The sequence below is a fragment of the Lepus europaeus genome, chromosome 7, assembly GCF_033115175.1.
Source record: "Lepus europaeus isolate LE1 chromosome 7, mLepTim1.pri, whole genome shotgun sequence".
Classification (NCBI taxonomy): domain Eukaryota; kingdom Metazoa; phylum Chordata; class Mammalia; order Lagomorpha; family Leporidae; genus Lepus; species Lepus europaeus.
Genome location: NC_084833.1, coordinates 7999073 through 8069239, shown reverse-complemented (window position 1 = coordinate 8069239; position 70167 = coordinate 7999073). Strand labels below are relative to the sequence as shown.

The following is a 70167-nucleotide window of genomic DNA, read 5'->3' as shown; positions in this document are numbered from 1 at the left end:
CACGAGAGTGGAGCAGACTTTCAGCTGGATGGAATCTCCATATGACCTAAAGTAGACATGCTCAGTGTCTGTACTTATTTTCAGAGAATTGTTGCTGGAGACTTACAAGTGAAGTGCCTGATGGTGTGTCTCTCAAGCATCAGAGCAGTGCTTTTTCTTAGTTGAAATGGATTCTAACTCAAGGTTAATGAAAAGACTCTTAGTTAAAAGAAAGCAAAGTGGAATGTTGACTGGAAATGCTGACTGCTGGCAGTTGAAATTCTGCTTCAGTTCAATCATACCATGACAGTGATTTTAAGGTTTTTGCCAAAAAGAATAAAATAGTAACTGTTTCTCGATTTTCAGGACAAAGGCTGATCAAGTCATTGTTTCTTTTTTAAATAGGAAGCTTTTATTAATTATTATAAATTTTGTAAAATATAACTTTTGCATTATAGCAGTTTCTCACCTCATACCCACCCTCCCACCCACAAATTTGTTTAGAGTTTTCATCATGAAATGGTGTTGTATTTTGTCAAATGCTTTCTGTGTGTCTATTGAGAGAATCATATGGTTTTTCTTCTGCAGTCTGTTAATGTGGTGTATCACACTGATTGATTTGCGAACATTGATCCATCTCTGCACACTAGGGAGAAATCCCACTGGGTCTGGGTGGATGATCTTTCTGGTGTGTTGTTGCATTCTATTGGCCAGAATTTTATTGAGGATTTTGGCATCTGTGTTCATCAGGGATATTGGTCTGTAATATTCTCTCAATACTGCACCTTTTCTGGCTTAGGAATTAAGGTGATATTGGCTTCACAGAAAGAATTTGGGAGGATTCCCTCTTTTTCAATTGTTCTGAATCGTTTGAGAAGAATTGGAATTAGTTCTTCTTTAAGTGTCTGGTAGAATTCAGCAATGAATCCATGTGGTCTTGGGTTTTCTTTGTTGGAAGGGCCTTTATTACTGATTCAATTTCTGGGTCTGTTTATGTTTTCTATGTCTTCCTGGCTCAATTTAGGTAGGTTGTATGAGTCTAGGAATCCACCCATTTCTGCTAAATTTCCCTTTTCTTCGCATACAAGTCCTTGTAGTAATTTCTGATGATTCTTTTTATTTCTGTGGTGTCTGTTGTTACATTCCCTTTTTCATCTCTGATTTTATTGATTTGGTTCTTCTCTCTCCTTTGTTTGGTTGGTTGGGCCAATAGTGTGTCAATTGTTTACTTTTAAAAAAACCAGCTCTTCCTTTTGCTGAGGTATTGTAAATTTTTTTTGGATTCCATTCTGTTGATTTATTCTCTAATTTTAATTATTTATTTCCTCAATTTAATTTTAGGTTTGATTGTCTGTAGTTTTTCTAGATCCTTGAGATTCATTGATAGGTCATTCATTTGGTGCCTTTCCAATTTTTTTGTTTTGATTTGCATTTCCATGATTGCTATTGATCCTGAACATTTTTTCATTTTTCTGTTGGCCATTTGTATTTCCTCTTTTGAAAAATGTCTATTGAGGCCCTTGGCTCATCTCTGAAATGGGTTGTTTGTTTTGTTGTTGTGTAGTTTCTTGATCTCTTTGTAGATTCTGGTCATTAAACCTTTATCTGTTGCATAGTTTGCAAATATTTTTCCCATTTTGTCAGTTGCCTCATCACTTTCTTGTTTCTTTTCTTTTTTTCATTTATTAAACTTTTATTTAATGAATATAAATTTCCAAAGTACAGCTTATGGGTTACAATGGCTTCCCTCTCCCATAACTTCCCTCCCGCCCGCAACCCTCCCCTTTCCCACTCCCTCTCCTCTTCCATTCACATCAAGATTCATTTTCAATTCTCTTTATATACAGAAGATCAGTTTAGTACATATTAGGTAAAGATTTCAACAGTTTGCCCCATATAGCAACATAAAGTGAAAAAACTACCATTGGAGTACTAATTATAGCATTAAATAACAATGTGCAGCACATTAAAGACAGAGATACTACATAATATTTTTTTAAAATTAATTAATTTTCTATGCCATTTCCAATTTAACACCAGGTTTTTTTTTTCATTTCCAATTCTCTTTATATACAGAAGATCAATTCAGTATATAATTAGTAAAGATCTCATCAGTTTGTACCCACACAGAAACACAAGGTGTAAAAATACTGTTTCAGTACTAGTTATAGTATCACTGCACATTAGACAACACATTAAGGACAGATCCCACATGAGACATAAGTACACAGTGACTCCTGTTGCTGACTTAACAATTTCTCACTCCTGTTCATGGCGTCAGTAATCTCCCTAGGCTCTAGTCATGAGTTGCCAGGGCTATGGAAGCCTTTAGAGTTCGCTGACTTTGATCTTATTCCGATAGGGTCATAGTCAAAGTGGAAGTTCTCTCCTCCCTTCGGAGAAAGGTACCTCCTTCTTTGATGGCCCTGTTCTTTCCACTGAGATCTCACTCACAGAGATCTTTCATTTAGGTCTCTTTTTTTTTCCATGATATCTTGGCTTTCCATGATACTATACTCTCATGGGCTCTTCCGCCAGATCCGAATGCCTTGAGGGCTGATTCTGAGGCCAGAGTGTTGTTTAGGAAGTCTGCCATCCTATGAGTATGCTGTGTATCCCACTTTCCATGTTGGATCTTTCTCTCCCTTTTTGATTCTATCAGTTAGTATTAGCAGTTACTTGTCTTGTTTGTGTGATCCCTTTGACTCTTAGACCTATCAGAGCCATCAATTGTAAACTGAAATTGATCACTTGGACTAGTGAGATGGCATTGGTACATGCCACCTTGATGGGATTGTATTGGAATCCCCTGGCACATTTCTGACTCCATGATTTGGGGCAAGTCTGATTGTGCATGTCCCAAATTGTATATCTCCTCCCTCTCTTTTTCCACTCTTAAATTTAACAGGGATCACTTTTCAGTTAAAATTTAAACACCTAAGAATAATTGTGTGTTAATTACAGAGTTCAACCACTAGTACTAGAACAACAACAACAATAACAACAACAAATACTAAAAAGGATAAAGTGATACATTGTACATCTAGAGTCAGGACAAGAGCTGATCAGGTCATTGTTTCTTATAGTGTCCATTTCACTTCAACAGGTTTCCCCTTTGGTGCTCAGTTGTCTCCAATCAGGGAAAACAAATGGTATTTGTCTCTTTGGGACTGGCTTAATTCACTCAGCATGATGTTTTCCAGATTCCTCCATCTTGTTGCAAATGACTTGGTTTCATTGTTTCTTACTGCTGTATAGTATTCTATGGAGTACATGTCCCATAATTTCTTTATCCAGTTTACTGTTGATGGGCATTTGGGTTGGTTCCAGGTCTTAGCTATTGTGAATTGGGCTGCAATAAACATTAATGTGCAGATGGCTTTTTTATTTGCCAAATTAATTTCCTTTGGGTAAATTCCAAGGAGTGGGATGGCTGGGTTGTATGGTAGGGTTATGTTCAGGTTTCTGAGGAATCTCCAGACAGACTTCCATAGTGGCTTAACCAGTTTGCATTCCCACCAACAGTGGGTTAGTGTCCCCTTTTCTCCAATCCTCTCCAGCATCTATTGTTGGTAGATTTCTGAGCCATTATCACCGTGGTGAGGTGAAACCTCATTTTGGTTTTGATTTGCATTTCTCTGATTGCTAGTGATCTTGAACATTTTTTCATGTGTCTGTTGGCCATTTGGATTTCCTCTTTCGAAAAATGTCTATTGAGGTCCTTGGCCCATCTCTTAAGTGGGTTGTTTGTTCTGTTGTTGTGGTTTTTCTTGATTTCTTTGTAGATTCTGGTTATCAACCCTTACTCTGTAGTATAGTTTGCGAATAATTTTTCCCATTCTGTCGGTTGCCTCTTCACTTTCCTGACTGTTTCTTTTGAAGTGCAGAAACTTCTCAATTTGATGCAATCCCAAATGTTAATTTTGGCTTTGACTGCCTGTGCTGTTGGAGTATTTTCCAGGAAGTCTTTGCCTGTGCCTATATCTTGCAGGGTTTCTCCAATGCTCTCTAATAATTTGATGGTTTAGGATCGTAGATTTAAGTCTTTAATCCATGTTGAGTGAATTTTTGTGTAAGGTGATAGGTATGGGTCTTGCTTCAAGCTTCTGCACGTGGAAATCCAATTTTCCCAGCACCATTTATTGAATAGACTGTCCTTATTCCAGGGATTAGATTTGGATCTTTGGTCAAATATAAGTTGGCTGTAGATGTTTGGATTGATTTCTGGTGTTTCTATTCTGTTCCATTGGTCTATCCATCTGTTTCTGTACCAGTACCATGCTGTTTTGATAACAACTGCCCTGTAGTATGTCCTAAAATCAGGTATTGTGATGCCTCCGGCTTTGTTTTTGTTGTACAGGATTGCTTTGGCTATTCGAGGTCTTCTGTGTCTCCATATGAATTTCAGCATCATTTTTTCCAGATCTGTGAAGAAGGTCTTCGGGATCTTGATGGGTATTGCATTGAATGTATAAATTGCTTTTGGGAGAATAGACATTTTGATGATATTGATTCTTCCAATCCATGAGCATGGAAGATTTCTCCATTTTTTGGTATCCTCTTCTATTTCTTTCTGTAAGGTTTTGTAGTTTTCATCGTAGAGATCTTTAACGTCTTTGGTTAAGTTTATTCCAAGGTATTTGATTGTTTTTGTAGCTATTGTGAATGGGATTGATTTCAGAAGTTCTTCTTCAGCTGTGGCATTGCCTGTGTATACAAAGGCTGTTGATTTTTGTGCATTGATTTTATATCCTGCTACTTGGCCAAACTCTTCGATGAGTTCCAGCAGTCTCTTAGTAGAGTTCTTTGGGTCCCCTAAATAAAGAATCATATCATCTGCAAAGAGGGATAGTTTGAGTTCGTCCTTCCTGATTTGTATCCCTTTAATTTCTTTTTCTTGCCTAATGGCTCTGGCCAAAACTTCCAGAACTATATTGAATAGCAGTGGTGAGAGAGGGCATCCCTGTCTGGTACCAGATTTCAGTGGAAATGCTTCCAACTTTTCCCCATTCAATAGGATGTTGGCCGTGGGTTTTTCATATATTGCTTTGATTGTATTGAGGAATGTTCCTTCCATACCCAGTTTGCTTAGAGTTTTCATCATGAAAGGGTGTTGTATTTTATCAAATGCTTTCTCTGCGTCTATTGAGAGAATCATATGGTTTTTCTTCTGCAGTCTGTTAATGTAGTGTATTACGTTGATTGTTTTGCGAATGTTGAACCATCCCTGCATACCGGGGATGAATCCCACTTGGTCTGGGTGGATGATCTTTCTGATGTGTTGTTGCATTCTATTGGCCAGAATTTTATTGAGTATTTTTGCATCTATGTTCATCAGGGATATTGGTCTGTAATTCTCTTTCAATGTTGCATCTCTTTCTGGCTTAGGAATTAAGGTGATGGTGGCTTCATAGAAAGAATTTGGGAGGACTCCCTCTTTTTCGATTGCTCTGAATAGTTTGAGAAGAATTGGAGTTAGTTCTTCTCTAAATGTCTGGTAGAACTCAGCAGTGAATCCATCTGGCCCTGGGCTTTTCTTTGTTGGAAGGGCCTTTATTACTGTTTCAATTTCTGTGTCAGTTATTGGTCTGTTTAGGTTTTCTATGTCTTCCTGGCTCAATTTAGGGAGGTTGAGGTTCCATCTCACCCCGGTGAGAATGGCTCACATTCAGAAATCTACCAACAATAGATGCTGGAGAGGATGTGGGGAAAAAGGGACACTAACCCACTGTTGGTGGGAATGCAAACTGGTTAAGCCACTATGGAAGTCTGTCTGGAGATTCCTCAGAAACCTGAACATAACCCTACCATACAACCCAGCCATCCCACTCCTTGGAATTTACCCAAAGGAAATTAATTTGGCAAATAAAAAAGCCATCTGCACATTAATGTTTATTGCAGCTCAATTCACAATAGCTAAGACCTGGAATCAACCTAAATGTCCATCAACAGTAGACTGGATAAAGAAATTATGGGACATGTACTCCATAGAATACTATACAGCAGTAAGAAACAATGAAACCCAGTCATTTGCAACAAGATGGAGCAATCTGGAAGACATCATGCTGAGTGAATTAAGCCAGTCCCAAAGAGAAAAATATCATTTGTTTTCCCTGATCGGTGACAACTGAGCACCAAAGGGGAAACCTGTTAAGTGAAATGGACACTATAAGCAACAATGAACTGATCAGCTCCTGTCCTGACTTTAGATGTACAATGTAATACTTTATCCTTTTTAGTATTTGTTGTTGTTGTTGTTGTTCTAGTACTATTTGTTGAACTCAGTAATTTACACACAATTATCCTTAGGTGTTTAAATTTTAACTGAAAAGTGATCCCTGTTAAATCTAAGAATGGAAAAAGAGAGGGAGGAGATGAACAATTTGGAACATGCTCAATCGGACTGGCCGCAAATGGTGTAGTCAGAAATGTGCCAGGGGATTCCAACACAATCCCACCCAGGTGGCATGTACCAATGCCATCGCACTAGTCCAAGTGATCAATATCAGCTCACAATTGATAGCTCTGATAGGTCTAAGAGTCAAAGAGATCACACAAACAAGACAAGTAACTGCTAATACTAACTGGTAGAATCAAAAAGGGAGAGAAAGATCCAACATGGAAAGTGGGATACACAGCAGACTCATAGAATGGCAGATGTCCTAAACAACACTCTGGCCTCAGAATCAGCCCTCAAGGCATTCGGATCTGGCGGAAGAGCCCATGAGAGTATAGTATCATGGAAATCCAAGATATCATGGAAAAAAAAAAGACCTAAATGAAAGATCTCTGTGAGTGAGATCCCAGTGGAAAGAACGGGGCCATCAAAGAAGGAGGTACCCTTCTCCGAAGGGAGGAGAGAACCTCCACTTTGACTATGACCCTATCGGAATAAGATCAAAGTCAGCGAACCCTAAAGGCTTCCATAGCCCTGGCAACTCATGACTAGAGCCTAGGGAGATTACTGACGCCATGAACAGGAGTGTCAAATTGTTAAATCAGCAACAGGAGTCACTGTGTACTTACACCCCATGTGGGATCTGTCCCTAATGTGTCGTCTAAAGCGAAGTGATGCTATAACTAGTAATGAAACAGTATTTTTATACTATGTGTTTCTGTGTGGGCACAAACTGATGAGGTCTTTACTAATTATATACTGAATTGATCTTCTGTACATAAAGAGAATTGGAAATGAAAAAAAAAAACAACCTGGTGTTAAAATGGAAATGGCATAGAAAATTAATTAATTTGAAAAAAAAATTATGTAGTATCTCTGTCTTTAATGTGCTGTACATTGCTATTTAATGCTATAATTAGTAATCCAATGGTAGTTTATTCACTTTATGTTGATATGTGGGCAAAATGTTGAAATCTTTACCTAATATATACTAAACTGATCTTCTGTATATAAAGAGAATTGAAAATGAATCTTTACATGAATGGAAGGGGAGAGGGAGCGGGAAAGGGGAGGGTTGCGGGCAGGAGGGAAGTTATGGGAGGGGGGAAGCCATTGTAACCCATGAGCTATACTTTGGAAATTTATATTCATTAAATAAAAGTTAAAAAAAAAAGAAACAACAGAATGTAGCACTATTTCAATTGCAATAGAATCTGGCTATAGCTTTCAGAATAAAAAAAATATTATGTAGGATCTCTGTCTTTAATGTGCTGTACACTCTTATTTAATGCTACAACTAGTACTCCAACAGTATTTTTTTTTTCACTTTGTGTTGCTATATGGGGGCAAACTGTTGAAATCGTTACCTAATATATACTAAACTGATCTTTGTATATATAAAGAGAATTGTAAATGAATCATGATGTGATTGGAAGGGGAGAGGGAGCGGGAAAGGGGAGGGTTGTGGGTGGGAGGGAAGTTTTGGGAGGGGGAAGCCATTGTAACCCATAAGCCGTACTTTGGAAATTTATATTCATTAAATAAAAGTTTAATAAAAAAAATCATTGTTGCTTTGGGAAATGAAAGTTGGTATTTCATTATTCTTTCATCACAACTAAATTTTTAATTTTTTAATCATTTATTACTCATGTGGTGTTACTCAAAATATTGTCAATCTTTTCAGATTTTGTACAGAAGTATAATTTTATTTCTGATATAAATTAAATACATGTACATGCATATATTTTGAAGTAATTTATCAAACCATTTGTGTTTTAATGTTTGATAATATTGATAATAATTAAAATGATTCCCATTTGTATAAAATATGGAGCCAGAAGGAATGCAAAGGAAAAAATATATTTCCACTAAAAGGAAGACACTGCAATCATGTTTGTGAATTTATTTTGAAAAAGTAATTACTACTATTTATTACATAATCTTTCAACTTACATGTAATTTTTGGTGCCAAAATTTCATAAATTCTTTGTATATGGGTATTTTTATGGAATTATCATGACTGCTGGTCATTTCTACTATTGCTGTTCTAATGATTGTAGTTTAAAAAATTCATCATATGCTTTATCATACACAACCATATTTACCCAGTGATGTGCCTTTTCCTGTTTTCAAATTTTCTTATTTGTTTTTGAATTCATTGATAAAATTTTATTTATTATACAGAACATGCAGTTTTGTGTATATTTGTATGACAAAATAGTTAAATCTGGCTATTCAACTTCTCATTACATCACACAGTTATTATCATTTTTGTAGTTATAACACTGTCCACTCTCAACATTTTTAAAGAATACAACATATTGTTATTAACTATTATAATGAGGTTGTACAACAGATCTCTTGAACTTACTCTTTCTACATAACTGTAATTTCATATCCTTTGAGCAGTATTTCCCCACCGTATCCCTCATCCCACTGCCTCAGCTGCTGGTAACCACTATCTAGGCTCTATTTCTGTGAGATCATTTCAGATTCTACATATGAGTGAGTCACGCAGCATTTGTCTTCATGCTTGGCATATTTCTCTTATCATAATGTCCTCCAGGTCCATCCTTTTGTTGCAAATGATGGGATTTGCTTTTTTCTTAACAGCTGAATAATATTCAGTATCTATATCATTTGTTTTGTATCTATTCATCTATTGGACATTTACATTAATTCCACATCTTAGCTACAACAAATAGTGTTACAATAAATATGGGACTGCAGATATCTCTTTGACATAGTGATTACATTTCCTTTGCAAATATCCAATACTGGGATAGCAAGATCACATGACTAATTTATTTTATAAAAAATAAATCATCTTGGCTGCTAATAAGTTGTGGATGAAGTTGGAGCTAGTTTTCAACTACTCCCCCATGTAAACAGTTGGTTGGTGGAATAACTTAAACCCATAAATGATTTTGGGAAAATTGATATATTAGTGTCTACAAATGTAAAATGCACCCATTTGTACATTCTATTTTCACTGGTTTTATAGATACATAGGAACAAGCTTTATTTTTTCTCTTTATTTAGCTCTTCTCCGGGTCAATCCTTTGAATGCCTTAAAATTGTGTTATTTTCAGGAAAGTGTCTTCATTCTTTACTCTCCTAGAATCTTTTGTGCTGGGAAAAAGAAATCCAACAAAAACAAAGTCAAGAAACAAAGAAATACAGAATAACTGCACATATCTCACAAATATCCCAACAGACCCACCTACTGTAGACATAGTGGCATTCTGCAAGGAATCTTGTCCAAACTCTAGTCCCATAATTCTACCTAACTAAAGCAAAAACAGGTTTATGTCCATTATGCAAACTCAGTTTATTTCCCACATTTATTAAATATTCATTGGGTTGATGGATGATAAAACCGGCATGATAAGAATGAAGCATTACAATTTTAGTAGATTTATGAGAAAACGTCAGGAGTGTGTCATCTTTGTAAGGGTAGAGAGCATGAACCATTCATAATGAGACTACTTTTGGCCTTTTCACCATTAAACCTACTGGTCTAGAATGGTCTTTGTGACCTAGAGAACCTCACAAAGAATCTGACACCTCTATGGATAGGGCAAGGTTGCCACTGAACTCAAGGACATGGAAACAAATAGCCTTGGTCTGAGCTCACTTGGAAAAAACCCTAAAGGGTCATCCTTTCCTCATGACAGTCATTTTGACACAACTACAACCCACTCTGTTGACAGCTACAGGATTTACTCACTCCTTTTCCACATCCTGAATGGTGTTAGGAAGAGGCCGATTCCTGGTTTCTGGAAGGCAGAAGACAATCAGGCCACAAAGGATGGGGAAGACTCCATACATGATCCAGGGCAGGTGGGGAGAATACACCACTAAGGTCATGAGGAGGGGAGCCAGTACTGACCCAATTCTTGAGAACACATTATTGATTCCTGCAAATGTTGACCTTTGTGTGCAAATAACAATGCAGAGAAAATTTTGTAGAGATATATACATGCAACATCTTATTTATCATCTTGCTTTCAGTATGGGGTATACTGAAAAAGTTATTAAACACAGCAAACCTTTAATAGTGAGATTTACTGCTTTTTGTCCCTGTTTGATTTTCGATGTTGGCAATTGCTTGAAACCTCAGTTTCATCATTATTGAATAGCTATCAACGTAGCATGATTCTGTAGAGTGGTTCTTAAGGTAAATGGAATGATGCATTGTTGGGCATGGTACATTTTCAGGTATAAAGTTAGCTTTAATAATTGCTGGTTATTGGTTGTTGCCTTCATTTGCATCACCATTTATTCCTCTGACATCTAAACAGCTTCAATTTTATTCCTAAAATAAATGTCAATTGTTCCAGAAAAGTTCTGCTCAGAAAGCAAACATATGGCTTTTTGGTTCTTGTACCTGCATATAGTAGGGATGAGTTCTACAGACTGGACTGAAAAAGTAGCAAGGGCAGCAGAAACAGCACTGACTCCCAAAGTGGCTAAAATCACACGTAGAGTCTGCATTTCTGGAGAAAGGAAGACCAGCAAGAGTTAGAAAACCTTGGATGGAGAAATCCTTTAACCTACAAATAACTGTGGAACAATACTGCTGGAAGGTTGGTGGGGGGTTCAGATATATGATCTATTGCATAGAAACTGCACATCCCAGATGTTATGGAATGGTTCATACATGGATAAATGTGGACTGCAGAATGTCATGGCTTAAACAATGAGTGAAAAATTTTCAATCAGTAACTTCAAGTCTTCCTGCACTTTGGAGTAATTGTTACTTTTCCTGTGTTCCTGTGCACTTTGTAACACATAGATGTATTTACAGATAATAAATGCATGCATGCTTATTATAGGTCATTTATTATTATGTGTTATATATAACATTGGTAATTTCATATTACTTACTGTATATACATATATTACAGGTAATAACTGGAAATATGCAAGTATTGAACAATTTACAATTAAGAGTGTGGACAACCATTTTTGATGTAGGGCAGGTATTCTACCAAACAGTAACAGATTGTGCTTATTTGGAGTGGACAGTGGAAAGAGACACAGGATCTAATATTTCAGGAAAGAGTTAGGACTCGTATTCCCAGGATGCAATGTCACGCTGGGAAACATTAACACTAAAAATTCAAGAAGGAACCTATAAAATTCAATGAAAATAATGAAATAAGACCTTATGCAATGAAGAATGCTCTTGAATAACTCAGCAAATTTGCATGAGGTGGAGTGCAGCCCATCAGTCTGGGCCACAGATCACAAAACAAGTTAAACAATGAAAGCAGATGAGACTCTCTTGTTCCTGCCATTCATTTCTCTGATTGAAGGCAGGGATTTTTATTTCACGGTAGTCAAAGAGTTTCTCCTAAAATTCTTTTGCATTTATGGTGACTCAAATGGCAGAATTTTTAAAAAGGGGAATATCAAAGGGTGAATGAGATGCCAAGGCAAGAAGGCCTTAACACTGGAAAGCATCTAAGACAGACACGATGAGAGCACCGTGTGTGTGTGTTTGGAGATACAACGGCAAGACCAACCCCTTCCATGTGTATTAAAGCATGACTAGACAAGAGTCTGTGCCATAACTGGTATGAAGTGGCTCTGTGTAGTTGATACTGGTGTCCAGGTTCATCCTGCATGTCATGAAGACACCTGTGTATCTGAGCCACCCCTTGCAGACACTGGCTCAGTTGGAGCCTAAGACATGCCAACAATTAGTTACCAGGATAAATTTCAACCCATCGTAATAACTTCAGGGAAGCCTTCAGCTCTCAAAGCCAATGGCAATCTTTGCCGTACTGCACTAAAGACCCATATAACGTTTTGGCCACATATAAACCCACATAATTCCTGAGGACTGAGGGAAGCCAATTCCTTCTCCCAAACTCCGGCCTCTCTCACCTTTGAACAAAAAGGTGTTGACCAGAATGCAAAGTCCTGCCAGGAAGAAAAACAATGACTGACTGATCCGACGATCCATGTATTTCATTATCAAGAGGATAATGCATCTGGATATTAATGTGACAGCTCCAAAGAGGATCTGGAACATGAAGATACTGCTCCCCAGCTCCTGTAGGTTGAGTATCAAACCATAAAAGGGTACAGTGCCTCCCAGCCTGAAGTGAATAAAGGAATAAAGACAAATTTAATAAGGCTTAGATTCTAAAAAATGTCATTTACAATTTTGAAGACAAGTCCTATACTTGATGAAAATATTGTCCAGGTAGCTGAAGTCCATGTTACAGATGACATTTTGTCCTGCTTCATAGCATATTTCTTCTTAAGGCAATGATCTAAATATAAAATCATGTTGGAGAATGGGCTGTTTATTGCAGGTTTTGCTGAGGGCACAGGTGGGTGTACAAATGTACACATACTTCAGTAAAAGATATTAAAACACTCATACAGAAAAAGTAATATGAACTCCGGGTTGATCACTAAACTGGACATTATGAAGAATTCACCTGAAATACAGTTAGATGTTGGAAATTAGGGAGTATTTATTATTTATTTCTGCCAAGGTTCAACATCCTGTGAGATTCTCTTCTCTGCTCCCCAATGTGGACCCCTTCTTCACCTTAATCCTTGTGTTTGGGGCTGCAAGAACTCTTACAGCTAAAAGCTTTCCATGTGTTTCCTGTATTGAAGCATGTACAGACCTGACAGTTTTAAGTAACCTAAGAGCTATAACCACTGAACTATGAACCTTAAGCCTCAGATTTGAGACAAGGAAAGTGGCGGCTTAGTATACTTTCAGTAAGATATCGCAAGGATGTATGGATTTATTCATAGATCAGTAAAGGCTCTGGAAGAGACCTGGGCTGGTGTCATTTGAATTCCTGTGTGTGAATAAGGAAGAAGACAAAGGGGTTAGGGTGGGCCAAGTGATGTATATAACACCCTGCCAAGTTTGCAGAGCCTAGAGAGATAGATATTTGCAGCAGTCAGAGGAAAACACATTTCCTATATCACAAGAAATGCAGAGAGAGGCTAAAAGGCATTTGGGGGCCTCCAAAGAATCTATATAAAAGTGTCCAGGGTAGGAATCTACTTTGATCATCTAGTATGTCTTTGGTCATCTACTATGTCCTCCCACTCCATGGAATTTACCCAAAGGAAATTAAATTGGAAAATAAAAGAGCTGTCTGCACCTCAATGTTTATTGCAGCTCAATTCACAATAGGTAAGATATGGAAACAACCTAAATGCCATCAACAGAAGACTGGATAAAGGAATTATGGGATGTGTACTCTATAGAATACTATACAGCAATAAAACAAAAATGAAATCCGGTCATTTGCAACAAAATGGAGGAATCTGGAAAACATCATGCTGAGTGAAATGAGCCAGTCCCAAAGGGACAAATATCATGTTTTCCCTCATCGGTGACAACTAACTGAGCACCAAAAAGGAAACCTGTTGAAGTGAAATGGACACTATGAGAAACAGTGACTTGATCAGCCCTTGTCCTGACTGTCGAGGAATAGCTTGCTATTTTATTCCTTTTAACATTTTTTGTTCTGCTTAAGACCATTGGTTGAAGTTTTAAACTAACACACAATTATTCTTAGTCATTTAAATTTAACTGAAAAGTGATCCCTGTTAATTATAAGGGTGGGAATAAGAGAGAGAGGAGATGTACAGTTCGGCACATGCTCACTCGGACTTCCTCCAATGGAGAGCTAGAAATGTGCCAGGGGATTCCAATTCAATCCCATCAAGGTGGCATGTACCAATGCCATCTTACTTGTTAAAGTGATCAGTTTAAGTACATAATTGTTCAAAAAGATAGGATTAAGTGTCAAATGATTACATAAATAAGATCTGTGTCTGCAAATAATAATTGATAGAATTAAAAAGGAGAGAATGATCCCACATGGGAAGCAGGATATACAGCAGACTTCTAGAATGTCAAATGCCCTAAACAGCACTCTGGCCTCAGAATCATCCTTAAGGCTTTCTGATCTGGCTAAAAAGTCAATGAGAGCATTTCAGGCATTGAAAGCCAAGAAATTGTGGCAAAAATGACCTAAATGAAAGATCTCTGTGAGTGAGATCCCAGTGGAAAGAAGGGGCCATCAAAGAAGGCAGTACCTTTCTCTGAAGGGAGGAGAGAACTTCCACTTTTGACTATGGCCTTGTCTAAATAAGATCAGAGTTGGTGAACTCAAAAGTCTTCCATAGCCTGGGCAGCTCATGACAAGAGCCTCGGGTGATTACTGATGTCATAAATAAGAGTGTCAATTGTTAAATCAACAATGGGAGTCACTGTGCACTGCTCCCCATGTATTACCTCTGTCCTTAATGTGTTGTATTATCTGAATTAATGTTAAAACTACTACCCAAACAGTACTCTATACTCTGTGTGTATTTGTGGGTGCAGTCTGATGAAATCTTTACTTAGTGTATATGAAGTTAATCTTCTGTATATAAAGATAATTGAAAATGAATCATGATGAAGAATGGGATGGGAAAGTGAGTGGGAGATGGGATGGTTGTGGGTAGGAGGGAGGTTATGGGGGGAAAAGCTGCTATAATTCAAAGTTGTACTTCGGATATTTATATTTATTAAATAATAGTTAAAAAAACTAAATTATAGTATTGCAGGAAATGGGTAGAGGCCCCAATTAATCCACATAAATGGAGTTATTAGAATTATAAAAAAGTGATGTTGTTCAGTGAATAAAGTATATTTTTTAAATAAAAAAATTTGAAAAAAAGAAAGAAAACATTTTAGTTAAAGAGGATCCAAATCACAATCAGACAGTATTTTGAACTGATTTAGAATGAAAATATGTAGCTTCTCAAAATACTTGGATTATGGCTTTGATAATGTTTATGGGGAACTTACTGATTTTCATGGATATATCAGAATAGATTAAAGAAATCTTGAAAAAAATTACATTTCCCTACCTGGAACACACAGACACACACACACATACTTAGAAATAACAAAATACTTGAGATAATGAAGAAAACAATGAAATAGCAAACAATAATGTATGTGAAATTATATCTTTCAAAAACCTTTTAATCATATATCCTAGCAAGATAGTTTCCCCCACCCAAACAGTACACTAGTTATCCCTATCAGGTATGAAAATTAGGTAACTTCTTTACTTGTTACCATCATTTAAGTGATACAAAGAATGTATTGTGTATAATTTTATCCCTACAAATTCAACGCCTTAGATGAAATGGGTAATTTTCTTGAGAAAACAATTTGAAAAACAATGTGAAAACAGAAGATCAAATTCTCAGAAGTCATTTATATTATCGAAATTTAACCTGTAATTAACTATCTCTCCAGGGAAAATACTTCAGACCAATATGGATTCATTCTTGGGTTTTTAAACATCTGAAGCAGGAATAGTAACCCAACATAAATGAGAGTCCAGAAATTACATATATATATATATTTTTTTGATTTATAAAAATGCATAGTACCTTAATTAGGGAAGGGATATTTTTCATCTGGTGGGAGTCAACTGTCAGTCCATCATGAAAATATGAACCTTTATCAGTATCTCAAATTCAACCAAAAAATTAGAGACAAGTCAAAGGTATAATTGTGAAAAGCAAAAATTTGTGAGAAGAGAATATCTAATCATGGAGTAGCAAAAATTTCTTAAACAAGGTACCAGAAACACTAACTATAAAAAAAAACTTTATGTATAATAAGAAATTTGCTTCAGGGAGATTCAATATGGCTGAATGGGGAAAAGACATGCTGATTGTGACCAGGAGAACAAAATAGAAGAATTGTAGAGTGAGTATGTTTCCAGGAGAGAGTGGGAGAGGCATTTATAGTAGAAAATACAGAAACAAGAGATACCACAAAGCAGCAAGGACAGTAAATACACACAGTAGCAAGAGGGGACACCAATGGCAAACTCTGCAGCCAGAGGCTAGAGGAGATGCCATCTTGGAGTAAGGTGAGAGGAGTCTGCCTCTGCACATGTCACTGGTGACATTGCCTTGGGGTGAACCCTGTGGACCACACTGATTTTGAGTGCTAGCGTGGGGCAGGGTGCCCACTAACGGTATGAAGGAAGAGCACACTGCTTCCTTCCCATCCCCTGACAAGGGGGCCTGGGAACCAACAGGGAGGAAGAGCCACCTCAATAAGGCAAGCAGAGGCAGGTGCAGCTCACGTGCACATGACTAGGGAATTTTATCAGAGGGATAAATATGTGGTCCTCATTGACTCTAGCCTGGAGGGTTGGCAGGGGTGAGAGGTGTTCCTCTCCCTTCATTCTACCTTGGGCACTAGGAATCAATTTGCCAATGTGGAACACCAATAGGCAGTTGGCTTTGGGAATGCCTAGCTCTCTCTGTGGATGGGTAGGCTAGCAGAGCTGAGAGTGGATTCCCTGTCCCTTTGACTGTGGGAGCCCTGCTTACCTGAAATCTGTGACTACATGATAGGACTGGGGGTAGCTGGGTCTGGGTAAATCCATGTGTCTTGCCTCAGAGACTCAGAGTTCTCTAAGTGCCTGAGAGGGTCATTGCGTAGGGTTCTGTGTCCACACTGAGGACCACAGAGAGGATCTCTGTGGTTCCTGTGCTTGTGTTAATGGGGTGTGTAGCCATTGTGGGCTCACCATGAGCATTGGTCACCTTGGCAGAGAGGAGAGCAGGCTGTGATGATGCTGCCTGATGTGATCATAGTCTCCCAATGCTGACAAGAGAGGAGACTTACCATGCTCAACTTGGCTTTCATCGTCATGAAAGATTGTGAATACAGAAAAAGGTGCTATTAAAATATAAAGGAAATCCAAAGCCAAGAATAGGAATAGCTAGGATAAAATGGCAGTACCAAGTCATCATGAATGATAACTTCTTATATAAATGGCTTCATTCTACAATTGAAATATACCTTTCCTTTCTGAAAGGTTTAAAAAAAAGTCTTCCCTATTAGCTGCTTAAAAGGAATACAGCTCCCAAACAAAGATATGCTCAGATGAAAGTGAAAAGATAGAAAAAGATATTCCATGCTAATAAAAAGTAAACACAGCAATAGTGCCATCTTAATATCACAAACATAGACTTTAGCACAAAATCTGTTAAAAGAGACAAAGAAAGGCATTAAGTAATGATTCAACATGGTGTTGTGATTATAATATATATATATTTGCATATATATATATATGCATCCAATACCTTGTTTCTGGTTATTTAAAACAAATATTAATGCCTCTACAGTGAGACATATTCTTGAATATAATAATAATGGGATGTGGTGGAATGAGAAGGCCATGCCAAGATGGTCACTGGCAACAGAAACTGCCTGTCAACAGGCTGTGACTGGATGGTTTCAGAAACCACATGACAGTGGAGCCTGCTTGGCAACAGGCTGTGATTGGACGGTTTCAGAAAACACATGACAACGGAGCCTGCCTCACAACAGGCTGTGATTGTATGGTTTCAAAAACTGCCTGGCAACAGGGTGTGATTGGTTAGGGCATAAACCTCCCCTTGACTGGATTGGCTGCATTGGCTATATAAGCTGCTGTAGCAACTGAAATAAACGAGTCTTCAGGCTGCTTGCCTCAGGCCTGCTTTCACCTGACTCCGGAGTCTGTGTGGTGACTCCGTGCCTCTTGCCCCCACCACACTCTTCATCTCAGAAACGAATCCACAGCAACAATGGGAGACTTCAATACTACACTTTAGCCAATTGTCAGAAAACTGGACAAAAATCAACAAAGAAACACCAGAGATAATTGTCACTATGGACTAAATGGACAGAGTTGATATTTATGGCACATTTTATACCACAACAGAATACTTTTCATCAGTGCATGGATCTTTCTCTTGGTTCTATTCCCAGTTGGGGCACCGGATTCTGTCCTGGTTGCTCCTCTTCCAGTCCAGCTCTCTTCTGTGGCCCAGGAAGGCAGTGGAGGATGGCCCAAGTGCTTGGGCCCTGCACCCTCATGGGAGACCAGGAGGAAGCACCTGGCTCCTGGCTTCAGATCGGTGTGGTGCACTGGCTGAAGTGCGCTGGCCGTAGTGGCCATTTGGTGTGTGAAACAATGGAAGGAAGACCTTTCTCTCTGTCTCTCTCTCTCTCACTGTCTAACTCTGCCTGCCCACCCCCCCAAAACAAAAACAAAAACAAAACAAACAAACAAAAAAAACCACAAACACATGGGTACTTTCACAAAGATAGACAGTAGATCTATGGAACAGAACAGAAAACCCAAAAGTTAATACAGATCTCTACAATTAATTATTCCTTAACAAAGGAGCTAAAATCAATCCCTATGGAAAGAAAATTCAACAAATGGTGCTGGGAAAATTGGATCTTTGCATGCAAAAGTATGAATCTAGGTGCTTACCTTACACCTTATACAAACATCAACTCAAAATAGATCAAGTATCTAAATCTATGACCTCAAACCATCAAATTCCTAGAGGTAAACATCAGGGAAACTCTGAATTCATTGTCATAGGCAAAGACTTCTTAGAAAGGACCCCAGAATCACAGGAAATAAAAGCAGAAGTAGACAAATGGGATTACATGAAGCTAAGAAGGTTCTTTTCTGCAAAGGAAACACTCAGCAAAGTCAAGAGTAAACTGAATGGAACAAAGAATCTGCAGGAGGATGACTGCTGCTGCTGCTTCTACCACCACCGCTGCCACTGGGACCCATCCTGGGACAGACGGGTGAGACACACGCATGGTTGAGAGGAAGAGAAATCAAAACAAAGTGCACAGCGCCTGTGGGAAGAGGCGCAAACCAGGGGAACGAACTGAGAGATTGAACACACCACGATCCCTTGGTGTCTTCCCCTCTACCAGAGCTACAGCGGGCAGAGAGCAGCCATCTTGTTTGTTTACACTTTGGTGTGAAAGAGGGTGGGCTCTGCTTTTGCCTCCCAAACGTGCGAACTTCAGTGGCAGGAACAACATTGGTTTGGAGCGACTCCCCGCTCATCGCACAGAGGGCACAGTGATGGAGGGGCTGAATAACGGAGGCCCAGATGCTTTAGGGCTAACAAAGAAACAGGGAGACTGGCCCCAAGGGGCAGAGCTTGGTACCTCAAAGCTCTTGTACCAGCCTACTCAAGTTACCAGAAATAAACAAACACTAGAAAGTGGAGCTGCCTGCTTACACTGGCTACCGGCACATACCCATTGCAGCCCATAGCAGCATGAAAACAACCTGAAAATTAAGACAAACAGAAATGCCAAAGAACAAAGGAAAAATCCTGAATAAGAATGTAGAAGAACCTAGGAACTCACCAATGGAGCAGGCTAAACCATCTATAATAGAGGCTGAAGAAGAAGAATTTAAAGTGATGTCAGAAAAAGAATTCAGAATATTAATAATCAGATTACTTAGAAGTAATGAGAAACAGATTCAAGATATGAATGAAAAGCACACCCAAGGATTGGAGATCCTAAAGAGAAGCCAGAATGAAATACTGAAAATGAAAAACTCAATTGACTGTATAAAAACCACTGTGGAATCCCTTAGAAATCGAACAGATGAAATAGAAGAGCGCATATTAGAACTCGAAGACAAACTTCCAAAAATAATACAGTCAGATCAAACACAGGAAGAAGAAATTAGAAAATAAAAAATACATTTGGAGACCTACAAGATTCAATCAAGCATTGTAATGTCCTGATAATAGGAGTCCCTGAGGGTGTGGAAAGAGAATGGATTGGAAGGCATTTTCAATGAAATAATATCAGAAAACTTCCAACATAGGCAGATTCACAGAAACAGCCAAATTCAACAAATACACAGAAGCCACAACAAATTAGACCAAAAGAGAAATTCACTGTGATACATTGTGGCAACACTCAGCTCTGTGAAACACAAAGAACAAATCCTAAAATGTGTTAGAGAGAAACGACAAATAACATTCAGAAGTAATTCAATCAGACTCACCCCAGACTTCTCATCTCAAACAATACAGGCAAGGAGACAATGGCATGATATATTCCAAGTTTTAAAAGATAAACAATGACAACATAGAATACTATACCATGCAAAGCTGTTTTTATGAATGAAAGGGAAATAAAGATCTTCCACGACAAACGGAAACTGAAAGAATTTGTATCCTTGTGTCCAGCCCTACAACACTGGTTCAAAGACGTGCTGCACACAGAAATACAAAAACAAGCACTTCACTAAAAAAAAAAGACGAATGTAGAAAATGACCCAACTAAACTACAATCAAATCTCAAAATACATAAACAGCCCTTTTAAGGAAACATGACTGGAAAAAGATAGTATTTAACAATAGTCACACTGAATGTAAATTGCCTCAATTCTACAACCAAGAGACACAGACTAGCTGATTGGTTTAAAAAAGAAAATCCATCTATATGCTGCCTGCAGGAAACACACCTTATCAGCAAACATGCACACAGACTGAAAGTGAAAGGATGTAAAAAGATATTCCAAGCTAACAGAAATCAAAAAAAGAGCTGGTGTGGCCACCCTAATATCAGACAAAATGGACTTTAACATAAAAACTACTAAAAGAGACAAAGAAGGACATTATATAATGATTAAAGGATCAATCGAACAGGAAGACATTACTATTATAAATGTAAATGCACCTAATAACATGGCACTTGGCTACTTTAAAGAATTACTAAAGGACTTAAAGGGAGATATAGACTCAAATACAATAGTAACAAAGGACTTCAACACCCCACTCTCACCAATGGACAGATCAACCAGACAGAAAACCAACAAGGAAACAACAGAGGTAATTGACGCTATAGACCAAATAGACCTAGTAGATATCTTCAGAGCCTTCCACCCCACAGCCTAAGAGTTCACACATTTCTCCCCATTACATGGAATGTACCCTAGGATTGACTATATGCTAGGCCATAAAGGGAGCTTCAGCAAATACAAAAATTGAAATCATAACATGCATCTTCTCAGATCATAACACAATGAAACTCAAAATCAACAACTCAAGAATCTCTGCATCACATGCAAACAGATGGAGAATGAACAACATGATTCTGAACAGTGGGTCATAGAAGAAATCAAAAGAGAAATCAAAAAATTTCTAGAAACAAATGAAAATGACAATACAAAACTTGTGGGATACAGCAAAAGCAGTGCTAAGAGGAAAGTAATAGCAATTGGTGCCTACATCAAGAAACTAGAAAGGAACCAAACAAATGACCTCTCAATGCACCTCAAGGAGTTAGAAAAACAGCAGCAAACCAAACTCGAACCCAGCAGAAGAGAGAAAAACTAAAGATTAGAGAAGAAATGAACAAAATTGAAGTCCAAAAAACAATACAAAAGATAGGCAAAACCAAGAGCTGGTTCTTTGAAAAAATAAACAAAATAGACACACCATTGGCCCAACTAACCAAAAAAAGGAGAGAGAAGACCCAAATCTGTAAAATTAAAGATGGTAATGGAAATGTAACAACAGACACAACAGAAATAAAAAGAATCATCAGAATCCACTACAAAGAGATGTATGCTAACAAATTGGGGAACCTGGAAGAAATGGATAGATTCCTGGACACATGCAACCTTCCTAAACTGAGCCATGAAAATATAGAAAAACTAAACAGACCCATAATCATGAAAGAAATTGAATCAGTAATAAATACACTACTGAAAAATAAGAGCTCAGGACCAGATGGATTCACCGCTGACTTCTACCAGACATTTAAAGAACAATTAATGCCAGTTCTTCTTCTCAAATTATTCAATTTCAATTAAAACAATTGAAAGGGAGGGAATCCTCCCAAATTCTTTATATGAAGCCAGTATCACCTTAATTCCTAAGCTTGAAATGACACAACAGAGAAAGAAAACTATAGACCTATCTCCCTGATGAACATAGATGCAAAAATACTCAACAAAACCCTGGCAAACCGAATCCAACTACAAATCAGAAAGATCATTCACCCAGACCAAGTAGGATTTATCCCTGGTATGCAGGGATGGCTCAATATTCGAAAATCAATCAATGTGATACACCACATTAACAAATTGAGAAAGAAAAATCATAGGATTACCTCAATAGATGCAGAGAAAGCATTTGACAAAATACAACACCCTTTCATGATGAAAACTCTAAGCAAATTAGGGTTAGAAAGCACATTCCTCAACACAATTAAGGCAATTTATGATAAACCCATGACCAGCATTATATTGAATGGGGAAAAATTAGAGGCATTTCCATTGAAAACAACACAGCAGCAAAAAAAATGAAATCTGGTCATTTGCAACAAAATGGAGGAATCTGGAACATATCATGCTGAGTGAAATAAGCCAGTCCCAAAGGGACTAATATCATATGTTATCCCTGATTGGTGACAACTAGCCTAACACCAAAAAGGAAGCCTGTTGAAGTGAAATGGACACTATAAGAAACAATGACCTGATCATCCCTTGTCTTGACTGTCGAGGAACAACTTACTATTTTTTTTCCTTTTAGCATTTTTTTGTTTGTTTTACTTAATACCATTGGTTGAACTCTTTAATTAATACACAATTATTCTTAGTCGTATAAAATTAACTAAAAAGTGATCCATGTTATATATAAGAGTGAGAATAAGAGAGGGAGAAGATATAAAGTTCGGCACATGCTCACTTGGACTTACCTCCAATGGTAGAGCTAGAAAAGTGCCAGGCGATTCCAATTCAAATCCATCAAGGAGGCATGTACCAATGCCATCTTACTTATTGAAGTGATCAGTTTAAGTACATAATTGATCAAAAAGATAGGTTAAGTTTCAAAGAGATTACACAAATAAGACCAAGTCTGCAAATAATGAAGGATAGAAGGGAGAAAATGATCCAATGGGGGAAGCAGGATACACAGCAGACTCATAGAATGGCAAATGCCCTAAATAGCACTCTGGCCTCTGAATCAGCCCTTAAGGCATTCGAATCCGGCTAAATGGCCCATTAGAGTTTCACAGGCATGGAAAGCCGAGACATTGTGGCAAAAATGACCTGAAGGAAAGATCTTGGTTAATGAGATCCCAGTGGAAAGAACGGGCCACCAGAGAAGGAAGTATCTTTCTCTGAAGGGGGAAGGAACTTCCGCTTTGACTATGGCCTTGTCTAAATAAGATCAGAGTTGGTTAACTCAAGAGGCTTCCATAGCCTTGGCAGCTCATGATAAGATCCTCGGGTGATTACTGACATCATAAATAAGAGTGTCAAGTGTTAAATCAACAATGTAAGTCACTGTGCACTTGCTCCACATGTAGGATCTCTGTCCTTAATATGTTGTACTATGAGAATTAATGGTAAAACTAGTACTCGAAAGGCACTCTCTCTCTCTCTCTCTCTCTCTCTCTATATATATATATATATATATATATTTTAACTTTTATTTAATGAATATAAATTTCCAGTGTACGGCTCATGGATTACAATGGCTTCCCCCTCCCACAACTTCCCTCCCACCCGCAACCCTCCCCTCTCCCGACCCCTCTCCCCTTCCATTCACATCAAGATTCATTTTCAATTCTCTTTATATACAGAAGATCAATTTAGTATAAAGATTTCAACAGTTTGCACCCACATAGAAACACAAAGTGAAACATACTGTTTGAGTACTAGTTATAGCATTAAATCACAATGGACAGCACATTAGGACAGAGATCCCACATGAGGGGCAAGTGCACAGTGACTCCTGTTGTTGACACAACAAATTGACACTCTAGTTTATGGCGCCAGTAACCACCCTAGGCTCTCGTCATGAGTTGCCAAGGCTATGGAAGCCTTCCAAGTTTGCCGACTCTGATCATATTTAGACAAGGACATAAAAGACAGGGTGAGGATAGTAACCAATGATCCTAAGAGTGGCATTTACCAGGTTTGAACAATTATACAGCATTAAGTGGGGAAGAGGACCATCAGTACACACAGGTTGGGAGTAGAGCCATTGGTGGTAGAGTAGAGGTTATGATTACAAAGGAATGAGGCCCAAGTGCACTAGACAGGGCCTAGAACAAAGGACAGAGTCATTATTAGAGGAGCTAAGAAAGGTGATGTCTAAGCTACAATTAAGTTTTCTGATTGAGAGGCAAATAGAACCTGACAGAAGGGGCTTGATAATAATCTGGTGGGCTTTAGGCCTTGTAAGTTAAGAGGCCCAGACCTATCCATCTCTTCACATGGGGTACATCCTAAGGGAGGTGTGAACCTCCTAGGGGCAGGCACCCTGTTGACTTTCATTACTTAGCTGGCCTGGGAGGAGAGCTTGCCAGGTAAAGGCAGGGGGCATCTCTAATAAGAAATTTACAGTTCTGCCTGCAATGTTGCTGACCCTACTTGGCCATCCCCTCAGCTGCAGTGGTCCCTTTGGAAGTTGGGCTGAGTGAAGGGCTTTTCAGCTTAGAGCCAATAAGATCTGTGGCTCTGACCTGGGCATCCTTCGACTCCAGGGCAGGTCCATTTCCAGTGATCCAACTCTTGGCAGAGCTGCCAGGGCTCTTCACAAGCTGACTTCTGCTGAAGCCCAGGCTTACCACATTGAAAGCCACTGCAGTGGACTGGCCTGTTGGGTCTGCTTGAGGGCAGATCACTGTACAGATCAGCCATTAATAGGCCTGCCACCCATTGCTTCTGATGCCGAGCTTTCTTTTCCTCCTGGTTTGTGTTAAAGCAGACCAGAGGATGCAAGTCAAGGGAGTGCCCATGTCCCATCTCTAATCTTCGGTGGCCTGAACTACAAGTCTATAGTCACAGGCATGTTCTGTAGTAGTTTTTCTAAGGTAGACAATGCCCATGAGGAAAATTATATTCTCACTTTAAAACTATCTTTCCCTTTGGTCTGAAAGGGAGGTTTTTTCTACTTACTGTATACTTCGCTGATGGCGAAGTGAATCTAGCTGTGAGATTATTATTTACGTTCTTATTTTGGCTATGCTATTACAGAAAAATGTTAGCCATCTCTTTTATAAGGTCTAAAGATTAAATTGTGCGTCCTACAGTTTCCTTCATAATAGAATTAATTTCCTACCTTGAAGAGAATAGATAAATGAAAGAACTAGTTGGGCTTAGAATAGAGAAATGAGGGAGCAGGTCTTAGATCGCTTGCTGACAATAGCAATATTACATGAATACTTAGCAAACAGTTTCAACCTTAGATCGCTTGCTGACAATAGCAATATTACATGAATACTTAGCAAACAGTTTCAACCATTAGATAACAACTTAAGAAAACATTTACCAGAAGGTCCAATGCCTTCTTTAAATTTTAAGAATCATGTATTTGAAAACACCTCTTAAATCTCTAACATGGTGTAGTTTGTTTAACCAGTAAACTTAAGCACAATCATATAAAATGTTTTTAGTTTCTTTCTACCAACAAGTTTAAAACATATGATACACAGATTCAGGTCACACACTGGAAATTTTAGGGTCCAGATTGTTTGAAACTTTGATTTTTTTGAATGCCTGTCAAGAATGCCAAGAAGGCTCAAAATCCAAAATATTGCTTGAAATAAGATTCCTTAATATCATGACATAACTTAGACCAAATTTGATCATTGTTACAAGGTGATTCTTCAAATCTTTGAAAATAAGCACATATTTAAGTAACCCATAGCTCTTAATAAAAATTCAGCTGTTTTTGAACAATTAGAATTTAACAGACATCAAGAGAACATAATAGATTACTTTAACACATTGCTTTAACAGAGCATCAGAGTTTAATTCTATGTCAAAGAGAAATTAAGCTTCCTGTGATCTTTTGCTGTGAGGTTTCCTTCCTTTACCTTCTTTCATATTGGTGACCATGTTTCTATGTTTCTGTGTGTAACACATCTTTAAGCATCTTTTGCAGGGCAGGATGAGTGGCGACAAATTCTTTCAGTTTCTGTTTGCTATGAAAAGTCTTTATTTCACCTTCATTCACAAATGAGAGCTTTGCAGGATATAATATTCTGGGCTGGCAGTTTTTCTCTCTTAGTACCTGGGCTATGTCTCGCCATTCCCTTCTAGCTTGTAGGGTTTCTGATGAGAAGTCTGCTGTGAGTCTAATTGGAGATCCTCTAAAAGTAATCTGACGTTTCTCTCTTGCACCTTTTGGAATCTTTTCTTTATGTTTCACTGCGGTGAGTTTGATTACAATGTGTTGTGGTGAGGATCTCTTTTGGTCATGTTTATTAGGGGTTCTATAAGCTTCCTGTACTAAGATGCCTCTGTCCTTCTCCAAACCTGGGAAATTTTCTGCTAGTATCTCACTGAAAATGCCTTCTAATCCTTTCTCCCTCTCCATGCCTTCAGGAACTCCTAGAACCTGAATGTTGGGTTTTTTAATAGTATCCTGTAGATTCCCGGCAATATTTTTTAGATTTCTGATTTCTTCTTCTTTTCTTTGGTTTGCCTGTTTCCTTTCCTGTTCTCTGTCTTCTAAGTCTGATATTCTCTCTTCTGCTTCACCCATTCTGTTTTTAAGGCTCTCTAATGTGTTTGTCATTTGATCTATTGAATTCTTCATTTCATTATGATTTCTGGTCACTACCACAGTTTCTTGTTCTACTAGTTGTTTCATTTCATTTTGATTCCTCCTTAATATTTCATTTTCACGAGAGAGATTTTCTATCTTGTCCATTAAGGATTTCTGTAGTTCAAGAATTTGTTTTTGAGAACTTCTTAATGTTCTTATCAATTTTTTGAGATTTGCTTTTTGCATTTCCTCTATCTCTTCATCTTCATAATCTTGAATTGGGGTGTGTTTTTCATTTGGGGGCATCATAGTGTCTTCCTTGTTCTTGTTACCTCGGTTTTTGCGTTTGTTGTTTGGTATGTTGGAGATATTTGGTTTCTTCACTGGGGTGTTTTTTCTTGTTACACTATGGCTCTATATTAAGTGGACTGTCTGCTTTCGGTGGAGCCTTAGAGGCTTGAGATGAGTGTGGACTGAGAGCTGTGTTTGGTTCCTCAGGGTTGAGGGTGTGTCAAAGATGACACTCCCAGGTTAGGCGTGGTAAATCTCTTTCTTTTTTTTTTTGATTCAAAAGGGAAGTGATTCTGCACAGCTGAACGTACTTGGAGGTAGTTAGCAGGCAAATGATATACCCACAGGAGCCAGAGATCGGAAGCTCTTTCCCAAGGACCACACAGGGAATCTCTGCTGCCCTCAGTGTGGGCTCCAATTCTCCTGCAGTCTCCCACTGGGTTGCCAAGTTAGATGCTAATCTCCTGTTATTTCACCCCTCCCCACAGAGTCAGGTTTTTCTGCTAGGCTCAGGGCCAGTGCGGACCTGAGGTCGCCCTGCTTATGACGTATGTCCAAAATGGCGCCTGCTCTGTCTTGCTCGCCTTTGAGAGGTGAGTGGAGAGAGAGAGACTTGTGTCCGTATCGGTCACTTTTTTTATTTTTTTCCTCTCTCTCTTCTAGTTAGCCTGGTGAACTTTTCCCCACGGAGTTTCAAGCCTCGTTCCCTCTAGCCTCCTCTTTCTGCTTGCCCGCTGGTGTCTCGGGCTATTGTGGTTCAGCTCACCTCGCGTTCCAGCGCTGGTGCGTTGAGTCTGCCGCTGGTGTCCCGAACTTGGGCTCCCACGCTCTCCATGCAGGTCCACTGTGAATCACTAGTTTCGGAAGAGTTTCCTCTGCTGTTTCTTCCCCTACTCTTCCTTGACCCTGCAGTATCTCCACTTTTACTAACATCTGTCTTGCCGAACTCTCAATGTGCTCCCTTCCTATTCCGCCATCTTGCCCTGTTTTGCACTCTATATTTTGTGTGGCTCTGTGGTTGCAGTCTGTTGAAATCTTTATTTAGTATGTACTAATTTGATCTTCTGTATATGAAGATAATTGAAAATGAATCCTGGTGAAGAATGGGGTGAGAGAGGGAATGGGAGTTGGGATGGTTGCGAGTGGGTGGGAGGTTATGGGGAAAAAGCCACAAAAATTCAAAAGTTGTATTTTGTAAATTTATATTTATTAAATTAAAAACATATCAGAAAAAAGAGGAAACTGATGGAACAGTAGAAAGCATCTGCTAACTACACTACTAATAAAGGATTAATCTCCAAGATCTGTAAGGGCACAACAACAAGACAAACAATCCAGGTAAGAAATGGCAAAGAACTTAAAAAAAAGTTTTTTTCAAATGATGACATTCAAGTGGCTGAAGATGGTCAGGATCTCTAAGCATCAAGGAAATGTAAATCAAAACCACAATGAAGTTTCACCCCACTCCAATTAGGATGGTTATCTTCCCCAAATCAAAAATTAAGAAATGTTCATGAGGGTATGGGAAAAAGGTACCCAAATACACTATTGGTAGTAATGTAATGTAGTACAAACATTATGGAAAGTCTGAAAAGAGATCTACCATTTGAAGATTTACCTGTACCCCATGTGTGTTGCAACTCCATATACAACTAAATAGATATGGAATCAATGGAGGTGTCCATCAAGTGATGACTGCTCAAAGAAAATGTGATATACTACCCTCTGGAATATTACTCAGCCACAAAAAGCAAATGACATCCTGTCTTTGCCTATAAAATGGAAGCAATTAGGAACCATTATACTTAGTGAAATAATCAAGTCCCCAAAAGACAAATATCATATATCGTCTCTGATACATGGCAGTTAACATAGAATGCCAAAATGTAAAGGCATGAAAAGGCATATTGGGGTATGTTTGTTGTTTTTAGCCTTTGTTTATACTCCTGTGGTCTTCCTAAATTTTCCTTATTGAATATTATGATTAGTGGTGAATTAAGCCTATGATTATTGAGAGGGTTGAGATTATATTTTTTTTGCAGTAATTAAGAAAAAATAGGAAGGGAAAAAGGATTGAGGGAGGGAGTTGAGGAGGGTTGTCTTCTTGAACTATATCTATAAAATATATGAAATCTGTTCTCCTTACATTAAACATTAAAAGATAAAAAGATGAAAAATTAGTTAATCAAAACACATTCTTTAATTTCTACACTGAGGCAAGACATTCAGAATATATTTCTAAATATTATGTTTGGAATATATTTTTAATAAAGAACCAAAAAATTGACAACCTAATGAAAATAGACAAAGGACAACATAAGGAATTCTTCATTACCATCACTCAATGTAACTCACCTCAGGAAGCTCAGGTAGAAAATTATCATGCGCAGCTTGGGTGCCTGGAACACCTCAACTATGGATGGTTTGGTTGAGGCTTTGTCCATCTCCTCCTGCATGGTGGATCTCACAAACTGACAACAAAAACAACAACAAGCATTTATGAGATGTCAATGAGTGTAGTGGTGAGTCCTGGAAGATGAGATAGACCCAGAGTTCACTATACTCGCAGACTCTTCTATCTAGGGGAGCTGTGAGCATTCAGTGTTCAATCTCTTGTGTGGAGAGTTCTGAAAGGTGTAGTGAGAAATGGAACTCAGAGGAATTGCATAGGAATAAAGCTAGTGAAATATTGAACTCCTTAGGTGCAAAAACATTGAAAAATGATTTATACTACCAAGGGAATGCCATGAAAAGGTAATTGTTCCATGGTTCAAAGTTTTTGTATTTTCGTTAAGCCTGGGGGATCTGTCTTCCCCTTGTTCAAATAAGGGAACCTTAGAGCAACTAGCTAACTGAAAGAAATATAAAACTATACGAACAGGAAAGAAAGAAATTAAGTTTTCCCTGTTTGTAGATGACATGATTTTATACATTAAAATGAATGAGTCACCAAAATCCCATTAGAACTGATACAAAAATTCAGCAAATTTATACAATATAAAATTAACATAAATCAATAACAGTTTTACAAAGCTGCCATAAAATAAATCATAAAAGAAGTCTCATTCACTTAAACTATGAATAGTATCCAGAAAGAATTTAACCAAGGGTTAGAAAGGTTTCTCACAAAGAAAATGTTGAAACATTGATAAAAGAAATTTAGGAAGACACAAATATGTGGAAAGACTTCCCATATTCATGAACTTGAAGAATTAGTACTCTTGGTATCAAAATATCCATACTACCCAATGTGATTACAGATTCAAAACAGTTGCAACCAAAATGCTGATGGCATTCTTTGGAGAACAACAACAACAACAATGCTAGAGTTTATATGGAAGCACAAGAGTTCTGGGATAGCCAAAGCAATTTTGAGAAACAAAGGACGAAGCTTAAGGCATCACAATTCCTTATTTCATGACATAATACAGAGCAAAAGTAAAATGGCATAAAATGGACCTATAGACCATGGAATAGAATCAAGATAACAGAACTGAATTCACACATTTATAGCAACCTGATTCTGAAAAATGCACAAAAAACAATGCAACGAGCGTCTTTTTTTCCTGAAAACTCTATCCACTTCATTATTTGGGTACAAGAAATGCTTGTCTAAGTATGACAGGCATGTAGCCTCCCATCATGAATAGAGGGCAGAGTTAAAGGCAGTGAAAAGAGCAGGGAATATATTGATACAGTGTAAGCTGGGCTTAGGCAAATGCTATGAGTGACGAACTATTTTAATGTCAAAAAAGTTGGTTATAGGGATTCAAAATTTGGTTTAGAATTTAGCCCTGAAATTAGTGCATCACTTACTATGTCAGAAAAAGTTAGTCCACTGGCACTAAATTAACATTAAATAGGAAATAAGTTCTGGTGTTCTGTTGTATAGATAAGGGTAATATATTACACAAAGGTGCTTCAGTTTGTGGAAAAAGTAATTAAAACATATGCAAAAACTTTGGAAATCCATGCATAGTTTTTCCATAATACACATTTTCTAAGAGCTTTTTGAAGACTTTTGATTTGCATGAATTTAAAATATTTTTGTATTCAAATGTTTTATACTTTTGTTTTGATCTTAGCCAAAAAGGGTGAGAAGTGATCAAGTAAACTTATTTTAAATTCTATTTTCCATATGGAAAGGTCCTTAATGTATTCCCCCAACAAAGAAAAAGACAGAAGTGAAGAATTTTGAATGTTCTTATTACAAATTAATGATAAAAATTTGAGGAAATAGAAAAGCTCATGGTGATTTGAATAATATGCAACGTATAGATGTATTGAAACTTCTAATGATGTCCCATTAATATGTGAGGTTATGCTTCAGTTTAAAAATAAAATTAACACTTCTAATTCATGTGAGTTGTCTAAAGTTTGCCCAAAGCATCATGTCATTATGAAATGATGTAAAACAGGTTAAAGCAATTATTGTCATGCAAAATGATACTAGTTTATTGATACCACAATGAGAATTTAGAGCTATACTGTTCAATGAATTTTCCATTTCTGTTGCTCATTGGAGTGTGCTATTGCGATTCAACTACTAAAATTCACTGATGATGAATGAGGATGGCTTAGTGGTGGGACAGATACACTGGCATGCATATGATCTATGATTTTTGAAAATTTCAAGAGAAATAATAATTAATAGGATTTTGGCATTGGATGGCTATAGCAAGGAACCATCAGTGCAAGAGAGTAGACTCTGATAACAATGTTAGAATGGATGTTTACACTAATGGTTAAGATGACTGTGTCCAAATTCAGTGTACCTGGGTATGATTCCTAGCACTGGATCAGTCTCATGTATTCAGTTTTCTGTTAATAAAGATTCCAGAGGGTCAGTGGTGATGGCTAATGTAATGGGATTTCTGACACACACTTGGTAGACCTGGATTGATTTGTGGACTCCTGGTTTCATGGCCATCCCAGCCCAGGCTGTTGCAGGCATTTGGAGAATGTAAAAAACAGATAAAAGCTCTTTGTGGGCTATCTTCTGTGGACCCCTCCCTCCCTCCCTACCTCCTTCTCTCTCTCTCTCTCTCTCTCTCTCTCATGTAAATAAACAAAAAAACCACTTAATATTAAGGTTTACATATTGTAAAAACATATAAGGGGACTTTTTGTCATGTGAAAACTGTGGTGGGAAGCTTTGAATCACAAACCTCAATACTACATTTTGGAATTTATACTTCTGTGTAATCCTCTCTTCTCAAGTGTGGGTAGCTTCTAATAAACAGAATAGAGTGAGAATCATGGGCTGCTAAGTCTATGGGTAGATTATAAAAGACTGTGACTTCTTCCATGCTGGGTTCCCTCTCCAGCTACATATTTCATCAAAGCACAGTCATGTTGGAGTGATCCATATGACCATAAAGGAGGTCCTCAATCCAACAATCTGAGAGGAACTTGATCCTTCCAAAAACCATGTGAGTAAGCTAGCAAGTAGATCCTTCCCCAGGGAAGACTTGGATAATATCACAGCTGCGAAAGATGTCTTGATTACAAACTGTGAGAGACTGTTAATAATGGACCAAGGTAATCCCTTCTTAGATTCTTATATAAAGACACTATTTTAAGGGTATTTGTTCCATTTCAATAGATATATTTCTAGTGTTGGCACAGGAAATGGAGTATAGCTGTTAAAAATCGCTAAAAAATTGGGAATAAATTTGGAATTGGGCAGGGGATGAATGCTAGGAGGATTTTTCAGGATTGTGATAGAGAAAGATTATAGGCAGGGACTTCAAAAATAGGTGGAAAATGGAATTAATGAATTTGTGTTGGTACAAGTGGTTTGAAATTTATGCCTAGTTTTTGTATAATGGGAATTTCCACGAACTTTTTGAAGACCATCCTATTGCATTGAATGATTGTAGTTGAAATCTGCATATAGAGCAATCTCCTTTTGAAGGCCAATAGAAAGTGATAAGCATGTTAGAGAAAACAGAAGCCCAAATACAAAAGTGCTGTAGTTAGAGAACTGCACATAAGTGGTCTCATCCACATTGGGGCATCAATTAAATGGTAAGATTATAGACTTTGAATATAAGCAAAAATGAAATCAGTTTTTCCTGGACAATGGGCAAGTGGCAATTTATTTAGCATGTCAGGGAAATGGAGTCATTGGATCAGAGGCCATAAACTTTGTGTTTCCCTTAATCAACATTTTATTCTGCAAGGCATTGCCTCTGTTCATGGTTCAATGGGGGCATTTTTCAGTTATACAGCTACCAATCAGTTTCTGTGATGTTGCAATGCCTTTCTTTTTCATTTTAACAGCTAACTCACAATCCTTTCTTAGCCCATTAAGCTAGAGTGAATACTACCTTGTGTCCTCCCAAAAAATATTCTGCATATATTAATGTCTTAACACCTGTTTTACACAATTAATTCTTAATCTTGTATCCAATTGTACAATGGGAGTATCTTGAAGTCAGACTCAGAGTTATGCACCTACTAGTATCTATTACCCTGCTGGTGCCCTGTAGGTATCTAAATGTTTCAATTTGATTCAGTGAGAAGTACGTGGATGAGTCACATCAGGATCTGGCTTCCAGATGAGGAAGTAAACTTTAAAAAAAAAGAAATCCTGTCACAATTTTTGCAGCACAGTGACGAGGATATAGATACCATTTCCACCTACCACCATATCCACATTATGTAGATAAGCACATCTTATATTTAGTGCATAAGAAATTTTCAATGAATTACTGAGTAAGTGCATAAAAGTCAAAATTATACTTTTAGTGTTATCCTCTACATGGACAACAATCTTTTGTCTTATAGCCTTTCTGATTACCCCAAAGGGAACTTAAAGATAGTCAAAGAGGGGCTGGACTGTGACGCAGTGGGTTAAAACCCTGGCCTTAACAGCTGGCATCCCATATAGGAGCCAGTTCTAGTCCCGGCTGCTCTTCTTCCAGTCCAGCTCTCTGCTATGGCCTGGGATAGCAGTGGAAGATGGCCCAAGTCCTTGGGCCCCTGCACCCACGTGGGAGACCCAGAGGATCTCCAGGCCCCTGGCTTTGGATCGGCACATCTCCAGCCATTGTGGCCATCTGAGGAGTGAACCAGCAGATGGACGACCTCTCTCTCTGTCTCTACCTCTCTCTGTAACACTGAGTTTCATATAAATAAAAAATAAATAAATAAATAAAATTGAAAGAGTGGGAAAGAAAATTACTTCAATATTTGCTTCTACATGTCCAGGGTAAGGATATTTAGCTGTTGATTCAAACTACTATGTGTACTTAAGCCAAGGAATTGCAATATCTATGTTCCTATTCTATGTGCACATATGCGAATGAACTACAATATCTATGTTCAAATTCTTGGCATCAGGAAAAGAAAACTTTTTTCAGTGACCCCTCTCTAAAATTATGAATCCATGGGGAATCAAGTCAGAGATGTGCTACCCCACTCACAGGATTCTATTTTTAGCCTGCATTCCCTCAGGCACTCAGATGAGGGTGATTGTGAGTTCATGGCATTTTATCCTAGTAACTAGCTCCCCTTTCCAGATCACCTCAAGGGTCAGGATCTCGCCAGCACTCTCTTTTCCATTGATGTGTGCAACCGTTCTAAGTGCCTTGGTGCCCTCAACTAGCTGATTGGTGGTAATCAGCCACCGAGCAGACTCCACCAGCCTCCTGTTGAAAGAACACAGCAAAGGATCAGTTAGCACTCAATTGCTTAATTGTCACTCAACCTTAACTTGAGGTTCCTTTTCCCTTCCATAAAGTACTAACATAAATTCTAGCAGTGTAACTTAATCAATGTGCCTCCTCCACTGTACTGGCCTTCCAAAGGTTGGGGCCCAAAAACTTGGAACATCTTCTGCTGCCTGCCTAGTGCAAGAGCAGGGAGTTGGACAGGAAGTGGAGTGCCTGGGACTTGAACTAATGACCATGTTCATTTTTTGGCTTTGCAGGGAGTGGTTTATCCCACTGTAGCACAATGCTGGCACTGGAACTAATTTTTCAAGGTATATGATATGATTTATTTTGTATATTTTCAAGAAATATTTAAGTTCACTATTCATTTCTTCAGTAACCCACTGTTCTTTCATGCTGTTTATATTCCATATAGTTGTATAATTTGTAGCTTCTTTTGTATTAATTTACAGTTCTAGTGCTTTTCAGTCAGAAAATATACATGATATGTATATGATTTGTTAAAAATTCTTGATATTCCAAGGAGTGGGATGGCTGGGTTGTATGGTAGGGTTATGTTCAGGTTTCTGAGGAATCTCCAGACAGACTTCCATAGTGGCTTAACCAGTTTGCATTCCCACCAACAGTGGGTTAGTGTAACCCAGCCATCCCACTCCTTGGAATTTACCCAAAGGAAATTAATTTGGCAAATAAAAAAGCCATCTGCACACTAATGTTTATTGCAGCTCAATTCACAATAGCAAAGACCTGGAATCAACCTAAATGTCCATCAACAGTAGACTGGATAAAGAAATTATGGGACATGTACTCCATAGAATACTATACAGCAGTAAGAAACAACGAAACCCAGTCATTTGCAACAAGATGGAGCAATCTGGAAAACATCATGCTGAGTGAATTAAGCCAGTCCCAAAGAGACAAATATCATTTGTTTTCCCTGATCGGCGACAACTGAGCGCCAAAGGGGAAACCTGTAAAGTGAAATGGACACTATAAGCAACAATGAACTGATCAGCTCCTGTCCTGACTTTAGATGTACAATGTAATACTTTATCCTTTTTAGTATTTGTTGTTGTTGTTGTTGTTCTAGTACTATTGGTTGAACTCAGTAATTAACACACAATTATTCTTAGGTGTTTAAATTTTAACTGAAAAGTGATCCCTGTTAAATCTAAGAGTGGAAAAAGAGAGGGAGGAGATGTACAATTTGTGACATGCTCAATCGGACTGGCCGCAAATGGTGGAGTTAGAAATGTGCCAGGGGATTCCAACACAATTCCATCAAGATGGCATGTACCAATGCCATCGCACTAGTCCAAGTGATCAATTTCAGCTCACAATTGATAGCTCTGATAGGTCTAAGAGTCAAAGAGATCACACAAACAAGACAAGTATCTGCTAATACTAACTGATAGAATCAAAAAGGGAGAGAAAGATCCAACATGGGAAGTGGGATACACAGCAGACTCATAGGATGGCAGATGTCCTAAACAACACTCTGGCCTCAGAATCAGCCCTCAAGGCATTCAGATCTGGCTGAAGAGCCCATGAGAGTATAGCAGGCATGGAAAGCCAAGATATCATGGAAAAAAAAAAGACCTAAATGAAAGATCTCTGTGAGTGAGATCCCAGTGGAAAGAACGGGGCCATCAAAGAAGGAGGTACCCTTCTCCGAAGGGAGGAGAGAACCTCCACTTTGACTATGACCCTATCGGAATAAGATCAAAGTCAGCGAACTCTAAAGGCTTCCATAGCCCTGGCAACTCATGACTAGAGCCTAGGGAGATTACTGACGCCATGAACAGGAGTGTCAAATTGTTAAGTCAGCAACAGGAGTCACTGTGTACTTACACCCCATGTGGGATCTGTCCCTAATGTGTCATCTAAAGCCAAGTGATGCTATGACTGGTACTGAAACAGTATTTTTATACTTTGCGTTTCTGTGTGGGCACAGACTGATGAGGTCTTTTCTAATTATATACTGAAGTGATCTTCTGTATATAAAGAGAATTGGAAATGAAAAAAAAAAAAAACAACCTGGTGTTAAAATGGAAATGGCATAGAAAATTAATTAATTTGAAAAAAAAATTATGTAGGATCTCTGTCTTTAATGTGCTGTACATTGCTATTTAATGCTATAATTAGTAATCCAATGGTAGTTTTTTCACTTGATGTTGCTATATGGGCAAAATGTTGAAATCTTTACCTAATATATACTAAACTGATCTTCTGTATACAAAGAGAATTGAAAATGAATCTTTACATGAATGGAAGGGGAGAGGGAGCGGGAGGGGGGAGGGTTGCGGGCGGGAGGGAAGCTATGGGAGGGGGGAAGCCATTGTAACCCATGAGCTATACTTTGGAAATTTATATTCATTAAATAAAAGTTTAATAAAAAAAATTCTTGATATTCATTTTGTGCTCCATAGTCTATTCAAGGAGTGTTCCATGTGCTGATGTAAAGAATGTGGATTCCGCAGTTGTAGAATGGAATGTTCTGTAAATATTATTAGGTCAATTTGATCAATAGTTTCTATAAGTTCTATGGATTCTTCTTTGTTTTCTTTTTGTCTGGATAATCTGTCCATTGATCAGAGTGTGGTGTTATAGTCCCACAATATTATTGTATTGGAGCTTATGTCTCCCTTTAGATGTGATAACATTTTTTTCCATAAAACTAAGTCCACTGGCATATTTGCATTAATACTTACTATGATCACATCTTGTTTTCTGGTTCTCTTCATCGTTATGTAGTGACTTTCTTTTTCTCATTTTACAGTTTCTGTCTTAACGTTTATTTTGTCTTCTACAAGCATAGTTATTCCTACTTCTTTTGGTTTGTGTTTCTATGGAACAGCTTTTTCTTTACTTTCAATATATGTGAGCATTTACTTGCTTTTTAAAAAGATTTATGTATATATTCATTTATTTAATTTTTAACATTTATTTAATAACTATAAATCTCCAAAGTTCAGTTTATGGATTACAGTGGCTTCCCCCCCATAACTTTTCTCCCACTCATAACCCTCCCATCTCCTCTCCCTCTCCAATTCCATTCACATCAAGATTCATTTTCAATTATCTTTATATACAGAAGTTCAATTTGGTATATATTAAGTAAAAATTTCAACAGTTTGTGCCCACACAGAAAAACAAAGTGTAAAGTACTGTTTGAGTACTAGTTATAGCATTAATTCACATAGTACAACACATAAAGGTCAGAGATTCTACATGCGGAGTAAGTGCACAGTGACTCCTGTTGTTGATTTAACAAATTGACACTCTTGTTTATGGCGTCAGTAATCACACTAGGCTCTTGTCATGAGTTGCCCAGGATATGGAAGCCTTTTGAGTTTGCCAACTCCAATCTTATTTAGACAAGGTCATAGTCAAAGTGGAAGTTCTCTCCTCCCTTCAGAGAAAGGTACCTCCTTCTTTGATGGCCCATTCTTTCCGCTGGGATCTCATTCACATAGATCTTTCATTCAGGTCATTTTTTTGCCAGAGTGTCTTGGCTTTCCATGCCTGAAATACTCTCATGGGCTCTGCTATACTCTGTGGAGTATTCTATAGTGTATATATTCCATAATTTCTTTATCCAGTTTTCTGTTGATGGGCATTTAAGTTGATTCCAGGTCTTAGCTTTTGTGAATTGAGCTGCAATAAACATTGAGGTGCAGACAACTTTTTGTTTGCCAATTTAATTTTAATTGGGTAAATTCTAAGGAGTGGGATGGCTGGGTTGTATGGTAGGCTCCTATTCAGGTTTCTGAGAAATCACCAAACTGACTTCTGGTGTTTCTATTCTGTTTCAGTGGTCTATCTATCTGTTTCTGTACCAGTACCATGCTGTATTGATTACCACCGCCCTGTAGTATATCCTGAAATCTGTTATTGTGATGCCTCCCGCTTTGTTTTTGTTGTACAAGATTGCTTTATCTATTCGAAGTCTCCTGCATATCCATATGAATTTCAGCATCATTTTTTTTTCCAGATCTGAGAAGAATGTCTGGTATTTTGATTGGTATCACATTGAATCTATAAATTGCTTTTGGGAGAATGGACATTTTGATGATATTGATTCTTCCAATCCATGAGCATGGAAGATTTCTCCATTTTTTGGTATCTTCTTCTATTTCTTTCTTAATGTTTTGTCGGCAAAGAGGGATGTTTTGATTTCTTACTTCCCAATCTGTATCCCTTTAATTTCTTTTTCTTGCTTAATGGCTCTGGCTAACACTTCCAGTACTATATTGAATAGCGGTTGTGAGAGTGGGCTTCTCAGTTTGGTACCAGGTCTCAGTGGAAATGCTTCCAACTTTTCCCCATTCAATAGGATGCTGGCCGTGGGTTATTCACAAATTGCTTTAATTTTATTGAGAAATGTTCCTTGTATACCCAATTTTCTTAGAGTTTTCATCATGAAAGGGTGTTGTATTTTATCAAATGCTTTCTCTGCATCTATTGAGAGAATCATACGGTTTTTCTTCTGGAGTTTGTTAATGTGGTGTATCACAATTATTGATTTGCCAATATTGAACCTTTAGATTCTTTCGTATTGATGGCTGTGTTTCTGTGTGTAACACATCTTTAAGCATCTTTTGCAGGGCTGGACGAGTGGCGACAAATTCTTTCAATTTCTGTTTGCTATGAAAGGTCTTTATTTCACCTTCATTCACAAATGAGAGCTTTGCAGGATATCATATTCTGGGCTGGCAGTTTTTCTCTCTTAGTACCTGGGCAATATCTCGCCATTCCCTCCTAGCCTGTAGGGTTTCTAATGAGATGTCAGCTGTGAGTCTAATTGGGGATCCTCTGAGAGTAATCTGAAGTTTCTCTCTTGCACATTTTAGGATCTTTTTAAAATGTCTCAATGTGGTGAGTTTGATTACAACGTGTCGTGGTGAGGATCTCTTTTCGTCACGTTTATTGGGACTTCTATGTGCTTCCTGTACTAGGATGTCTCTGTCCTTCTCCAAACCTGGGAAATTTTCTGCTAGTATCTCACTAAAAAGGCCTTCTAATCCTTTCTCCCTCTCCATGCCTTCAGGAACTCCTAGAACCCGAATGTTAGGTTTTTTAATAGTATTCTGTAGATTCCAGACAATATTTTTTAGATTTCTAATTTCTTCTTCTTTTCTTTGGTTTGCCTATTTCCTTTCCTGTGCTCTGTCTTCTAAGTCCAATATTGTTTCTTCTACCTCACTGATTCTGTAATTAAGGGTCTCTAATGTGTTTATCATTTGATCTATTGAATTCTTCATTTCATTTTGATTTCTCTTCAATATCACATTTTCATGTTTTACTAGATTCTTCATTTCATTTTGATTCCTCCTTAAGATTTCATTTACACGAGAGAGATTTCCTGTCTTGTCCAGTTTGGATTTCTGTAGTTCATGAATTTGTTTTTGAAAACTTCTAAATGTTCCTATCTTAAATTTTTTGAAATCTGTATCTTGCATTTCTTCTATATCTTCATCTTCATAATCTTGAATTGGAGTGTCATGTTCATTTGTGGATGTCATAATGTCTTCCTTGTTCTTGTTTCCTCAGTTTCTGCATTTGCTGTTTGGCATTGTGGAGATATTCTTTGGTTTCTTCTTTTTTTTCCTTGCTGTGGTGGCTTTTCTCATTATACTATGACTCTTGATTAAGTGGACTGTCTGTTTTTGGTGAATCTCTAGAGGATTGTGATGGGTGTGGCCAGAGAGCTCTGTTCAATTCTTCAGGGTTAAGGGTGTGCCAAAGGTGACTCACCTAGGTTTGGCATGGTAAATTCTGTTCTCTCTCTCTCTTTTTTATTCATAATGGAAGGTATTCTGCACAGGTGAGCTATTTTCCTTGAGGCAATCAGTGTCTGAGTGCTGGCCCATCTCAGGCACTCTGTTAGTTCTCTCACACACTCTCAGTTTTTTTTTTTTTCACAATATCAGTTCATAAGCTCCACACATTCACTAGGACTTAAGCTCTTGTTATTTCTCCCCACCAGACTCAGGTTTTTTTTGCTTGGCTGAGGGCGGGCACAGCCCTGGGGTGGCACAGCTTTTACGTATGTCCAAAATGGCACCTGCTCTTTGTCTTGCTCGCCTTTGTAATGTGAGTGGAGAGAGAGAGAATCGTGTCTGTACTTGTCCCCTTTGTTTTTTTTTTTCTATCCTCTAGTTAGCGTGGTGAACTTTTCCCCATGGGGCTTCAAGCATCATTCCCTCTATGCTCTTCCTGCCACTTTCCCGCCAGTGTCTCAAGCTACTGAGGTTTCACCTCACCTCCCTTTCTAGCACTAGTGCATAGACTCGGCGGCTGGGGTCCTGAGCCAAGCCTGCCACATAGGTCCACTGTGTCCCACTAGTTCTGGAAGAGTTTCCTGTGCAGTTTTTTCCCTAACTCTTCTCTGAAACTACAGTATCTCCACTTTTATTAAACTATCTTTTCCCGGACTATAAGTGCACTCCCTCCCTACTCCACCCTCTTGGAGGACACCGTGTGCATTTACTTGTAAAGAGACTTTCTTGGGGGAAGTTTGTTGTTAACTTATTTAAAAGGCCATTCAGAGAACCTGTATCTTTTAATTGAAGAATTTATTTCTTTTACATTTAAGGATATTATCGACAAGTAAGGGCTTTGGCGGTATTCCTTTAAAGTTTCTTTTTTTGTTTCAAATGTCCTTTAATTTTTTTTTTGGCAGGTTTTACACTTTCATGCACTGTCAGAGCACATGTAACCTTTCTTTATTCTGTTATGTAGAATACCTTTAATTATTATTTTTTTAAGGCTTGTCATGTGGCAATGACGTTCTTCAGTTTTTGTCTTGGACATTTTTTAATTGTCATTTATTTATTAAAGATTACTTTGGAATATAAAGTATTATAGACTGGGAGGTTTTTCTTTCAGTCTTGTACTTATCTCTCCAGTTTCTCCTTGCCTGTAAGATTTCTGATGACTGGCTTACTTCACTGGTCTCTGGTTACATAAATGTGGTTGCCAAAGACTGGATTTCCTTCTTTTTTACAGCTGAGTAGTATTCCATCATGCATATATACCACATTTTCTTTATCCAGCCATTAGTTGATTTCATCTGGCATGATTCCATCTTAGATACTGTGAATTGAGCTGCTATAAATATGGGAGTACAGATAATTCATTGCATGATGATTTTACTTGGGTATATTCTAGGAAGTGGGGTGGCTGGGTCATATGGTAGATCTATTTACAGATTTCTGAAATATCCCCAAACTGTCCTCCATAATGATTATATCAATTTACATTTCCACTATCAGTGCATTTGGATTCCTTTTTCTCAATCACCTCATCAGCATTTGTTATATTTTGATTTTTGAATGGTAGTCACTCATACTTGGGTGTGATGAAAGACTTTTGTGGTTTTACTTGCATTTCTCTGATGGCTCGTGGTCCTCTGGCATTTTTTCATGTGTCTTTGGACTTTATATTCCATCCTTTGAAATGCCAATTGATGGCATTTGCCCATTTTTTAACTGGATTGCTTGTTTTGTTATTGTGGAGTTTATTAAGCTCCTTATCTATTCTAGATATTAATCCTTTATCAGTTACATAGTTGGCAAATGTTTTCTTCCATATTGTACACTGCCTCTTCACTTTGTTGAGTATTACTTTTGCTGTGAAAAAATTTCTTAGATTGAATGATATAATTCCATGTGTTTATTATTGCTCATATCATCTGTGCTTTCTTGGTCTTGTCTAAGAAGTCTTTATCTAGGCCCATACATTGCAGTATTTCACTAATGCTTTCCTCTAGTACGTTGATGATTTCAGGTCTTGCTCCATGGTGAAGTGATTTTAGTATAGGGTAAAGGTATGGGTTTTGTTTGAAATTGCTGCATGTGGAAATCCAATTTTCCCAACACCATTTGTTGAAGAGACTATCCTTTCTCCAGAGAGTGATTTTAGGTCATCTGTCAAAGATTAGTTAGTTGTTGATTTATGGATTAATTTCTGGGGTTTCTATTCTGATCCATAGTCACCATGTCTATTTTTGTCAGAATCATGAAATGTTGTTTACAACAACCCTGTAGTATGTCGAGAAATTTGGTATTGTGATGCCTCCAGCTTTGTTTTCACTGATTAAGATTCAGGGGTTTCATGTTTCTATATGAATTTTAGGATCTTGTTTTAGATCTCAGAAGAATGTCCTTGGTATTTTGACTGAGGTCGTATTGAATCCATTCATTTTGTGTAACAAGGACATTCTGTTGATATTGATTCTTCCAATCCATGAAGATGGAAGAGTTTTTCCATTTTTGGGCCTTCTTCTAGTTCTTTAATGTTTTGTTAAGATCTTTCATATCCTTGCTTAAATTTATCCCAAAATATTTAATTTTTTTGTAGCTAATGTGAGTGGGACTGTTCTCACAAATTCTTTTTCAGTCATGGCATTGATAGTGTACACGAATGATACTGATTTGTATGTGTTAACTTTGTACACTGCAACCTTGCCAAACTCTTTAGGGATCAAATAGTCTCTTAGTGGAGTCTGCTTGTTCCTCTATATAAAGAATCATGTCATTAGTAAACAGGGTTAATTTGACCTTGTCTTTCAAATTTATATCCCTTTAAATATTTTTCTTGCCTAATGGCTCTGCCTAAAGTTTCAGGAACTATATGACCAGTAAAGGTTGAAGTATGCATTCTTGTATGGTTTCTAGTCTCAGTGGAAGTGTATCTAGCTTTTTTCTGTTCAATAGGATGCTGGTTCTAGGTTGGTCACATATTGCTTTATTTGTGTTGAGGTGCCTTGCTTCTACCCCCAATTTTTAAAGTTATTTTTATGCAAGGATGGTGTGCTTTATCAAATGCTTTCTCTTCATCTATTGGGTTAATCGCATGATATTTATTCTTCAGTTTGCTCATGTGATGTATCACATTTAGGGATTTGTACTGTTGAACCATCCCTACATACCAGGGATGAATTCCAATTGGTCTGGGTAAATAATCTTTTTGAGGTGTGGTAGGATTTTATCATGTAGCATTTTGTAAGGGATTTTTGTAGCCACTCATCAGGGAATTTTTGCTGGTCAAACAAAAGTTAGACTTATGTTTGTTAGATATTTAGAATTATAAAGCTGTAAGTTTGACTTAAGAACAAATAATAAGATAAACATTTGATGCAATTGATGCTTTCAGGATTGTTCTTTGGCAAGAGCAATAAATATGTTTGTCAAGTTTCTCAGGCAACCTAAGTATAACTGTTAAAAATAAACTGTAGGGGTTGGTGTTATGGTTTAGTGGGTGAAAGCTGCCGCCTGCGCTGCCAGTGTCCCCTACAGGCACCATTTCGAGACCCAGCTGCTCCACTTCTGATCCAGCTCTCTGCTATGGCCTGGGATAGCAGGAGAAGATGGCTCAAGTCCATGGGCTCCTGAACCCACGTAGGAGATGCAAAAGAATCTCCCGACTTTGGATCCTCACAGCCACAGCCTTTGTGGCCATTTGTGGAGTGAAACAGCAGATGGAAGACCTCACCCTCTCTCTCTCTCTCTGCCTCTGCATCTCTGTAACCCTGCCTTTCAAATAAATAAATCTTTAAAAAAATAAACTGGTAAATGTTTCCAATACATGTGTTCTTGGCTTCATAAAATCTACCTAGTGCATTGGGCTTTTGAGTAAATTCAAAATTTCTTTCTGTAAGTCTTCACTAGAAATAGTTACTGAGGGTAAGAAATCATTGTCAATCAATATATGGGAATTAAAAATTTAAAAATGAGGTCAGCATTATGTAGCAGAGGCTTAGCTGCTGCCTGCAATGATGACATCCCACATCAGAGAACCAGTTCCAGGCCTGAGGGGTAAACTTCAGATCCACCTCCCTGGTAATGTGTGTGGGAAAGCAGCTGAAGACAGACTAAGTGCTTGGTTCCCTGATGTCCATATAGGAGACCTGGATGGAATTCCTGGCTCCTGGCTTCTCCCTGGCCAAGGGCAAACCCTTGCAACCATTTGTGGAGTGAACCAAAGAATGGAAAATCTCTCTCTCTCTCTCATATCCTAGCATTCAAATTGACAAAACTAGGATCTCATTCCCTATGTTAAAAAAGTACAACTTTTTAGAAATATGGATATCTGGGGGAACCACAATGGCCAAATAACTTAAGCTGCTCTGGGAAATGAAAAGAACAAAGGATGAACTGTTTCCAGGGCCATGATTTATAGACATTTTCTCAAAAAAGCAAACAAAAACAAAAACAAAAACAAAACAAAACAAAAACAAAAAAAAAACAAAACAAAACAAACAAAACAAAAGACTCTAGGGACAAGAGGAGAGAAGACAGACACTCCAGCAGCCATGCAGACAGTGTGGCAAGCTGCCAGCTTGTGAGTCCCCATCTTATCAATTCGAGGCAGGAAGAAATCAGCAGGCACCCGGCACTCACAATTTTCACTGAGAGGGAATTCCACAGTCAACCTCTGACTCCTAGTCCAGGCTGGGGAGCTGACTGTGGTGTGAGCAGCTGCCAGGCTTGGAGCAGGGGAGCTGCTTTGCTGTCCTTTCTGCCTCTCCTGAACCTGCACTAAGTGCCAACGCAACAGTATGAAGCCACACAGCACACGTCTATTCTGCTCCTACCAACACTGTAGTCAGAGTCAGGGCAATGCAAAGAACAGATCCCCTGCACCCTGCAACTGGGGGAGTCAGCCCCAGAGCTTTGCTCATGCACTCTATGTGAGCCGTGGCTGCTGGCTGGGGTATCAGTAAGCCAAGGATGGAGAACTGGTGGATTGGCAGCTCCTTGGGTCTGAAAGAAGCTTCAGAGGCCTGATGGCTCTGCAGGGGCATCAGTTGGCTTTGCTTTTAGGCAACCTGCTTGGATACTGCCTGGGACTCTCAGAATATAGGTGTGCTAAGTCAGTTGGTTTTTGCACTGGGTGTGATGAGCTTCTGGGTGCAGTTGTTGGCTGTTTAAGGACCCTGAATGGATGGGTACTCAAGAAGGCACTGTGGATGAAAGGCCAGAGTGGAGGAAGGCCTAACATGGGCTGGGCTATTTCTCAGGGGCAATGAATCTCCCCTAAAAGGCCTCAGTTTGTGAGGGCTGTAGGTATCTCCAGAGCACAGGCTTCAGATTTCTGTGGCTTGAGTAGGAGTCCTGCTGATCATTTTCCTGTCAGAGTCCCTTCTGCTATAGAGATTTCTGAGTGTTGGGATTCTGAATGCTGTGGTCTTAGTTTCCCTTTTATAAGGCCCTTGTGTATCTCTGTGCTTGCGACATCACTGTCACTTCCCTTCTCCCCTCCAGAAGTCTGCGTCAGACACTCCAGTGAACTAGCTGTTTTTTTTTTTTTTTCCATCATGGGCAAGTCAAAGTCAAGTCAAATAGTCTTTGAAATGAGTTTTAGGTAAATCACCAGACAGGTCAAATAACGACAACTTACTGTGAGTGAGGCTATCAAATAACTCAAACTCTATTCCTGCTAATACCAAGATATACACGATTAAATTTTTCTTCAAGGCTATACCATATATGGAGAGTAGGAAATAAAATTTGGATATTTTTTAAATACTCAAAATTAACTATTCTAATGGGATTTAGGTATTTTTTTCTCGAATGAAAGATTCACTGAATCACTGCGGGCCTGAAAATGGTGATTCTTACTATGTTTTTTATGTATTTTTGTTTGTATAAAGGGGCCAATTTTTGGAGGTCTTTTTCTTTAATTTTCCTAGAAGTTGCCTCCACGCGAATTCTCTATGCTGGAGAAAGCATACTGTTCTTATGTCAAACACTTATGGAGAGAAACATATTGTTTTTAGTGCAATATCACTTACACAGACAAGAGACTCCACACAATCTCCATGATAGTGCCTTCCAAGTTACATAATTAATGTCTTTGCTTCATGACTCCATACATATTATTTTATATTAAAATAATTTCATAAATAGTTCTTTCTACTGTACTGAAATGTTGACTACCAAGTCCCAGTCTCAATTTTGAAGTCCCATTCTCTTCCTTCTTCTGCATTTCAAGTAGTTCAATGGTTATTAAGAGACCATGGCTCAGTGTCAGGCTAGTATCAAACATGTTAAATGTCAACATTTTCCTGTGTGTTCCCACAATAGCCACCCCATGGTTGTACATACCTTGAGAACAAGGAGAGGACAAACAAGGGTATAGACACAGTCAGATGCAGTGTGTGCCAGTCTCGAATGGCAAAAGCTAATCCTCCCAAGAGTATCTGTCCAATGCCATAGGCACACAACATCAGTGTTAGTCCTATGTATTGTGACTTGGCAACTGTCCACTCTGATACTGAAAAATAAATACATAATTATTTCAGTCAAAGGTCAATTTCAAGGTCAATTCAAGACATAGATACAACGAAACTCTTAAATTGTTAACTTACCAAGAATGGTAGAGTTGGACAAAACAACTATGATAGAAAATCCGGCCAAGAAGCGTAGAATGCAGAAGATGAGGAAGGTGGGAGCAAAGGTGGCACAGGTGTCCATGATGGCCATCTGGAGGAGACACCATATGTAAACCCCCTTCCTTCCATACCTAAGAAATAAGATTATTTAGGAAGGAAATAATGTGTGGAGAAAAGGAAAAAAAATAGCACATCTTAAAAATCATGATAAATGTTTCACATTTGGAACACTGCATTGAAGGCTAGTGGAATAATTATATTTGTGAAAAGCAGAAATCACAGATGTGATCCTCTCAGTCCATACACGACCATTATCAACTCTATCAGTGAACAATCACCAGGAAGACTTTCTCCATATGAAGCCATATGAAAGACAATGAAATATGAGAAGTTATCCCAAAAGTTCGTTATACAAATGTATGCATTGAATATAGTGAGTTTTTGCCTTGTGTTTAGACCAGTGATGAATGAAATCAAGAGATCTGTGCTTTGTCTCTGAACTATCAACACGAAGCCTTTTATAAAATAAGGTACCCATTAAACCAGTCCCTCATCAAATAGAACATTGTTCTAGAAATGAATCCCAATTTGTGCATTCTGTTAGCCCCTACTCCCAATAAAGCATATAATTTAAAACTTAAAATACCATATATTGATATGATTGGTTTCTTATTTAAAAATAGGAACAATATAACATGTGATCCTATATTATATATATTGTATCCTGGATATTGATGCATGTGATGATAGCTTGTTTTTTGCAATGGTTAAGCTGTCAGTTGGGATGCCAGCCTTCCAAGTAGGACTGCTACTTTGAGTACCAGACATTCTGTTTCTCATGCAGCTTTCTGACAATGCATCTTGGAAGCCAGCCAATGATGGCTCTAGTACTTGGGTGACTGCTGAACATACGGGAGACCCAGAAAGATTTCTGGGCTCCTGACTTCACCCTGGTACAACCTTGGCTGTTTGGGGTGTTTGGGATACGAACCAACACTGGAAGATCTCTCTCATCTTAACAGCCTTTTAGTAATGTAAACAAACACACCTTAACAAATAAACTCATGAATATGTCATATTTTAAAATTATACTGCTTAAAAGTGTAACGTAAACTTACGTTTCAAGAAAACTTATTCAGATATTATCTAAACTCTTTCATTCATTTGCTCACCCACTGATTCTGCAATTTCAATTGTAGTACTGAGGTTGGTGTTTGAAACTAGGGGCAGAGATCTCAGATGGTTAAACAGGGAAATACATGCTGACTTTGACCACAGGAAGATACCAGAAGAATAGGGGAGGGACCACATTCCCAGGGCAGAGTTGGAGAAAAGTTAGTAGTGGAAAGTCAACAGAATAAGGGAATAGACAGAATGGAAAGCTAGGGGCGAGTTAATTCTGTACATGTAATATGTAACTGTGTAAGCTCAAAGTCATAGCTTTTAACTAAGACAACAGGATGGCAATGAGCGTCTATAGTTCTCTGGATATTCTAGTAAGAGACACCCTGAGTGACAGGTTGTCTCCTTCAGGAGAGGCTGTTCCAGGACACACAGAATCTCTAACTTCTTATACCAAACCATGTCACCATAATTTCTTAAGATTATCTATATTTTATTGTTGCAAACAATACCTATTGTAGCTATTTCACAAGGATCAGCTCTCAGGTTATGCTGTCAGGTTTAGCAACACACATACCCCAAATTGCTTCGCAACAAGAGATTTTACAAGAATGACTACCCACTGTATATGTGCATCTATGCTGCAGACACAAAGTGATGGCAGTCTACAAGTGTCCACCATCAGTGACCTCACAGGTTCCAGGTGTTTCATATCATCGCCAAGGCCAATAACATTCTTTCACAATTTTGTGCTTTTGAACATGCCTCAAATTCTCTACTTATCCTTGTATTGAACTCACTCCAACTCAGAAATTGCACACCCTTCAATATGCTTTGAAAATCACTCATGAAACTTGCTTGAATCTTATTTAGATGTCTTTTTATGTCTCCTATTATGCACACAATGAATCTATTTGTCATAACAAATTATAATATCCAGGTCATGTAGCAAACCTGCTTATTTTTGTAGCTCCTTGAAATCAAAAGGTGAGTAAGTAGCGCAACATAAAGGGCACAGTGTGAGCTTACCAAAGTCTTCTAAAATAAATGATGTGCGGATCATGTGATCAACAACCCAAAATAAAGTGAGGTGACACTTACCTGTCTGAAAGATAGCCAAATATCAGACTTCCCAGCAGCGACCCACTCATGAACAGGGTTTGAACCACTGATTTTTGTGACTGAGACTCACAGACGAGGTCCCACTGAAGAGGAAGGCAGCACAGCAGAGTTTTAGAAGAGCTTCAGCCCTTTGGTGGAGCCTGGCCACAAACTCCTCCATATGATACACACGAGCTCCTGCTACGGGGTTCTCCTTCTTCTCCAATTTCATCTACAGTCACTTCCCTCTGGTTGCCCACACTCTAGAATTACTGAAACTTATATCAACCTTTCAAATGGCACTGCCTCTTTTACCTCCTACCCGTCTGATAATCTGTTACCATGTGTGTACACGACTTCAGTCATTTTTCTCCTAGAGCTCCAAATCCATTTACTGTATTATTGTTCAACACATTTGTGAGGTGCCAAATTAAAATCACATAAAATGTAATTTTAAGAAACTTAAATTACCAAAATTTATATACTTAGGAAAATCCAGTTTTTTCCTTCATCATGTCACTAACATGTTATTCAATAATTTATGCTTAATTATTATAAAATGGTTTTTCTTTTTAAAATATTTCATTTTAGATGTTTTAAAAAAATAAACCTAGAATTTTAGTCATGTGAAAAGTTCCCATATAGCCCATTCCCTGCTTCCATTTTTTAAAATTTATTTGACAGGTAGAGTTATAGACAGTGAGAGAGAGAAAGAGAAAAGTCTTCCTTTCATTGGTTCACTCTCCAAATGTCCGCTACGGCCAGCGCTGCGCCGATCCAAGCCAGGGCCATGTGCTTCCTCCTGGTCTCCCATGCAAGTGCAGGGGCCCAAGCATTTGGGCCATCCTCCACTGCCCTCCCAGGCCACAGCAGAGGACTGGAAGAGGTGAGAGGTGCAACCAGGACTAGAACCTGATGCCTATATGGGATGCCAGTGCCACAGGCGGGGGATTAACCAAGTGAGCCATGGCGCCGGCCCCAGCTTCCACTATTTTTAACATCAAATATATTTGCCACTACTCATTAGCAACTCCAAATTTTACCTGTAGTTTTTAAAATCCAAAATCCCTCTGTGTTTTTCATCTCTCCCAACCTATAGTAATCAACAACTATTTTTACATTGAGGTTTATTTTAGCTCCCATATATGAGGAAGAACATGTAACATTTGTCTTCCTGTTTCTGACTTATTTCCATGAACATGATGTCTTTCATTTTTATTCAGTTTGATGCAAATGACAGGATTTCATTCTTTTTAAATAACTGAGGGAATTCCATTTCCTTTAGAAAATATTAACTTATTACATATTTGAAATCAGAGCAACAGAGTGTTAGAGAAAGACACACACAGAGAAAAATCTTCCATCCACTGGTTCACTCCACAAATGGCTGTAAAAGCTAGGGCTGAGATGGGGCAAAAGCCAGGATCTGGAACTCCGTCTCAGGGGCCTAAGCACCTGGCACATGTTCTTCTGGTTTCCCAGGAGCATTAGCAGAGAGGTGGAGCAGTGGGCCAAGATATCAGAGCTTACATTGGATGCTGGCTTTGCAGGTAGCATCTTAACCCACTCAACCACAATGTTGGCACCCATATTTATTAAGTCATGTGATGATGGAAACCTGGTTGATATCAAATCCTGGCTACTGTGAAGAGCAATGACCATGGTGGAACAGAGATGACTTTTTGAACTAATGATTTCATGTCTTATGGATATATACCCAGTGGTGAGTTTGCTAAATCATATGTCAGTTTTCTTGCTAGTATTTGAGGAAGTTTTTTACTGTTGTCCATAATGGCTGAACCAATGTACATTCCAGCAATAGTGTGTAAGAGTTCATTTTCTTCCACATTCATGCCAGCCAAAGTTACGTTTTGCCTTTTTGATAATATCCATTCTAACTGGAGTAGGCGATATCTCATTGTGGTTTTGATTTTATTTTCATTTCTGTGAGAGCTAGTAATATTGACTATTTCCCCCACATATCTGTTGGCCATTTGTATTGGCCACTCATCTAATCAGCTAAAGAGCTTCAACAGGACTGATGCCTGGATCCTATGTATATAGGTTCTGATTTTCTTGCACTGTGCATCAGTTTTGCGATCAGTACTGAGTAGCACTGACCTAGCATAACATTTTGCATGTAGCACTTCAATTATTTTTAACCTTAGGGTTATACTCTCTATACAAAATGATATAGTAGTAGGTTGAGGTATAATTTGTTCAATTCATTGACCTCCATAATAGTACACTTGAATATTGTGGTGCAGATAAGCAATTTATACTTTCTATGAAGAAAGTGACTCTCTTAATTTGATAAGGGAAATTGATAAAAGAAGTGCCAGCCAATTCTTTGTGTTAACTACAAATACCTTCAATTCACATCACTTCTCTAAAAAAAAAAAGGTTTAATGAGGACTCTTACCTTAGTCACAATGGTGGAGTAGAAGGAGCTCTGATCGTACACCCAGCCATCCACACAGGGCTCTGTGTCTGACTCACTTACATTGGGGAAGGTCCCGTTCAGATGAAGGAGCTGCCACTGGGGGTGGGTGAAGCGACGGCACTTCTCTGGCCTCAGGTTTGAGTCCAGTGGGATGGAGACTCTCAGGAGGGCGTCTTGGCTGAGGATGTCAGAGTCATTGCCAGAGGCCGTGTGGTTGTCCAGGAGGGGGACCCAGCAGCGATGCCCAGGGATGGCTGCAGTGAAGTTCTCCAACAGAACATGAGGGTATGTTATCATACTGGTGACAAAAAAGAGAGCAATCTGAAGGATCTGAAATCTCCCCAGATCTCCAGCTTGTTCCAGGAGCATATCGAAGGCCATTGAGGCTGAGCAGGTTATCTCCAAGGTGAAGCACAGTGACTCTACGGAGATAAGTTCAGAGGAAGAAAATGTTTCCTTTCACCAAGTCCTCTAGTGCTGTGTTGATCTTGGCTCCACTTTCTCAATAGGCCTGGTCTCAGCACTGCAGAAGAGCAGAGACAGGAGTTTCCACAAGTTCTTTGATTTTGGCAGCCAACAGGTTAAAAAATAGTCACAGATATAATTATTTGGTCGAGAGACGTCAGTTATTGATGACTGATCCTGCTACAACACTTCTCCATGAATGATCGTGACCCCTGAATTTTGCGAGAGTGGAGCAGACTTTCAGCTGGATGGAATCTCCATTTGACCTAAAGTAGACATGCTCAATGTCTGTACTTATTTTCAGAGAATTGTTGTTGGAGACTCACAAGTGAAGTGTCTGATGGTGTGTCTCTCAAGCATCAGAGCAGGGCTTTTTTTTGGTTAGAAATGTATTTTGACTCAAAGTTAATGAAAAGACTCTTTAGTTAAAAGAAAGCAAAGTGGAATGTTGACTGGAAATGCTGACTGCTGGTAACTGAAATTCTGCTTCAGTTCATCTTATACCATGACAGTGATTTTAAGATTTTTGCTAAAAAGAATAAAATAGTAATTGTTCCTCAATTGTCAGGACAAGGGCTGATCAAGTCACTGCTCTTTTTCTATAGAAAGCTTTTATTCATTAAATATAAATTTTGTAATTTCAACCTTTGGATTATAGCTGTTGCTCACCTCTACCCACCCTCCAATCCACAACCATCTCACCTCCTACTCATTTCCCATCCCATTCTTCATTAAGATTCATTTTTAATTATCTTTCTATACAGAAGATCAACTCCATACTAAGGAAAGATTTCAACAATTTGCACCTACACAGACACACAAAATGTAAAGCACTGTTTGAAGACTTCTTTTACCATTAATTCTCATAGTACAACACGCTAAGGATGGAGGTCCTACATGGGGAACAAGTGCACAGTGACTCCTGTTGTTGATTTAGCAATTGACACTCATGAGGTTCCAAGACGGCAGAATAGGGAGGGAGCTTACTGATAGTCCAGGAAAAGATAGTTTAATAAAAGTGGAGACACTTTAGTCTCAGGGAAGAGCTAGGGAAAAAACTGCAGACAAAACTCTTTTAGAATTAGTGGGACACAGTGGACCTACATGGTAGGCATGGGTGCCCATGGCTCTGGACCCCAGCTGCTGAGTCTAGGCACCAGCACTGGAAAGGCAGGGAGGTGAAAGCTCAGTAGTCCAAGACACTGGCAGAAAAGCAGCAGGAAGAGCCCAGAGGGAACCTGGCTTGAAGCCCCATGGGGGAAAGTACACCAGCCTATCTAATGGAGAGAAGGACTAGCACGGACATGATTCTCTCTCCACTCACCTTACAAAGGCGGGGAAGACAATAGAGCAGGTGCCATTTTGGACATACGTAACAGCTGCGCCACCTCAGGGCTGCACCTGCCCTCAGCCAAGCAGAAAAACCTGACTCTGGTGGAGAGAAATAGCAGGAGATTTAGACCTTGTGAATGTGTGGAGCTTATGACAGAGACTGTGGAAAAAAACTGAGAGTGTGTGGGAGAACTCATGGTGTAGCTGAGACTTGAGTAGTCTTGGTGGGAGACCCCACCAATTGAGGCAGCCTTGGATACCAAGTGGGAGTTTGCAACAGAATCTGAGCTTACACTGAGGACTGCACAGATCCTTTGTGTGGTCCTTTGGACAGAGCAGACAAATATTATACTCACTGGGGCTAGTGCTCAGAACTGAATGCCATCAAGGAGAAGAGCTCAGCTGAGTGGAATTACTTCCCTTGAAATAAAAGAGAGAGAGAGAGAGAGAGAGAGAGAGAGAGAGAGATTGATTTACCATGCCAAACCTGGGTGTGTCACCTTTGGCATACCCTTAACCCTGAAGAACTGTACAGAGCTCTCTGGCCACATCCACCAAAAGCCTCTAGAGATTCACCAAAAACAGACAGTCCACTTAATCAAGAGTCATTGTATAATGAGAAAAGCCACCACAGCATGGAAAATAAAGAAGAAGAAACCAAAGAATATCTCCACAATGCCAAACAGCAAATGCAGAAACTGAGGAAACAAGTACAAGGAAGACATTATGACACCCACAAATGAACATGACACTCCAATTCAAGATTATGAAGATGATGAGATAGAAGAAATGCAAGATACAGATTTCAAAAAATTTAAGATAGGAACATTCAGAAGTTTTCAAAAACAAATTCATGAACTACAGAGATCCATACTGGATAGGACAGAAAATATCTCTTATGTAAATGAAATCTTAAGAAGGAATCAAAATGAAATGAAGAATCTAGTAGGCCGGTGCCGTGGCTCAATAGGATAATCCTCTGCCTGAGGAGCCGGCACACCGAGTTCTAGTCCAGGTCGGGGCACTGGATTCTGTCCCGGTTACCCTCTTCCAGTCCAGCTCTCTGCTGTGGTCCAGGAGTGCAGCGGAGGATGGCCCAAGTGCTTGGGCCCTGCACCCACATGGGAGACCAGGAGAAGCACCTGGCTCCTGCCTTCGGATCAGCCCAGTGCGCCAGCAACAGTGCGCCAGCCACGGTGGCCATTGAAGGGTGAACCAATGGCAAAGGAAGACCTTTCTCTCTGTCTCTCTCTCTCACTGTCCACTCTGCCTGTCAAAAAAAATCTAGTAGAACATGAAATTGTGATATGGAAGAGAAATCAAAATGAAATGAAGAATTCAATAGATCAAATGATAAACAAATTAGAGATCCTTAATTACTGAATCAGTGAGGTAGAAGAAACAATATCTGACTTAGAAGACAGAGCACAGGAAAGTATGCAGTCAAACCAAAGAAAAGAAGAGGAAATTAGAAATCTAAAAAATATTGTTGGGAATCTAAAGAATACTATGTAAAAACTCAACATTCAGGTTCTAGGAGTTCCTGAAGCCAAGGGGAGAGAGAAAGGATTAGAAGGCCTGTTTAGTGAGATACTAGCAGAAAACTTCCCACATCTGGAGAAGGACAGAGACATCCAAGTACAGGAAGCACTTAGAACCCCCAGTAAATATGACCAAAAGAGATCCTCACCACAGCACGTTTTAATCACACTCAGCACAGTGAAACATAAAGAAAAGATTCTCAAATGTGCAAGATAGAAACATCAGATTGCTCTCAGAGGATCTCCAATCTGACACAGCAGGCTTCTCATCAGAAACCCTACAGGTTAGGAGGGAATGGTGAGATATAGCCCAGGTACTAAGAGAAGAAAACTGCCAGCCCAGAATATTATATCCTGCAAAGCTCTCATTTGTGAATGAAGGTGAAATAAAGACCTTTCATAGCAAACAGAAATTGAAAGAATTTGTCGCCACTCGTTCAGTCCCGCAAAAGATGCTTAAAGATGTGTTAGGGGGTGGAGCCAAGATGGCGGAAGAGTGAGAGCGCACACAACAGTTTGGGAAAAGAAATTTTAACAAGGGTGGAGTTACTGTACCCTTAAGAAGAGACTCAGAGGAAAAAACTGCAAAGGAAACTCTTCTGGATCTAGTGGATGTGACACGGAGGACCTACGAGGAGAGCAAGGCGGCCCACTACTGCACCGAGCCGCGCCGAGCCCTGCCGAGCTGCACGGAGCCGCGCTGAACCGCACCTAGCAGCACCCAGCCACGCCGCGCCATGCCAACCGGACCCGCACTGAGCCACGCCACAGACACGGGGGCCACGAGAGTTGGGAAACAGCGAGCCCAGCTACAGAAGCCCACCCACAGAATTTGAGCCCCGGCGCTGGAAGGAAAGGTAACCCGAGACATTGGCCACGAAGATTAGACCGTGGTCCGAGCTCATGCGGGGGGGACAGGGAACTACAACAGGCTGATTGGAAGAAAAAAAAAGGGGGAACCAGCTGGGACACTAGCCTCTCACTGAACTCTCCTTACAAACCCCAGAAAGACAAAGACAGGGACCACTTTACATAAGAAAAACAAACTCTTTAGCGTAGGCAACACTGAAGAACCAAACAGAGCTCTTTGGCCACACCTCCAAGATGCCAAACAAACGTAGAAACCAAGGTAACAAGAGCAAGGAAGACACTATAATGCCCCCAAATGAAAAAGACACCCCGATTCAAGATTATGAAGATGATGAGATAGAAGAAATGCAAGAAGCAGATCTCAAAAAATTGGTAAGATCATTAAGAAGCTCTCAAAAACAAATTCTTGAACTACAGAAATCCTTAATGGACAAGACAGAAAATCTCCCTCGCGAAAATGAAATATTAAGGAGGAATCAAAATGAAATGAAACAACTAGTAGAACAAGAAACAGTGATAGTGATGAGAAACCATAATGAAATGAAGAATTCAATAGATCAAATGACACCCAACACATTAGAGAGCCTTAAAAACAGAATGGGCAAAGCAGAAGAGAGAATATCGGAATAGAAGACAGAGAACAGGAAAGGAAACAGGCAAACCAAAGAAAAGAAGAGGAAATTAGAAATCTAAAAAATATTGTCGGGAATCTACAGGATACTATTAAAAAAACCCAACATTCGGGTCCTAGGAGTTCCTGAAGGCATGGAGAGGGAGAAAGGATTAGAAGGCATCTTCAGTGAGATACTAGCAGAAAATTTCCCAGGTTTGGAGAAGGACAGAGACATCTTAGTACAGGAAGTTCATAGAACCCCTAATAAACATGACCAAAAGAGATCCTCACCACGACATGCTGTAATCAAACTCACCACAGTGAAACATAAAGAAAAGATCTTAAAATGCGCAACAGAGAAACATCAGACCACTCTCAGAGGATCCCCAATTAGACTCACAGCTGACTTCTCATCAGAAACCTTACAAGCTAGGAGAGAATGGCGAGATATAGCCCAGGTACTAAGAGAAAAAAACTACCAGCCCAGAATATTATATCCTGCAAAGCTCTCATTTGTCAATGAAGGTGAAAGAAAGACCTTTCACAGCAAACAGAACTTGAAAGAATTCGTTGCCACTCGTCCAGCCCTGCAAAAGATGCTTAAAGATGTGTTACATACAGAAACACAGAAACATGGTCATCAATATGAAAGAAGGTAAAGGAAGGAAACCTCACAGCAAAAGATCACAGGAAACCCAAAATTGATAGGGCAAAGTTACTACTTATCGATAGTCACATTAAACATAAAAGGCCTGAACAATCCAGTTAAAAGACACCGATTGGCTGATTGGGTTAAGGAACAAAACCCATCTATCTGCTGCTTACAAGAAACACATCTTTCTAACAAAGATGCACACAGACTGTAAGTTAAAGGCTGGAAAAAGATATACCATGCCAACAGAAATGAAAAAAGAGCGGGAGTAGCCATCTTAATATTGGACAACATAAACTTTAACACAAAAACTGTTAAGAGAGACAAAGAGGGGCACTATATAATGATTAAGGGATCCATTCAACAGGAAGATATAACGATTATCAATGTATATGCACCTAATTACAGGGCACCAGCTTATTTAAAAGACTTGTTAAGGGACTTAAAGGGAGACTTAGACCCCAATACAATAGTACTGGGGGACTTCAATACCCCACTCTCAGAGATAGACAGATCATCAGGACAGAAGATCAACAAGGAGACAGTAGATTTAAATGACACTATAGCTCAAATGGATCTAACAGATATCTACAGAACTTTTTATCCTACACAGAAAGACTTTACATTCTTCTCAGCAGTACATGGAACCTTCTCTAGGATTGACCACATGCTAGGCCATAAAGCAAGTCTCAGCAAATTCAAAAGAATTAGAATCATACCATGCAGCTTCTCAGACCAAAGAGGAATGAAGTTGGAAATTAGCAACTCGGGAATCCCTAGAGCACGTACAAACACATGGATACTGAACAACATGCTCCTGAATGAACAATGGGTCATAGAAGAAATTAAAAGAGAAATCAAAATTTTCTGGAAGTAAATGAGGATAACAAAACAACAACCCAAAACCTATGGGATACAGCAAAAGCAGTGTTAAGAGGAAAATTTATATCAATAGGTGCCTACATCAAGAAATTGGAGAGGCACCAAATAGATGAACTTTCAAGTCATCCCAAGGATCTAGAAAATCAGCAGCAAACCAGACCCAAAGCTAGTTTGAGAAGAGAAATAATTACAATCAGAGAAGAAATAACAGGATTGAATAAAAAAATTACAAAAAATCAGCCAAACGAGGAGCTGGTTTTTTGAAAAAATAAATAAAATTGACACCCCATTGGCCCAACTAACTAAAAAAAGAAAAGACCCAAATCAATACAATTAGAGATGAAAAAGGAAACATAACAACAGACACCACAGAAATAAAAAGAATCATCAGAAATTACTACAAGGACTTGTATGCCAGCAAACAGGGAAATCTATCAGAAATGGACAGATTCCTGGACACATACAACCTACCTAAATTGAGCCAGGAAGACATAGAAAACCTAAACAGACCCATAACTGACACAGAAATTGAAACAGTAATAAAGGCCCTCCCAGCAAAGAAAAGCCCAGGACCAGATGGATTCACGGCTGAATTCTACCAGACATTTAAAGAAGAACAAACTCTAATTCTTCTCAAACTATGCAGAACAATCAAAAAAGAGGGAATCCTCCCAAATTCTTTCTATGAAGCCAGCATCACCTTAATTCCTCAGCTGGAAAAAGATGCAGCATTGAAAGAGAATTACAGACCAATATCCCTGATGAATATAGATGCAAAAATACTCAATAAAATTCTGGCCAATAGAATGCAACATCACATTAGAAAGATCACCCACCCAGACCAAGTGGGATTGATCCCTGGTAGCAGGGATGGTTCAATGTTCGCAAAACAATCAACGTGATACACCACATTAACAGACTGCAGAAGAAAAACCATATGATTCTCTCAATAGACGCAGAGAAAGCATTTGATAAAATACAACACCCTTTCATGATGAAAACCCTAAGCAAACTGGATATAAAAGGAACATTCCTCAATACAATCAAAGCAATTTATGAAAAACCTACAGCCAATATCCTATTGAAGGGGGAAAAGTTGGAAGCATTTGCACTGAGATCTGATACCAGACAGGGATGCCCACTCTCACCACTGCTATTCAATATAGTTCTGGAAGTTTTAGCCAGACCTATTAGGCAAGAAAAAGAAGTGAAAGGGATACAAATTGGGAAGGAAGAACTCAAACTATCCCTCTTTGCAGACGATATGATTCTTTATTTAGGGGACCCAAAGAACTCTACTAAGAGACTACTGGAACTCATCGAAGAGTTTGGCAAAGTAGCAGGATATAAAATCAATGCACAAAAATCAACAGCCTTTGTATACACAGACAATGCCACGGCTGAGAAAGAACTTCTAAGTTCAATCCCATTCTCAATAGCTAAAAAAACAATCAAATACCTTGGAATAAACTTAACCAAGGACATTAAAGATCTCTACGATGAAAATTACAAAAACTTAAAGAAAGAAATAGAAGAGGATACCAAAAATGGAGGAATCTTCCATGCTCATGGATTGGAAGAATCAACATCATCAAAATGTCCATTCTCCCAAAATCAATTTATACATTAAATGCAATACCAATCAAAATACCAAAGGCCATCTTCTCAGATCTGGAAAAAATGATGCTGAAATTCATATGGAGGCACAGGAGACCTTGAATAGCTAAACCAATCTTGTACAACAAAAACAAAGCCGGAGGCATCACAATACCAGATTTCAGGACATACTACAGGGCAGTTGTTATCAAAACAGCATGGTACTGGTACAGAAACAGATGGATAGACCAATGGAACAGAATAGAAATACCAGAAATCAACCCAAACATCTACAGCCAACTCATATTTGATCAAGGATCCAAAACCAATCCCTGGAGTAAGTACTGTCTATTCAATAAATGGTGCTGGTAAAACTGGATTTCCATGTGCAGAATCATGAAGCAAGATCCCTACCTTTCACCTTACACAAAAATTCACTCAACATGGATCAAAAACTTAAATCTATGACCAGACACCATCAAATTATTAGAGAGCATTGGAGAAACCCTGCAAGATATAGGCACAGGCAAAGAGTTCTTGGAAAAGACCCCAGGAGCACAGGCAGTCAAAGCCAAATTTAACATTTGGGATTGCATCGAACTGAGAAGTTTCTCTACTGCAAAAGAAACAGTCAAGAAAGTGAATAGGAAACCGACAGAATGGGAAAAATATTTGCAAACTATGCAACAGATAAAGGGTTGATAACCAGAATCTACAAAGAAATCAAGAAACTCCACAACATCAAAACAAACAATCCACTTAAGAGATGGGCCAAAGACCTCAACAGACATCTTTCCAAAGAGGAAATCTAAATGGCCAACAGACACATGAAAAAATGTTCAAGATCACTAGCCATCAGAGAAATGTAAATCAAAACCACAATGAGGTTTCACCTCACCCCGGTTAGAATGGCTCACATTCAGAAATCAACCAACAATAGATGCTGGAGAGGAATGTGGGGAAAAAGGGACACTAACCCACTGTTGGTGGGAACACAAACTGGTTAAGCCACTATGGAAGTCAGTCTGGAGATTCCTCAGAAACCTGAACATAACCCTACCATTCAACCCAGCCATCCCACTCCTTGGAATTTACCCAAAAGAAATTAAATTGGCAAACAAAAAAGCCATCTGTACATTAATGTTTATTGCAGCTCAATTCACAATAGCTAAGACCTGGAACCAACCCATATGCCCATCAACAGTAGACTGGATAAAGAAATTATGGGACATGTACTCTATGGAATACTATACAGCAGTCAAAAACAATGAAACCCAGTCATTTGCAACAAGATGAGCAATCTGGAAAGCATCATGGTAAGTGAATTAAGCTAGTCCCAAAGAAACAAATATCATTTGTTTTCCCTGATCGGTGACAACTAACTGAGCACCAAAGGGTAACCTGTGGAAGTGTAATGGACACTATGAGAATTAGTGACTTGATCAGCTATGGTGCTGACTGTTGATGTACAATGTAACACTTTATCCATTTTAGTATTTTTTTGTAAACTCTGTAATTAACATACAATTATTCTGAGGTGTCTAACTCTTAACTGAAAAGTGATCCCAGTTAAATATAAGAATGATAAAAAGAGAGGGAGGAGATGTACAATAGGGGAAATGCTCAATTGGATTTGCCCCAAATGATGGAGTTAGAAAAGTGCCAGGGGTTTCCAATATAATCCCATCAAGGTGGCATGTACCAATGCCATCTCACCAGCCCAGGTGATCAATTTCAGTTCACAACTGATCACACTGATAGGCCTAAGAGTCAAAGGGATCACACAAACAAGATTAATGTCTGCTAATACTAACTGATAAAAAAAGGGAGAGAAGGATCCAACATGGGAAGGGAGAGACACAGCAGACTCATAGAATGACAGATGTCCTAAATAGCACTCTGGCCTCAGAATCAGCTCTTAAGGCATTTGGATCTGGCTGAAGAGCCTATGAGAGTATTTTTGGCATGGAAAGCCAAGACACGCTGGGGAAAAAAAAAGAAAAAAGATGAAGAAGAAGAAGAAGACCTAAATGAAGGATCTCAGCAAGTGTGATCCCAGTGGAAAGAACAGGGCCATCAAAGCAGGAGGTACTTTTCTCTGAAGGGAGGAGAGAACTTCCACTTTGACTATGGCCTTGTCAGAATAGGATCGAAGTCAGCGAACCCTAAAGGCTTCCATAGGCTCGGCAATTCATGGCTAGAGCCTAGGGAGATTACTGACGCCATAAACAAGAGTGTTAAATTGTTAAATCAACATCAGGAGTCACTGTGTCCCATGTGGGATCTGTCCTTGATAGGTTGTCGAAGGTGACACAATTTTACACATTGTGGTAATGTGTGGGTGCAAACTGATGAAATCTTTACTTAGTATATACTAAAGCGATCTTCTGTATATAAAGATAATTGAAAATGAAAAAAAAAACACCCTTGGTTTTAAATTGGAAATTACATAGAAAAACAATCAATCTTTTTTTAAAAAAAATATCTTGCAGAATCTCGGTCATTAATGTGATGTACACTATTATTTAATGCTATAACTAGTACTCCAACAGTATTTTTTCACTTTGTGTTGCTGTGTGAGGGTAAACTGTTGCAATCTTTATATATACTAAACTGATTTTCAGTATATGAAGAGAATTGAAAATGTATCTTGATGGGAATGGAAGGGGAGAGCGAGTGGGAAAGGGGAGGGTTGTGGGTGGGGGGGAAGTTGTGGGAGGGGAAGCCTTTGTAATCCATAAGCTGTACTTAGGAAATTTATATTCACTAAATAAAAAAAAACAAAAACAAAAACAAAAAGCAATTCCAATCAATTAGCAATCTACAAAAAGAGTTAAAGATTTTAAAAGCTATTATTAAAATTGCTATATTGGTCTATTATGTTATGTTATATATGTGTACATATTGTATGTCCACATGGGAAAATTTTATTAAGAGTTTTATTTTAATCGGCTTGTAGATAAGATTGTCCATAAATTTAAGCTGCTAAAATTAACCAAAGATACATTTTAATTTGTGTGACCTGAATCTCTGCATCATATGTTTTAAACTTGTTGGTAGAAAGAAACTAAAAACATTTTATATGGTTGTGCTTAAGTTTACTGGTTAAACAAACTATACCATGTTAGATACTTAAGAGGTGTTTCCAAATACATGATTCTTAAAATTTATAGAAGGCATTGGACCTTCTGGTAAATGTTTTCTTAAGTTGTTATCTAATGGTTGAAACGGTTTGCTAAGTATTCATGTGATATTGCTATTGTCAGCAAGCGATCTAGGACTTGCTCCCTCATTTCTCTATTCTAAGCCCAACTTGTTCTTTCATTTCTCTATTCTCTTCAAGGTAGGTAACGAATTCTATTATGAAGGAATCAGTAGGACGCACAATTTAATCTTTAGACCTTATAAAAGATATGGTTAACATTTTTCTGCAATAGCATAGCCAAAATAAGAACTTAAATAATAATCTCATAGCTAGATTCACTTCGCCATCAGCGAAGTATACAGTAAGTAGAAAAAACCTCCCTTTCAGACCAAAGGGAAAGATAGTTTTAAAGTGAGAATATAATTTTCCTCATGGGCATTGTCTACCTTAGAAAAACTACTACAGAACATGCCTGTGACTATAGACTTGTAGTTCAGGCCACCGAAGATTAGAGATGGGATACGGGCACTCCCTTGACTTGCATCCTCTGGTCTGCTTTAACACAAACCAGGAGGAAAAGAAAGCTCGGCATCAGAATCAATGGGTGGCAGGCCTATTAATGGATGATCTGTACAGTGATCTGCCCTCAAGCAGACCCAACAAGCCAGTCCACTGCAGTGGCTTTCAATGTGGTAAGTCTGGGCTTCAGCAGAAGTCAGCTTGTGAAGAGCCCTGGCAGCTCTGCCAAGAGTTGGGTCACTGGAAATGGACCTGCCCTGGAGTCGAAGGATGCCCAGGTCAGAGCCACAGATCTTATTGGCTCTAAGCTGAAAAGCCCTTCACTCAGCCCAACTTCCAAAGTGACCACTGCAGCTGAGGGGACGGCCAAGCAGGGTCAGCAACATTGCAGGCAGAACTGTAAATTTCTTGTTAGGGATGCCACCTATCTTTACCTGGCCAGCTCTCCTCCCAGGCCAGCTAAGTAATGAAAGTCAACAGGGTGCCTGCCCCCAGGAGGTTCACACCTCCCTTAGGATATACCCCATGTGAAGAGATAGATAGGTCTGGGCCTCTTAACTTACAAGGCCTAAAGCCCACCAGATTATTACCAGGCCCCTTCTGTCAGGTTCTATTTGCCTCTCAATCAGAAAACTTAATTGTAGCTTAGACAGCACCTTTCTTAGCTCCTCTAATAATGACTCTGTCCTTTGTTCTAGGCCCTGTCTAGTGCACTTGGGCCTCATTCCTTTGTAATCATAACCTCTACTCTACCACCAATGGCTCTACTCCCAACCTGTGTGTACTGATGGTCCTCTTCCCCACTTAATGCTGTATAATTGTTCAAACCTGGTAAATGCCACTCTTAGGATCATTGGTTACTATCCTCACCCTGTCTTTTATGTCCTTGTTTAAATATGATCAGAGTCGGCAAACTTGGAAGGCTTCCATAGCCTTGGCAACTCATGACGAGAGCCTAGGGTGGTTACTGGCGCCATAAACTAGAGTTTCAATTTGTTGGGTCAACAATAGGAGTCACTGTGCACTTGCTCCTCATGTGGGATCTCTGTCCTTAATGTGCTGTGATTTAGTGCTATAACTAGTACTCAAACAGTATGTTTCACTTTGTGTTTCTATGTGGGGGCAAACTGTTGAAATCTTTACTTAATATATACTAAATTGATCTTCTGTATATAAAGAGAATTGAAAATGAATCTTGATGTGAATGGAAGGGGAGAGGGAGCGGGAGAGGGGAGGGTTTTGGGTGGGAGGGAAGTTACAGTCAAAGTGGAAGTTCTCTCCTCCCTTCAGAGAAAGGTACCTCCTTCTTTGATGGCCCCGTTCTTTCCACTGGGATCTCACTCACAGAGATCTTTCATTTAGGTCTTCTTCTTTTTTTTTTCTTTTCCATGGTATCTTGGCTTTCCATGCCTACAATACTCTCATGGGCTCTTCAGCCAGGTCTGAATGCCTTAAGGGCTGATTCTGAGGCCAGAGTGTTGTTTAGGACGTCTGCCATTCTATGAGTCTGCTGTGTATCCCACTTTCCATGTTGGATCTTTCTCTCCCTTTTTGATTCTATCAGTTAGTATTAGCAGACACTTGTCTTGTTTGTGTGATCCCTTTGACTCTTAGACCTATCAGAGCCATCAATTGTAAACTGAAATTGATCACTTGGACTAGTGAGATGGCATTGGTACATGCCACCTTGATGGGATTGTATTGGAATACCCTGGTACATTTCTAACTCCATCATTTGGGGCAAGTCTGATTGAGCATGTCACAAATTGTACATCTCCTCCCTCTCTTTTTCCACTCTTAAATTTAACAGGGATCACTTTACAGTTAAAATTTAAACACCTAAGAATAATTGTGTGTTAATTACAGAGTTCAACCACTAGTACTAGAACAACAACAACAACAACAACAAATACTAAAAAGGATAAAGTATTACATTGTACATCAATAGTCAGGACAAGAGCTGATCAGGTCATTGTTTCTTATACTGTCTATTTCACTTCAACAGGTTTCCCCTTTGGTGCTCAGTTGTCGCCGATCAGGGAAAACAAATGATATTTGTCTCTTTGGGACTGGCTTAATTCACTCAACATGATTTTTTCCAGATTCCTCCATCTTGTTGCAAATGACAGGGTTTCATAGTTTCTTACTGCTGTATAGTATTCTATGGAGTCCATGTCCCATAATTTCTTTATCCAGTTTACTGTTGATGGGCATTTGGGTTGGTTCCAGGTCTTAGCTATTGTGAATTGAGCTGCAATAAACATTAAGGTGTAGATGGCTTTTTTATTAGCCAAATTAATTTCCTTTGGGTAAATTCCAAGGAGTGGGATGGCTGGGTTGTATGGTAGGGTTATGTTCAGGTTTCTGAGGAATCTCCAGACTGACTTCCATAGTGGCTTAACCAGTTTGTGTTCCCACCAACAGTGGGTTAGTGCCCCTTTTTCCCCACATCCTCTCCAGCATCTATTGTTGGTAGATTTCTGAATGTGAGCCATTCTAACCGGGGTGAGGTGAAACCTCATTGTTGTTTTGATTTGCATTTCTCTGATGGCTAGTGATCTTGAACATTTTTTCATGTGTCTGTTGGCCATTTGGATTTCCTCTTTCGAAAAATGTCTATTGAGGTCCTTGAGCATTGGAGAAACCCTGCAGGATATAGGTACAGGCAAAGACTTCTTGGAAAAGACCCCAGGAGCACAGGCAGTCAAAACCAAAATTAACATTTGGGATTGCATCAAATTGAGAAGTTTCTGTACTTCAAAAGAAACAGTCAGGAAAGTGAAGAGGCAACCGACAGAATGGGAAAAATATATTTGCAAACTATACTACAGATAAAGGGTTGATAACCAGAATCTACGAAGAAATATAGAAAATCCACAACAACAAAACAAACAACCCACTTTAGAGATGGTCAAGGCATTTGATGATTTGGATTCTTTCATTCCATTAGCCAGGAATATCCTCCCACTTTTTGTTTCCTTGAGGATTTTATTCTCCAATGTTTGATATTTTTCACTGTACAGATCTTTCACTTCTGTGGTTAAATTTATTCCTATATATATTGATTTTTGTGTGGCTATTGTGAATTGGATTTCTTTTTCTGTGAGTTCATATTGGCATATAAATAGCTACTGTTTTGTAAGTACATTTTGTAACCTGCAATTTACTGAACTGGTTTAATAATACTAGCAGTTTTATGATGGAGTGTGTAGATTTTTACATGTACAACATCATGTAATCTGCAAAGGCAGGTAATTTGACTTCATGTTTTCCAATTTTTAACCTCTTTATTTTTCTCTTCCCTAATTGTTTTTGCTAAAACTTCTAAGGCTATATTGAATATAAGTGTGTGTGTGTGAGGCTGTAAGAACTCTTACAGGTAAGAGCTTTCCATGTGTTTCCTGTATTGAAGGGTATAGAGACCTGGCACTTTTTTTGCAATCTAAGAGCTATAACTGCTGAACTATGAACCTTAAGCCTCAGAATTGAGACAAGGAGAGTGGTAAATTAGTATATTTTCAGTAATATATCCCAAGGATGTATGGATTTATTCATAGATCAGTAAAGGCTCTGAAAGTGACCTGTTTGGGAGTCATTTGAATTCCTGTGTGTGAAAAAGGAAGAAGAAAAAGGGGTTAGGGTGGGCCAACTGATGTACATAACACCCTGCCAAATTCTCAGGGCCTAGAGAGATAGGTATTTGCAGCAGTCAGAAGAAAATACATTTCCTATATTACAAGAAATGCAGAGAGAGGCTAAAAGGTATTTGGAAACCTCTAAAAAATCTATATAAAAGTGCCTATGGTAGGAATCTGCTTTGATCATCTACTATGCCTGAGATCTTATATTTAACACCAGTCAGTTATTTTTTTCCCATTAGCTTTTCCCTTTTTCCTGAATGAGTTGTAGAATGTAGAAACTGGGAACACAGACCAGAGCTATGGAAAGAAATCCCAACATGATGACATAGAGCCGTGTCTTATACATCTTTGTCCTCTTGAATGAATTGGGTTATGTAAAACACCACAAAAGTAACTGTAGAAAATGTATATTTTAAAATGTTTCTATTTGCCAAAATAGAATATATTTTGGGTCATTAAATTAATAGCCAATAACCCAGAGTCAAGTATAGAGTACTAGAAATTTAAACAAATGAACAATAACCAGATTGTCATTAGATATTTAGAAACAAATCACAACATTTATATAAAACTTTAAATCAAAACCACAATGAGGTTTCACCTCACCCCAGTGAGAATGGCTTACATACAGAAATCCACTAACAACAGATGCTGGCAAGTATGAGGGAAAAAAGGGACACTAACCCATTGTTGGTGGGCATGCAAACTGGTTAAGCCACTATGGAAGTCAGTCTGGAGATTCCTCAGAAACCTGAATATAACTCTACCATACAACCCAGCCATCCCACTCCTTGGAATTTACCCAAAGGAAATTAAATAGGCAAAGAACGAGCTGTCTGCACCTTAATGTTTATTGCAGCTCAATTCACAATAGCTAAGACCTGGAACCAACCCAAATGCCCATCAACAGAAGACTGGATAAAGAAATTATGGGACATGTACTCTATAGATAAATATACAACACTAAAAAAACAATGAAGTCTGGTCATTTGCAACAAAATGGAGGAATGTGGAAAACATCATGCTGAGCAAAATAAGCCAGTCCCAAAGGGACAAATATTATATGTTCTCCCTGATTGGTGACAACTATCTAGTCCTGGTTGGGGCACCAGATTCTGTCCCAGTTGCTCCTCTTCCAGTCCAGCTCTCTGCTGTGGCCTGGGAAGGCAGTGCAGGATGGACCAAGTGCTTGGGCCCTGCACCCCATGGAAGACCAGGAGGAAGCGCCTGGCTCCTGGCTTCGGATCGGCACAGTGCACCGGCTGTAGTGGCCATTTGGGGGGTGAACCAATGGATGGAAGAACTTTCTCTCTGTCTCTTTCTCTCTCGCTCTCACTGTCTAACTCTGCATGTCATAAAGAAAAGAAAATGAATCATTATGAAGAATGTGATGGGAAAGGGAGTGGGAGAGGGGATGGTTAGGGGTGGGAGGGAGGTTATGGGGGAAAAGCTGCTATAATTCAAAAGTTGTACTTTGGAAATTTATATTTGTTAAATAATTGTTAAAAAAAGAAAATATAGTATGTCTAGGAACTGGATAGAGTCCCCAAATAATCCACTTAAATTGATTTATTTGATTTATTAAAAGGCGATATTGTTCAGTGCATGAAGTATATTTTTAAAATAAATCTGAAAAAAGTAAAAAAACCTTTTTAGTTAAAGAGGATACAAATTGTTATCTGACAGTATTTTGAACTGATTTAGAATGAAAATATATAGTGTCTAAAAACATTTGGATTATGGCTTTGGCAATGTTTACAGGGAACTTACTGATTTTACAAAGATTTATCAGAACAGATTAAAGCTTGCAAAAAATAAAATACATTTCCCTGCCTGGAACACACACATACACACACACAGACACACACACACACTCACATACACATATATTTAGAAGTAACAAAATACTTGAGATAATTCAGAAAACAACGAAATAGCAAACAATAATGTATGTGAAATTATATCTTTGAAAAAAAACTTTTAAACATCATAAACTCCTAGCAGGACAGTCCCCCACCCCAACAGTACACTAGTTATCCATATCAGGTCTGAAAATTAGGGAACTTCTTTACTTGTGGCCATCATTTAAGTGATATGAAGAACGTATTGTATATAATTTTATGCCTCCATTTTCAACAACTTAGATGAAATGGGTAATTTTCTTGAGAAAACAATTTGAAAAACAGTGTGAAAACAGACGATCAAATTCTCAGTAGTCATTTGTGTTTTGGAAATTCAACCTGTAATTAACTATCTCTCCAGGGAAAATACATCAGACCAATATGGATTCATTCTTGAGTTTTAGAAACATCTGAGGCAGGAATAGTTATGCAACAGAAATGAGAAAACAGAAATTAAGTATATATATATATATATATTTATACATGTGTATATATATATATATATACTTACACACATATATACATTATGATTTACTAAAATGCACAGTAAATTAATTAGGGAAGGGATATTTTTCTTCTGGTGGGAGTCAATGCTCAGTCCATCATGAAAAAAAAGGACATTTATCAGTATCTCAAATTCAACCAAAAAATTAGAGACAAGTCAAAGGTATAATTGTGAAAAGCAAAAATTTTTGTGAAGAGAATATCTAATCATGGAGTAGCAAAAATTTCTTAAACAGGGTACCAGAAACACTAACTATCAAAGAAAGTATTAATAAATAGAGCTTTATGAGTATTAAAAATTTTTCTTCCAGGAGATTCAGTATGGCTGAATGGGGAAAAGACATGCTGATTGTGACCAGGAGAACAAAATAGAAGAATTGTAGAGTGAGTATGTTTCCAGGAGAGCGTGGGAGAGGCATTTATAGTAGAAAATACAGAAACAAGAGATACCACAAAGCAGCAAGGGCAGTAAATACACACAGCAGCAAGAGGGGACACCAATGGCAAACTCTGCAGCCAGAGGCTAGAGGAGATGCCATCTTGGAGCAAGGCGAGAGGAGTGTGCCTCTGCACATGTCACTGGTGACATTGCCTTGGGGTTCACCCTGTGGACCACACTGATTTTGAGTGCTAGCGTGGGGCAGGGTGTCCACCAACGCTGTGAAGGAGGAGCACACTGCTTCCT

At 38.7% G+C, this 70167-nt stretch overlaps 1 protein-coding gene across 1 annotated transcript; it reads right to left on the bottom strand.

The window, feature by feature from the left end:
- Positions 1–9447: 9447 nt before the first annotated feature.
- LOC133764137 (steroid transmembrane transporter SLC22A24-like) lies at positions 9448–52202 on the bottom strand. Its single transcript, XM_062197814.1, has 10 exons — positions 51801–52202; positions 49379–49482; positions 47132–47286; positions 46869–47037; positions 34608–34731; positions 29432–29547; positions 12272–12486; positions 10767–10875; positions 10107–10310; positions 9448–9508 (listed from the first exon to the last, which is right to left on the bottom strand). Exons 1-10 carry the CDS (start codon positions 52200–52202, stop codon positions 9448–9450), a joined length of 1659 nt encoding a protein of 552 aa, XP_062053798.1.
- Positions 52203–70167: the final 17965 nt, after the last annotated feature.

Coding starts and splice junctions, on each gene's coding strand:
- LOC133764137 (XM_062197814.1), bottom strand. CDS start 52,202: ATGGCCTTCGATATGCTCCTGGAACAAGCTGGAGATCTGGGGAGATTT. Junction 10,876..12,271: donor CAACACCTTTTTGTTCAAAG/GTGAGAGAGGCC, acceptor TCCTTTCTCCAG/AAATGCAGACTCTACGTGTG. Junction 10,311..10,766: donor CTCATCCCTACTATATGCAG/GTACAAGAACCA, acceptor TTGCACACAAAG/GTCAACATTTGCAGGAATCA.